The sequence below is a fragment of the Chenopodium album genome, chromosome 6, assembly GCF_948465745.1.
Source record: "Chenopodium album chromosome 6, dcCheAlbu1.1, whole genome shotgun sequence".
NCBI lineage: Eukaryota > Viridiplantae > Streptophyta > Magnoliopsida > Caryophyllales > Amaranthaceae > Chenopodium > Chenopodium album.
Window position 1 is genome coordinate 52,039,501 of NC_137839.1, and position 72,089 is coordinate 52,111,589.

General features: G+C 37.6%; 1 protein-coding gene across 1 annotated transcript; it reads left to right on the forward strand.

Moving 5' to 3' along the window:
- Positions 1 to 5,509: 5,509 nt before the first annotated feature.
- LOC145634890 (cysteine-rich repeat secretory protein 4-like) lies at positions 5,510 to 23,071 on the forward strand. Its single transcript, XM_081686225.1, has 3 exons — positions 5,510 to 6,337; positions 6,505 to 6,660; positions 22,706 to 23,071. Exons 1-3 carry the CDS (start codon positions 5,665 to 5,667, stop codon positions 22,783 to 22,785), a joined length of 909 nt encoding a protein of 302 aa, XP_081542351.1. The 5' UTR covers positions 5,510 to 5,664; the 3' UTR covers positions 22,786 to 23,071.
- Positions 23,072 to 72,089: the final 49,018 nt, after the last annotated feature.

Below are 72,089 nucleotides of genomic sequence, written 5' to 3' on the forward strand. Positions count from 1 at the left end.
TAACTTGGTCCAAGCAAGCTCATAAGATAATAAACTTGGTCTCTGATTCCCTTAATAAATTTGGGACAAACTTTTAAATAAATTGGACGTTATAAAGTTACCTCAAAATGAGTAAAAGTTATCCCCTAATATGAATAAAAGTTACCCTGACACAAATGAAAGTTACGAAATATTTATGCTTTATTGATAAAAGTTATTCAAAAAATTGTAAATATGACCCTAAATTTTATAAATGCGACCCCCAATATAGAGTAAATTATTGTAAACCAGAAGTATACAAAAGTTACTCTAAACTTGGTCTCTATTTTTGATGGAATTAACTTGGTCTCTGGTTCCCTGAATAAACTTGCTCACTACTTTATATGGATTTAAACTTGGTCATCGATCTTTGGTTCCCTTAAACGTGGTCTCTACTTTACATGGATTTTAACTTAGTCTCCGGTTATTTAATCAACTTGGTCTCTAGTTTATGTGGAGATAAACTTGATCTCTGGTGTCCTTATTAAACGTGCATGCACAATATATTGTTTGAAATAGTGATTTTGTACGATTAAAAGATTCGATACCATTCCATAGCCCATTTGACTAGACTGATTAAGCTTTATTAGTCTTGATTAAAAAAATAATAATAATATCGTACCTGACCTGCAACTTGAAATTTTTAATTTTTCAAATATGCAAAATAGATTAATACATTTTTCCACAATATATTTTTTTTGGTGTTCACCTGATTCACCCTTTTGATTAATCCTGATTTGGAAATCTGTTCTGGGTTGTTAGGTTTCAATCTTCTCTCAGTTGTTATTGTGGATGATTAAACACGCGGTCCCCCTACCAACTACCAAGTGTAGTTTCAATCACCATTACACCAACAACTAATTGGTCTATTTTAAGCAATATTTAATTAGGTAAAGAAATAGTGAAACACATTTATCCAATATTCCTTTATTTGTTTATATGATTAAGCATTAATATGGAGTAATACAAAAAAAACTTATGTTTTCCATAAAAACTAACATTTTTTTTTAATGGGAACTCTTATTTATTATACAAGTGACGTCAATCAATTTTCAAAAGGAAAGTAATAAGTAGAAAGTAGGTCCAAAACAAGAATTAAAGAAAAATAAAAAAAATAAAAATTAGATAGCAAATCGAGAGAAAGTTTTTAGATAAAATTTTGCAGTATACAATTTTATGTCGACATTATTTTGAGAAATAGTCTCAAGTAGTTGGCACTATTTTAAGATATTTTTTTTCAACACCAACTTGGCAAATTATTCGTCTTTTGTAAAATAATTAAAAAATAAAAAATAAAAAACTCATTTTTAAGTTCATACTAGATGAATCTCTTGCGATGCGCGATTTGTTTGAATTTTATAAAAATAATTATATATATATATATATATATATATATATATATATATATATATATATATATATATATATTTGTTTGAATTTTTTAAAATAATATTTTACATACATATTTATGTGCTAAAAATTGTTAAATATTTAGATAAAATTCCTGATACTAAAAGATAATATTTTATATTTAATTAATTTAAACTGCATAATTTCATTCGGTAATTTTGCTTACGTGTCAATTAAATTATTTAATTCTAAAAGAAATTAATAATCTCGTATTTAATTGGCTACCACTAAAATTTATTATCTTACGTGGCGCGCTGAAAAAATTAAATCCTACATGGCTCTCTAAAAACTCGTGAAAAAACTCCCCTTTATATATATACTAGTTTTGTGCCCGTGCGATGCCCAGGTCGTTTATTAATTTTAAGATAAATTTTTAATCTATATGTCAAATTTTAAAACATATCATTGATACAAAATTAGTTAGGAATTGATGAGTTTTTGTGATGATTTAAACTATATAATAGGCATGTAATGACTAATAATAATAACATTGGTGAAAAAATTTCTTGACTCGTAACCTGAAATAATGACCCTATTCGAAATGACTCGTGACCCGACCCGATTGACAGGTCTACACACAGTAATAAAATTATATTAGATTGTAAAGTATATTGTTTTAATTGATTAAGATATATATTATAAATAATGGATGTGGTGCATTTTGAGCTAATTCCTTAGCTCCAAAAAAAATACTATGATAAAAAAAAAAAAATTATATGATAATTTATGAGTGTCATAAATTTTTTTTAATAAAATTATAATTTAATTTATACATACGAAATATTAGTACTTTATTGAAAATAAAACTCTAAATTAACAATTTTATCCTAAAATTGTATCCAAATTTGATTGAAAATAGAATTCTAAATTAACTTTTTTATCCTACAAATTGAATTTTATATAACTTTATCCTACGTGGCGCGACACTTGACAAAAAGTTGGAACACCAAGTGTCGTTATTTCGTGCCCGTGCGATGCCCGGGTTGTTTATTGAATTTTAAGATAAATTTTTAATCGATATGTCAAATTTTAAAACATATAATTGATACAAAATTAGTTAGAAATTGATGTGTTTTTATGATGATTTAAACATTTCTTGACCCGTAACCTGAAATAATGACCCTGTCCGAAATGACTCGTGACCCGACCCGATTGAAAGGTCTACATAGAGTAATAAAATTATATTAGATTGTAAAGTATATTGTTTAAATTGATTAGAATATATTATAAATAATGGATGTGGTGCTAATTCCTTCGCTCCAAAAAAATACTATGATACAAAAAATAAATTTATATGATAATTTATGAGTGTTATAATTTTTTTTTTAATAAAATTATAATTTAATTTGTACATATGAAATATTGGTACTTTATCAAAAATAAAACTCTAAATTCACAATTTTATCCTAAAATTCTATCCAAATTTGATTGAAAATAGAATTCTAAATTAACTTTTTTTATCCTACAAATTGAATTCTATATAACTCTATCCTATGTGGCGCGACACTTGGCGAAAAGTTGGAACGCCAAGTGTCGATATCTCGTCGTCTGGCTAAAAGTTTAGCTTTATATATTAGTTATATGATATGATATGATATGATATATATATATATATATATATATATATATATATATATATATATATATATATATATTAGATTTATGTGCTAAAATTTGTTATATATTTAGATAAAATTCCTCATATCAAAATGTAATATTTTATATTTAATTAATTTAAATTGGGAAATTTCTTTTGTTAATTTTACTTTCGTGTCATTTAAATTATTTAATTTAAAAAGAAATTAATAATCCCGTATTTAATTGCCTACTATTAAAATTTATTATCCTATATGACGCGCTGAAAAAAATAAATCCTACGTGGCTATCTAAAAACTCGAGAAAAAACTCCCCTTTATACATATACTAGATTAGACTCGCGCGTTGCACGATTTAAATAATTTTGTTGTTCTGCATATGAAATAATTTTGTCATCATGCATATGAAATAATTTTGTTATCACAGAGTGGCAATTTTTTATTATTCAAAATTGTATAGTGTAGATTAAAATAATAATTGTTTTAAAAAAGTTTAAAATAATAATTAATGACATCATCAATAGAAATGGAGAAAAACTTTTTAATGAGAAAATGACACGTATGATAATTTAAGGAATGATGATGTGAGCAAGAATTTGTTTTAGAAATAGTTAATAGAATAGATATTAGATTAGATTATATTTATATAATAACAAATAAAAGATGATTAAAGTTAATTAAAATAGTCAAGTTTATCAGTCGTTCAAGAACGAAGGAGATAAAGGAAGACTATTCAATGGCCACATAAAAAATGTAGTCGTTATAACTGTTTTCAATTTTAATAACCGTTTAAATACTAATATTAATCTAGTCCATTCATATATTTGACTTCCAAATCATTTTTTTTCTTTTGAAGATAACTCACAATCTATTTTAAAATCTACTTTATTTTTTACAGCCCAAAAAAAAAAACAATGAAAAAATAACTTCTTTGTCGCTGCCATTGGTGCAGTTTCAACCTTCAACATGAATCTCCATTAAATAGGTATGGAGGAACACAATTAACATGGATAAGATTAAATTATAACCAAACAATCAATGGAAAACTGCCAACAAACCTAGAAAAAAAGGAATAAGGTTTTATACAATTGATAGTTTTATAGGAATTACAGTACATGGCTAATTGGATTGGATAATTATGTAGTTCATAATTATTGAATTATTGCTCTCCGATCCATAATTCTTGCACTAATTGATGGATTTTATGTTAAGCAGTTAAGGGCATTGTTTTGTTATTCATACGTTGCAGAAATTTATCAATGGAATAGTTTATTGTGTACAAGATCAAGGAAAAACAGTTTAAGAAATTTTTTTGGTATTTTTTATGCTCAACTTAAATCAACAATCCTAATTTATATAAGGAAATTTTGTGAAAAACTACCTATTATAGTCAAGAATTTGCGAGAAACTACATATTAAAAAAAATGTTGTAATTTACTACCTAAAATTTGAAAAATGTTGTAATTTACTACCTGTTGCCGGATTTTGTAGTTTGACCCGTTTACTCCGGCGTTGACTTTGTCATGTGCTACTCACGTGATACTTAATTAAGATTTCTTTCCCAAATTTTCCCCAAATTGCTTCCCACGAAATTTTTGAAAAATATTGTTCCCTAATTACTCCATCTCCTTCAATACGACCCCCTCAACCAACCTGACTTGACTTGATGTGCAGAGCTCTGATGAAAATTAATGGCGCATTCAATTAGTTCCCTCAAGTAACTTAATTTGGTAATTTTTCTCACTGTAATTTCATTTTCAAGTACGAAATTGGCACTGTTCATCGTCTTCAATTACTCAACAAAAGAATTTGCAACCCCTTTGATTAGTTTCAGGATTATAAAACTTACAAGCTTCAAACTTCCTCCCTGGGTTTTCATGAGTCCACGACGTCACCCTAGCAATGGGAATTCCACACTTGCACTTGACTTTGGAAGAAGAAGACATTCGTGCACCTGTAATTCACAATTTTCGTTTTAAATAAACCCTAAATTCATGGGAACGAATCTTTGAGAACAAAACCAACAATTAATAGAGGGTTTCAATCAAAATCCATTTAAAAAAACTTAATTAAACAACAATAATTACCTCAATCGCGCACAACAGAGGAGGAGATTGGCTCAAAAAAATCGCCTTCAAAGTCAAATTGGGGATTTCTGGGAAAAATTCGTGGAATTAGGGATTAGTGGGAAGCAATTTGGGGAAAATTTGGGAAAGAAAGCTTCATTAAGTATCACGTGAGTAGCACATGACAAAGTCAACGCCGGAGTAAACGGGTCAAACTACAAAATCCGGCAACAGGTAGTAAATTACAATATTTTTCAAATTTTAGGTAGTAAATTACAACATTTTTTATAATAGGTAGTTTCTCGCAAATTCTTGACTATAATAGATAGTTTTTCACAAAATTTCCTTTATATAATGATAATCAAGGGTGTAGATTTTGTTTTTTTTAGTCGTCATAATTTTATTGTAGCCATTGCAAAACTGTACAGAAATAAAATATACTTTTTTATACGTTTTTTAAATTACTTTCGGAAAATCTAACTATATAATCTCCTTATACAAGTTGATAGAAAAAACGTATATCTTCCCATCTTCCGTAATAGCCATCAATTACATACACCCAAAAAAAAGAAAAAATGGCTCCTATCCTCCCAAAGATTAAGCTCACACTTTTTTTGGTCATTTTATCCTTTCTTATTATTACCGTTAATGCTCAACTTACTTACATACACCAATACTGTTATGATAGTTTTGGTCGTTATAGCCTTTTAAGCGACTATGAAACCAACATTGAAACAGCAATTGACGAACTCGCATCAAGGGCATCAACCACCTACTACGGCAAGTACGCCACTGGCCTTGGCGAAGACCGGGTTATCGCCGTTTTTTCATGTCGCTACGACATAACCAATGAAGATTGCCAAGATTGTGTTGCTAGTACCGCAAATAATGTTTCAAGGTGCTTCAGCGATGTAGAAGGCCTTATTGTGTACGAGGAATGTACTTTACATTACTCCAATCGCTCCATTTCCGGGATTATGGAAGATAATCCTCAGATAATTTCTTACAGTACAGGACTTGATGAAGATTTCAGGTTTAATCAACTTTTGGACAATACTGTCACTGATCTAATCAAAGATGTTACCTCTGAATTTGCTGTTTCCTCTCGCTATTTCGCCACGACCACGGCAGAATACTCGTCTAGTGAAACCATCTACGCGCTTGCACAATGTAATCCGGATATTAGCTCTATAAATTGTAGATTGTGCTTGCGAACAATTTATGATGATTTCATGAGCAACTATACAGGTACAAATTTTATTTTGATTCAATATCTACTCGACGGTCGTAGTTTTATGAAGGAAATTTTATTTAATTCACCATCTTTTGTATTTATTAACATTGAATCTCTATTGTGGATGTCATATGCCTTTTAATTGCTAAATTATTTTTACTATTTAAAAAAAAAATGACAGGTACAAATTATGGGCAGATCTTTACGCCAAGCTGTAGGTTGAGTTACATATTGTCTAGTGAGGAGCTAAGTGAACCTTGGATGTTTGCACAAACTTTTGATGAGCGCAACCGTTACCGCACACCCAGATATAGTCCTCGTTATTTCGCATCATCAGGTATGATCAGTTACTCATAGCACCTATGAGTCTATGACTTAAGTTTCTAAGAGCATGAGTTTTTTTTTTTTTCTTTTTCTTTGAAAAGCAATATTGCCCCACTTTTAAGTCATGAAATTTCCAAAAATAAAAAAATAAAAATAAATAATAGAGGATAATAAATGGTGTTCAAAAATCAGCCCAAATTAGGAAAATAGAGTGGTCCGAATATAAATAATCTGGTCTTTGGATCGAAAAATATATTATATGGCTATTAAGTTTGATCTAATCCATAATCGATTAAAATTAGATTTTGGACTTAAACAACTTTTTATTCAAAACTTGTGTAAATAATTATTCGATTATATTGCAACTACAATATGTTAGGAATATTTGTTGTAATATAAGGAAGTATTTTCAAGGCTATATTCTAAAATAAGAAGATTGAAAAGATGATCTTGTGACACTGAAAGAGTACGGTGTGTCATGATGTAAATCACTGACTTGAAAACGAAATTCCGGCGCAACCAGGGTGAACTATTGTATTCGCCGGCACGTTCCCTAAGGTTAACACACCACTTCCACACAAAGACACTTTTGGGTGGAAGGTTGGAGCCAAGTAACTTATGTCCAATATAGAGTATGTGTTTAAGCAAGCTTGTGTTTGATATGTATTTCTTGAATATGTCAAAATCAGAAAACAACCTCCAATTTATAAAGATGAATGAAGAAGATGAAAGATCATGGTGGAATCTTCTATGAATAAAGAAGAGAAAATCAGAAATATTATGGTGATTAAAAACACCATAATAAACCCCTTAAATGGGGGGTTACAAGAAATCAAACAAGAAGAGGAATCCAAGGGAACCGTTGGAGTCCAACGGACAAACACGCGCCCGATCAGGCGGAGCTCGCCCAATCGGGCGGACACTCCCTTTTTCCAGATGTCTTCTCGCGCCCGGTCGGGCGCCAGGTTGGGCGCTTGATGGGGCGGAGGAACTTCAGAATTTTATGACTCTTCTCGCACTCGATCAGGCGGGTCTCGCTCGGTCGGGCGCTCATATCTGACCTTTTGAATTTCCTTTCTTTATTTCCAACAATCTCCCAATAAAGGAAGGGAAGATAAGCCAACAAAAGATGAGGATAAGCAACATATTGGGCATAAGAGGAGATCAATACATTACACTTAGATATTACATAAGTAATTTGAAATCTAGTGCTTAGTGAAATGAGACAGTGAATTACAAAGTATAAGGGTAGACAAACCTTGAAACCCTTAGACTCTTGATCAAGGAGTGGACTAACCTTGAAATTCCAAGATTTAATTCAAGACCCCCACATCACATACCTTTCTCCAAAAATTTACTTGAACTCCGCGAAGAGATATGCTCTTTTATAGCCAAGCGTATTCACCTTAGGTCTAGTGGAAGCTCTAGGAAATCCGCTCAAGTTTTCCATAGAAGATGACTAGTCTTCACAACCACACAGATGAATCACAAACACTTCTCAAAAGTACTTAGTCAACAGGGTTAAAACATGTTCTTAAGAACTCAACAATGCTGCATTGTAGCCATTTACCCCCACATGACCATGGATTCATTAAGATCAGAGCTTAACTCTCAACCTCACAATAATCATAAACAACGGTGATCCAAAGTTTCAGTGCGTCCACTCAAACAATTGGATTCATTAAGAATCAAAAAAGACTCAACCTCAAACGGTGGATCAATCAAGTGCGTCTCAAATAGCACCAACCAAAAAAGGTTTATTGATCCATTAAGAACTCAAAAAGAGCCCGGCCTCAAATAAGCATTACAACACATACCATAGGGATAGGAAAGTAATACTTTTCCATATGAGCTTAAGGCCTATCCCCCTCGACATTTCCACAAATTATCAAGGATTGTGCTACATGTCCCAAATTTTCTTACCATAGTGCAAAATCATTTTGCTAGAATATTTTTTCCAATAAGAAAAACTAGCATGTTTTCAACATCCACTTAATTTGCACAGATGGTTAGAAAAATATATCACTTAGTTTTCACCATTAGATGAATAAGTAATAAGACAACGAACCCAAGACTTGAAATTTCAAAACCTTAATCAAGTCCAATTTTTGAAAATAACATAGCCGCATTAGTGAACTTTCTTCATCAACCATCAATCACCAACACTTGCCTTCCGAAAAATCTGAACAACTTTTCCCGAAAACTAGTGTATTTCACACCCTTCGTACCTAAAAAGATACTTAGTAAAAGATGGAGTAAATTTACACAACATTAGTCATTCACTATTAGATTTGTAAAATATTGCACTTCAACTAATTCACAAATATATGCTATGTTAAAATAAAATGTAATGCATGTCACTATCACATTGCTAAATGTATTAGCATACTCCACCAAAGACATACTTTAAGACCTTTTTAAAGTACATACACATAATTCATGCTAAAACATACTCCACTCAAATGAAAACATGAACAACAAATATCATATCATTGCATAAATCTTTCCAATCACGAAACATGTATGACACTTTGGAAAAAACCAAAACTCATAATAATCATTATTATTCTGAAAATAATAAAACATATTGTCATAATCCAAATCGTGAAAATTGCTCAACAAAATTGGAAAGATAAGAAGTTCAAGAAAGTTGTTAAGTACAAATCACATGTGATTCTCGACACACATTGTAGAAATAGCACAAAAATATATATTACCTTGAAGCAAGTAGTGAGAAACAAACTTAATCACAAGTATTAGATTCTCACAAGGTACTAACCACACTCTTGTACCACTCCCTAGGTAATAATCTCAAGTCAGCTCATACTTGAACTTATAACTCACACTTGAACTTCAATTCACATTTCTTATCTTCAACATGGAACTCACCAACCAACCCACTTAAGTCATCACTTAGAAGGCTTAACAAACCACTAGAGGGGAACTTATCATCAAAGACTAAAGATCCGAAATAATTAAGTCATCCAAGTAAGACCTACATCGTTCCATTAAGACAAGAAAGACAAAATCACCTTTACTCACAAAAATAGCCTTGATCATTTCCAACAACACTTAGTGGTTTGACATTGAAAAGACTATAGAAGAAATATTAGGAAACACACTCTATAAAAAGATAGGAGAACTCTAGGCAAGTTAAAATTATCTAACTTATCTTCAATAGTTTCTTCTAAAAAAATCAATCACTCACGTCATCAATTCATTAAGTTAAGGAAACACTCTTCACACATTTCATAGAGAAACCAAATCAAGACAAATAAATAATAATCTTTAGCATAACTAGTCACTTTCATGCTTTGCATCAAATAGAAAAGAAACTAAAAATGATGCCTCTTATTCCTCTTATAGTCAACTTGTTTACTCATAAACAAAATAAATGCATATATGGAATATAGCAATCAAGAGACATGAGGCAATCACTCAAACATGACATAATGCATAGAATTGCTAAAAACAAATTATTAAAGTAAAGGAGATAATTCAATAATCCAACATTGTGGTATATGGAGACAATCCAACATTCACAAACAAAGTCATGGAGCATACTATCAATTGCTTAAAAAGCAAATCCAAAATATTAAATAAACCAAGACTTTGAGTCCAACATTTATTCTCATATACTTTCCCCCCACATTGGACGATATAAGTCTTCAACTTAATTATTGAAATTAGACATGGTAAACTCTATTCCTTTCACATGGGGCATATAAGGACTAAATTCCTACTACAAAATTCTACACTCATAGAATCATAACCCCCACATGCCAAAGTTAAGTCTAAAATCAAAACATAGTTGATAATGGAGGAAAGGAATACGTGAACATACCTCCATAGTGCCTCTAATAATTTACCTTAGCGATCAATGACGAACAACCCAATGACCACCACTTGCAATGATTGTGCATCCACTAAGTGATTTGAGCTATTTAAGGCACATTTGGATCCATGTTTTTTACTTGAATTATATTGACATCATGTGGAGATTTACTAGCCATGACACCAAAAGAAATAAAATTCTTAAGAATCACTTCCCACACATAAAGAAATCGATAAATATTCCTTAAAGAAATGTCAATACCAAACCAAATTGAACCAAGTAAAAACAAATATGAACAAAACACGTAATAAGAATTAATAACTCTTGAAAACTCTCTCTTAAGGTAGATAGACAAAGAAGTAAAATAACCTAACCATTGAATTAAATAATAATCCAAACATTATCTTACTTTTAAAAATTCATCATAAGGTTGACACACTACAATATCAAAAATAGCCACCAAAAGAATTTCAAGAGTATTAAAATTAATAAAAGTAGTCATGCATTCCCAACAAAAACTATAGCACAACTAAAGAGTCACAAAAACAACAACTAAGGATATTCTCCATGGAGGAAAAAATACACACATGACTCTTCACAAAATAATCACATAATTCTCATTCAAAAACTTCTCATGTTTAAAATTGATAGAATCAACACAAGTTATTGAAGAGAATTATGCAAATAGAGCATTATTATGAGCATGAGCAAAGTCTTCACAAGCAAGACAAATATCTACATGTATATCAACATATATGTACCAAAAGTAGTAGACTTTGACATTGCATCATACTCCACATAATCACAAAATTCATGGTAAAACTTACAATTTAACAAGTCTTAAACAACCATGAATAATCTATCAACATAGTAATGTAGATATTAGGAACTCAACAACACATTGCTAATAGAAATTAATTTGCATGAAGCAATAACCCAAAATTTACTTTCTCAATGAACAAAACAATACATGTTAAAAAATCAACAAATTGGTAAATTAAACCAATCAACATATTTCTAAGTGCTAAGTTCAAACCACAAGCATAGAACAAAGACATAGAAATAATCATGCCATGTAACATCACACATATATAACATGGATTATACTTTAGCCTATAAACTAATAATCATGTAACAAATACTACATTATGGACAAAATAATTATCTAATATTCTAATGCCAAAAATCACAACTCATATATTAGCCAAGATGATTATTAGAATTAAAATCACGTGCTAAGCATAATGAAAATAAAATTAGTATAGAGAGGACCTCCCTTGGATTAATTCAATTGTCAAAGATGAGCATTATCCGTAGTACGCCCAAATTTCCTCTCTAAAAATGCAGCTTAACATTGAAGCCATAACTCCCAAACGTGAGCAGCTATCAACAATCCACCCGTTGAAAATTAAGCTTCATATGACCCGAACAAACTCCCAAAATTTCAGCCTAAACCGACAACGATTGACCTTCGATCAGGGTCCATTTTCGGGACTGCTCCCAGAAAAACGTGAACAACAATTTTTTTCCCAAAAAATTGTTTTTTCTTGACATCATTCAATCTTTCGACCAATACCCAATTAGTAGCCAATGAAAATATATAATTTCGTTTTCAACTTGTTGTAATATAAGGAAGTATTTTCAAGGCTATATTCTAAAATAAGATCGAAAAGATGATCTTTTGACAATGAAAGAGTATGGTGTGTCGTGATGCAAATCATTGACTTGAAAACGAAATTTCGGCGCAACCGGGGTGCACTATTGTATTTGCCGGCACGTTCTTAAGGTTAACACACCACTTCCACACAAAGGCACTTTTGGGTGGAAGATTGGAGCCAAGTAACTTATGCCCAATATAGAGTATGTGTTTAAGCAAGCTTGTGCTTGATATGTATTTCTTGAATATGTCAAAATCAGAAAACACCCTCCAATTTATAAAGATGAATGAAGAATATGAAAGATCATGGAAGAATCTTCTATGAACAAAGAAGAAAAAATCAGAAATATTATGGTGATTAAAAACACCATAATCAACCTCTTAAATGGGGGGTTACAAAAAATCAAACAAGAAGAGGAATCCAAGGGAACCGTTGGAGTCCAACGGACAAACACTCGCCCGATCGGGCGGACACTCCCTTTTTCCAGATGTCTTCTCGCGCCCGGTCGGGCGCCAGGTCGGGCGGGGCTCGCCCGATCGGCCAGAGCTTGCCCGATCGGGCGGAGGAACTCCAGAATTTTACGACTCTTCTCGCGCCCGATCGGGCGGGTCTTGCTCGGTCGGGCGCCTGATCGGGCACTCATATCTGACCCTTTGAATTTCCTTTCTTTATTTCCAACAATATTATGATATTATAACAATTCATTTTCTTGAAATTATAAATTAAAGAGATGAAAGAGGGGAAATGATAAATTTTTATTAGGGGTGTCTACTCGGATAAACAATTCGGGTTTGGGTTAGGTTTATCAGCTTCGAGTTATAACGGCTTGGTATAAGCGGGTTGAAATAATTAGCGGGTCGGTTTTGAAAATCATCAAGTCAGTTTGGTTTGGTTTTTATTATTGTGGTTTCTATTCCGGTCGGGTTGTAGTTGGTTCAGGTTATAATCAGTTTTTGTTAGCCATTTTAAATTAAAGTGGGTTTCGGTTCTAAATAATTTAGGTCATAATCGGGTCGGGTTGTAATCGGTTCAGGTCATATATAATCTGTTTGAGTTAAACTGAATCGGTTTGAAAATAGGTTTTGGTTTAAAACAGATCGGGTGAAATCAGGTTCAGTTATTATCTGTTCATCAGGTCATAATTGGTTTGGATTGAACTTGGTCGGGTTGAAAACGGGTTTTCACAATTTAAAGCGGGTTTCGATCAGGCTAAATCATATAGGGTTAAAATCGAGTCTAGTAATTATCGAATCGAGTAGTCAGTTAATGGATTGTAACGTGTCATGTTATTATCAAGTTAAGTCATCAATAAGTTAGGTTTATCGAGGAGAAGGTTGAAACAGAAAAGATCATAATCATATTGGGTTACAGGGTGTAAATGATGACTTAATCATAATAGGTTACCAGTCTTAAACACTTCGGTCTCAACGGGTGCAAGTCGTAAATAGTTCGGTCTTAACGGTTTACGGGTTGGAAACGGTTCGATCACAACAGGTTAAAGCTTATAGATGGTTCGGTCACAACGATTACAGGTTGGACCTGTTCATGTTTATCAGATTTTTGTCGGGTTTAAATGGTTTTCGGTTTGGGTTGGGTTACTCTCGGGTTCAGACGTAATCGGTTTGGGTAGTTGTCAGTTTTGGGCTGTGACGGTTTGGCTTGATTACGGGTCGAGTTAGTAACGATTTGCCCAAATTCGGTTCAGTTTAGTTTCGGTTAGAAAAAAATTGGGTTGGGTTGGTTTTCGGTTTCCAAAAAATGGGTTTTTAACAATTCATTTCCTTTTCAAATCGGTTCGAATCAGTCGAGTTTAACGGTTCAGGTTAGTAACTAACCGCTTTACTTTTTATGTACTCAATTCGTAGAAAATAATTTAAAATACATAGAAATATATAGTGAAAAATTAAGCTAAAAGTAAGAAATGAACATGATTCTATGATCATTAATCCATCATATACCTAACATTAACCGAGGCCACTAAACCCAGGCCACTGCTTTTATAAAACAAACTAGGAATTATCTAACCACTAACAATTTGAAGCAAATATTGCAACACATTTTCTAAAGAAAAATTGGCTTAAAATAATATCAATTATAAACGGTGTGTGCAAAATAATACAACTTCAACTATTTGCAATCAACAACACAACCTTTTGTACTATATGTGCAAAATGGTATCCCAGTCACCAAAGAAGACATTTAAAGGAATATTCCGTCAGTATTCATTATTATATTATTTTTATTATTATTTTTTGATATTAAAGTATTTGTTTTCAAAAAAAATATTTTATGTTAATAACTTCATCCAACCCAAATTAATAATGCTCCACCCCTTTGTTAGGCTAGTAAATAATTTCACTAATGAAAAAAAAATTTCTATGCTATCATACAAAAGTTAATAGGGTATTTAAATGCATACTGTATTGATAATTAGTTCAAAAAATGTATTGACTACCAAAATTAACATACTATTTCCTTTGTTTTAATACTTACAACACACCTTTTGACATGCTAAGCGGACAAATTATGCTACAAGTTTTAATCGTAGCAATTTAACACTTTCTTCTTCATTTTTTAAAATAACACTTTCTTCTTATTGGTGGTAAATTTTGTTGATTAATTTGTCCTTTTTCTAGTCTAACATCTCTCTTAAGGTGTGTGTCATGTCAAAATAATTTGTTATTGTATATAAAAAAACAAAGAACTATGTATTTTTGAAAAAAATTGATAATTAATAGTATAAAAAGAATATATTAATAAATAAGGAAGAAATATTGCTCGAGATACATTCTACTATAGTTGGCGTATCATCTGGAACATATATTACAAAAGGTGGTACCATTAAAAGCAAATATCTGAGGTCGTATTATTTTGCACTCACCGCTAATAGTTGGGATTTTTTTAAGCCAATATTCCTTTTCAAAATAGACTTTCAAAGTAGTCGTCATCAAACAATTAATTTCCTTTGATTGTATTTTCTTTATGTTTCATTTCATAATTAAAACTATTGTGTGGCTCGATTGATGCCTCGAGTTGTTAGTTTGTGGTTTAATTTGATAATCACGTTTGACAATTTTTTCTTATTGTATGGAAAATCATCTTGAAAGTTTAATATTTTGATGATAAAAGATTTCTATAAGGGGAATCATATATATTCAAATTGTGTATGAAACTATTCAGCTACTACTAGTGGGATCACAATACAATATTTAATACTTTAAAATCAAAGCTATTACATTATCTTATGATATGTTACATTTGTACCAATAACGACTGATCATCTTATCCAAGTTAAATTTATTTTTATTGTGTAAATAATCACAATAAATTGCATAACTAAAATGGTAACTAGTAAGACTTGTAACATAATACTTGTTGATCTCGAGTTCAAGTCTGCATATAAGCATTTTCTAGATTATTTCTAATCCATGTTGTGAGGGTTGATGTGGCATGTTTATTCCTCTAAAAGAGAAGACACATGGCACATATTGGTAATGTGGCATGATGAAAGAGTTTAAAAGGGTGACATGTGACACATATTCTGTAATCTGTATTAGGAACTTTTTTTTTTTTTTTAAATATACTAGAGTGTACCCGTGCATAATGCACTGGATATATTTAAAAAAATCTAATAACAAAATTATATTTCAAACACAATATATATATATACTCGGTGTATAATAATTAAATTGGTAGTTTTTTTTTGGGTAGTTGGGTGTTATCAGGAAAAATAATAATGGAAGTTAAAAGAGGTGGAATTTGTTTGGATGCCAAATAAAATTAAAAAAAAAAAAGAAAAGAAAAAAGAAGAGTGCGTGAGAATTAAGAGTTGGGGTTTTGAAAGATTGTGGTGAAGTGTTAGAAAAAAATACTCTTAAATTATATGTAAGATATCTATAGATATAGATAGTTATAAACATTGAAAAACTAAATCTAAAATCGATTTAGGGTTTTGATGGGTTTTATTTTTCCAGTCTGATCTTGCTTGGTTAGATCGATTTGAGTACAAGAAGTTCGATGTCCAATTGATGTTAAGTTCAAAATTCCGTTCTTTTGTTCAGTCCAATTCGGTCTGATCTAAATTCAATCTATAAACGTGAGATAACGTACTTCTAAAGATTATAGAATAGTTTATATCCTTATTCTATAGAGTGGGACAATATTAACTAGCAAGCACTCACATAGTCACATACATATGAGTTGTTCATGAGGTATCAATGATCATTGACCACTTCCACTATAATTTAAAGGGTTTTGTAGGTGTAATATAGGGTATTTAAATACTACCTTCTTTCCTTTTTAGTTAATACGACGTATTTTTTTTATGAAGTTTTTTTAGTTGACACGTTTCTTTTTGAGGTAAATTTTTTACCTTTCATTTACAAGCTACCACACTTGCTTTTTCATTCTCTCTCACTCTCTCTCCTCTCTTTAATATATATGTCTAAATCAAACGCGTCAACTAAATAGAAATGGAGGAAGTACTTAATACACTATTTCATCCATTTATTTTCTTTGTTTTTACATTTTGATTTTCACGGTGCCCAATGCACGTACATATTTTATACTCCATCCATTATTAAATACTTGCTTCATTTCTCTATGCGCGGAACTTTAAGATAAATTGGAGAAACTAAAAAATATGGAGGTAGTGGGGTAGGTAGAAAAAATAAAATTAAAAGTTGTAAAATGCAAAAGTAGTGGGGAGAATTGGAGGAGAGAGAATATGAAAATAATAAAATATGATCACAGCAACTCCAATGGTTGTAGCTAGGGACTTACTTGCAATATTAAATAATCCTTAGCTATCAGTTTGACCATTGGAGCTAGAAAATGCAATTAGCTTGGCTAAGCAAATTAGCTTTGCCAAGCTAATTTGCTTGGAGAAAAACTTACCAAAGAAAATAAAAAATAGAATCAATAAAATGAAATATAAAAAGTTAATTAAAGAGGTAAAATTCATTTAAATTCTAAGCTAATAGCTAGTCATTGAAATTCAAAATAGCTATAATGACAATAAGCTTAAATTCTTATGTGGCATGCCAAGCTAAATGTCAAATTAGCTTGCCGTTGGAGTTGCTCTCATGGTGGGTCCACTAGGTGAGAGAAAATAAATTAAATATTGTAAAAGCTTTCTAAATAAGGAAATGTAGCAAGTATTTAAAAACGGCCGAAAAGGAAAGTGGAGCAAGTATTTAAAAACGAAGGTATTATATTTCTAATAAATATGCTCAGCTGTTTCGAGGAAATTTTGTCTCAAACTACTCTAAAAATAGGGTTATTTATGAACAACTACCCATTTTTTTAATTTGTTAAACTACCCAGAATTTACAAAATGTTTGGGTAGCACTACCCAGAATTAAGACGTTATTGAGCCCACTTTTCAACTTTTCCCTCTAAATTAATTCCCCTAATTACCTTCCCTCTCCTCCCTAATTAACTTCCTTTCCATTATCACTCAAAAATCCATGAGAACATACTTAATCAATTGAACACAAATTCTCAATTATTCAAGTAATGTTTCACACTTTCCTTTTAATTTATTGTTTATTGTATTTGTTTACAAGTTTTAATTGAACGCAATTAACATAATTAGTATGTAAATTAGTGATTTGGATTAGGGTTTTTGGGTTTAAATAAATTTGGGGGTTTTGATTTCTAGGGTTTTGGGGTTCAATTGAGTTCAAGATTTCGGTTATTTTAACTTTGATATTGAATTCAATTGCATTTTATTTACTAATTGGCCATTATAATTGGTAGGATGTCTAATTGACCATTGTAATTGATAAGAAGTCTAAATTTAGGGGTTTTAATTTCTAGGGTTTAGAGTAAGTTAATTAGGGAGGAGAGAGAAGGTAATTAGGGGAGTTCACTAAGTGGGGAAAGTGAAAAATGGGCCCCATTAACATTTTTTTAGACGGAAAACGTTAATAGGTAGTGTTGCAAAAGCTTTTCTTAACTTATGGGTATTTCTTAACAAATTAAAAAAAAACAGATTGTTGTTCAGAAATGACCCTATCATTAGGGTAGTTCTAGACAAAATTTTCTTGTTTCAATGTGAAAAATAAAAAAATGTTGATAGTTTTTTAATTCATTTCCAGAAGAACCTAACAATATCCTTATAATATGCCCTGATCTTGATCTTTATGTTAGTGTACTTTTATTATAATTTTGTTTTACAATAGCAAAATATATTAATAAAATCAGACTTTACAAAATACGAAACAAAACTAAAACATGGTTTTTAACATTTAAACCTTTACAATTATCGACGCTAAAACCAATATTACATAACAAGGGTTGGCCGGACATGTTGCAGATTAGGACCTCCTTATAGGCCAAGGAGCGAATATATACTTCAAAACATAAAGAGAGCAGAAAGTACCAAAACTGTTCGATAATGGCTAGTTTAACCATATCTAGTGGGATCAACTTATCACCAATTAAAGCTTTAAAACAGGTCGATTGGACATGTGACCTTTCATTCAATATAAGTTGTTCTTCTTGGCAAGAAACCTTTGACAGCGTCGAGTCTCGAGAAACCCCAAAACAAAGTTTGGAGGCCTGCTTCAAATATAAAATTTCAAGAGTAATGATCACAATGATAACTACAAAAAAGGGAAAAGAATGACAACAATAATCATTTCAATACAACACACTTCATTCTAGCCACAATCAAATTCTTGTTCGTCCCCTAAACAACAATAACACCTGTTAACTCTCCCAACATTACAACAAAACCAAAACCCTTAAGAAAGGATCCAAACTTGATCTCCCTATGCACACAACCATCTAATAAACTTTAGCCAATACATCCAAAAATATGGGACAACAACAAAGATATACTAAAATTAACCATAAAGAAATTAATAAAGTAGAGCAAACTCTGATTACCAACAAATAAAAAAAATATTTAGATAAGAAAAACATATCAGAGATTCGGACCAAAAATCCGAAACCACAAAAGCAAAGAACCACAAAACTCTAACCCTAACTTCACCGTATTTGTCATGAGCCATTCTTGATGGCGGCGTTAGGCCTAGCCCTCCAGCGCAAAGACTTATGAAACCTAACTCTCACTTTACCATTTTTGTAGAGTTAAAATTATCAATGAACTTTGACGGCGGTATTAGGCCTAGTCCTTAGATCTTGTTTCGCCGGCGAAATCCTTTGAATGTGAAACTTCCACTCTAAGGTGGGTTATGCATGGCTTTCTCGAAATCTTATTAGCCGGGAAAACACCTTGTAATCTGAGATTAATTGATCTTTAAGAGAAGAGGTGAGGGTGCCAGCTCTGATTTTGTGAGGATGGAAACGCCTAAAAGTAGAGTAGGGCCTGGGAAAGAAGAGGAGGAGGAGACTAGTTGGAGTACAGTTTCGACGCAGGAACTCTGGCGTCGTGTTCCTAGGGTTTTATGGAGGTGGGTTCGCAAGGAGAATAAAGAGAGTTAGAGAGAGAAACACTTGAACTCCGTGTCCAAAAATGACTTGGACACAAAACGTTAGGCTACATTTGAAGCACGGAAACTCTTAATTTTAGCCAAACGTTTCCGAGACCTCTTACGTTTCGAAACCCGTTTCGAAATGGCTCATGGAGTTTCCTTGTTTTGTGAAGCGTCTCGCATAATTTAACAGTTCGAAAACCTGTGGGAAACTTAATTAAGGATATAAATAAGCGTTTCCCCTTTAATAGAAAGCAATTAAACCCTTATATTCACAAATTACGAGCAGTCAAGCAGCATAGTTATTTGAGTTGTTTCTATAATTGTCGTTTCCATGCTATGAAGATCCATGTTTGCTGCCATCACCGCCTAGCTAGAACAAAGTCGATCTAACTACCACCGAACAATTTCACTAATTTGATGTTTTTCTTGTATTTAATTTGGAAAAAAAGGAGTTCTTGAAATTTACAGAATGAAGTATCTGTTTGTTTTTATTTTTTTGCAAGTTTATTTGGTATTTTATTCTGATTAAATGTATTTATTTATGTATTTTTAATGTGTCCCCATTTTCCATAATTTTAAAATTTTCGTTTCCCCGATTCCCTGTTTCCCCGTCTCCGTTTTCGTTTTCCGTTTCCGTGCAACCGCTACAAAGTGGCGTAATTCGTTAGTGTACTTTTAGACAAAGTATATATTTAACTTTTTTTACAAGGGTAATGGATATGACATAGTAAAAAATAGAGGGAACTTCTTAAGTTGGAAAAATTGTCTGATAACATGATATTTGATTTTAATCCTATATTAGGTTAGTTCGATCCCATGCTTGCATAGATATTATTGAATTTTTTTGATGAATAATTCATAAACAATTGTAATTAAGCTTCAAACAATAACTAGATGAAGCCCGTGCGATGCACGGTTTGTCAGTATTTTTTTAAAAAAAAATTATTTTTCATATTTATGTGATTAAAATTGTTATTATATTAGTTTTAAAATATTAAATAAAATTCCTAATCTCAAAATATAATATTTTGTATTTAATTAATTTAAACTTTAAAATCTCATTCGCCAATTTTTCTTATGTTACATTTGAATTATTTAATTGTAAAAGAAATTAATAATCTCTTATTTAATTGGATACCACTTAAATTTATAATCCTACATGGCGCGTTAAGAAAATTAAATCCTACGTGACTCTCTAAATACTCGGGGAAAATCTCCCCTTTAAATATATATATTAGATTGGCACAAGATTTTGTCTCACATTTCTAAATTCATGATAATAACTATAGTGTTAAAATTGAAAGTATGTATAAATTTTTTAGTAAAGATATGATTATCTTAATTAAAATAAAATGTTTAGATTTGATAACATTTAAAACAAAAGGGTAATTTGAAAAACTTTTAGCTAAAAACTTATCCAAAAAATGACATGTCTATCTTCATAATTCGCTTTTTATATAGATCACAATATCTTATATGTGGCTAGCCAAATGATATGGCCACTTCACATAATCACATACAAGACAATTAATTAAATAATATGGGGTTACGGTGATGAGCAAATGGGGTTACCTTAACGCGTATGTAGGTTACGTAAATGAAAAATAGGGGTTACTATCTTAAATACTTCCTCCGTTACACATTATGTGCAACAAACCTTGTTGCACATTTCCCAAGACAAAATTTGTTAATGTTGATTAACAAAGTGAAGGGTTTGAGATTAAGGGTAGGAGAGAGAAAAGGGGAAAATTAATCAACCACCACTACCACCTGCCACAGCCTCTCACCGACACCACCCACCAGCAACAATTCCACCACCACCCACATCCACCCTCTCTTTGACCCAACCACCACCACCACCCTATCTCGTAACCACCTTCTCACCACCACCATGACCCGAAAACCCACCAGCCAAATCAAACCAACACCACAACCATAACCCAATTACCCAAAACTCACCGCCCCTCCAAATCGAATGAACCAACTTCGCAACCGTAATCCAATCACCACAACCAAGATCTGAAACCCCTCCATAACCACCAAAACCAACTAACCTCGCCCAGCTCACAACCACCACATACCCAACTGAATTTTAGGGTATGATTATGGGGAGAACCGACGACTATAACAAGGGAAAAAGGAGTCGGCGGCGACTTTGACGAGGGAAAAGGAGGTCGATGACTCGATCGACGATGGTTGTGAGAGAAAAAAGAAGAAAGAGATCGAAGCAAAAACATGGTTTGTGCCTTCGTGGTGGTTGGAGGATTTCTAGAAATTTCGGGCGGAGGTGGTGCTCATGTGGATTCGGTGTTGGAGGTGGCCGACTGTGTGGGGAATTTTGGGTTCGGTCGTGTTTATGAGTGAAGAGTGAGAAATATAGTGGTGGTGGTGGTGGTGGTGCCGGCCTGGCGGCGGTGACTGCTAAGAGGGAGGTAATGATGGTGATGGATGTGGTTGTGAGGGAAGAGAGAGATTGGGATTAGGGTAAATCATGAATGAATTAATGTAGGTTAATATGTTAATAACATATAATCTTATTCATTTAAGGTGTTTTATTGAAATTAAGTAAGGGTAGATTTGCCCTTTTACACAAAAAATTTACAAATATTTACTTTGTTGCACATAATGTGTAACTTCCGTTTTGGAAATTGTTGCACATAATGTGTAATGGAGGAAGTAAGTGGAATTATTATTTCATTTTTTAAAACAAAAGAAAAGGGGTTATTTGAATGAACAAATAGAGTAATTTATTTCTAAATTACTTGAATTCACTCGTATAATGAATTTGGGTTACTTTTATGAACAATATGAGGTTACCCCTATGAAAAATTGAGGTTATTCATACATAAAAATGAAGATTAAACTTATAAACTAGTATGGTCACGCCATGCGACTAGCTACATACAAGTTTTACCCTAGATAGATTTGTAGATGTTACTAATTACGCAGCTTAGTGATTTAATTGGCATCAGTATATAGAAACACTCTTATTAGTAATACTCCCAGTATTTCACAAAATGACCGCCTTGGTTGACTTGTTTTACGTGCAATATTCATTGATTGTAAACCTATTACTTTGATAGTGTTGATCTTGATGGAACTTTCTTCAATTACATGCAGGAACACGAGGAAGTTCAATTATTGGAGTAATTATGATAACAAGTCTTTCTTGTGTGGCCTTGTTTTTGAAGCTTCTCTGATCTAGTACCAAGGCGAATGAGTGTGTCAATTCCGGTGATTATGTCGATTGGATTTTGTTAAGTCGAATCCGGTCTAGAAAAATATGAATCACAATTTGCATTGTGTACTTAATTCAATTGGTAGGTATGCATAAAGCATATGCTTAGCCTTTTGGATGTCCCTGATGTTGTATGCGTGTTTGGCTACTTAACTACTACCTCTATCCCTATTTTTTTCGCCCCATTGCAATTAACTGGGTCAAACATAAAAAACTTTGACTTTAAATTTCCATTAATCAATAATGTATAATAGTCACGTGTGATCTTGTTAGTTATGTCTAATTGTATACACCTGTAGGGAATATTTCAAGCACTACCCTAAACTTGAACCCCACTGTGATCATACACTTAAGCATGGCGGTGTCCAAAGGGAAGGAAGCTAGAGCAAAAGAGTCGCCAATAAGTTTTTGGAACTTGTAAACCGTTCACAGGGTGAAGGTTACACCCCTTAATGATCCAGGAGATCTTCAACTCCAATATGTCTGGAACCATGACCGGAAGTTCGGGGATGAAGGTACAAATCTAACCTAAAAGAGATTGAACCTGACCTAATAATAGGCCTCTACTTTATTCTTCTCGTATTCATGTGCGCTTATGGACTAACATGCAATCAATAGGTTTACCCTAAACGTGTTTAATCTATAATGGTTAAATATTAATGCACAAATAAATCTATTATTGGCGATCACTTGAATTATAATCAAGTTAACCCTAAACAAGATTATTAATTATTAATTATCTCTATTCAAAATAAGATTATTAATTATCTTATTAAGCGTAATTACAAGTACAAATTCCCTTCAAACATGCACAAAATGCGTGATCAAGCAATAACAATAAATATCAGGTAACATAATATAAGGGCCTGTTCTCATTGAATGAACTTAGCTGAACTGAACTGAACTGAGCTGAACTAAACTGAGCTGAACTAAACTGAATTGAAGTGAAATGAATATTTTATAAGAGAAGGAAATTAGGAGCTGAACTGAACTGAACTGAACTGAACTGAGTTGAGTTGAACTGAACTGAGCTGAACTGAACTGAACTGAACTGAACTGGACTAAACTGAACTGAATTTCAACGCAAGAGAACAGGCCCTAAATCATAATTATAATAATCATGTTAAAGCATAATAATAGCAAGATCCTAGGCATGATACTAAAAAGATTAATAACAAACCCTAACATGTCACCAAACAATAAAGATAAAATACATAACCTATCATGATACTAACATGAATATTAGGAAAGAGAATAGGAAGCATCACAGAAATTATAATAAGCATATTTGATATTATGACCTTTACCCTAAAAATGATACTAGGAAGAATAAAACACCCTAACATGACACTAGGAAGATTAAAACACCCTAGCATGACACTAGGTAGACCAAAACACTCTAACATGACACTAGGAATCATAATAACAACCTAAACATGATTTCTATATCATAATATCAATACAAACAATTAAAGCACTTACTTGGATGCCTCGTATCTCTTTTTAATAACAAAATACACGCATTAGTAACTTCAATGAAAATATAAAATCAACAATTAAATTAAATAATTGAAAGAGAGATTTGGGACCAAACCCTCAGAAATTAAAACCTTTCACGTCTAGGGCAAAGGCAACTTCGAACTTGGCTAGGTGTGTCTATATCTTGTGAATGCGGAATTTTGTATAAGAAAAGGCTAGTTTAGAAAAGAGAGAGAGAGAGAGATATCAAGAAATTCTTGATGAGAGTTGGTGATTGAAAACGGAGGTTTTAGGAGGCTATTTATAGGGAAAATCAGTCGGATATGATAAAAACGAATCAGAGTTTCGAAAAGAATAAAACACGACTGCAGCGCCAAACATGCGCTTGTCGCCAGACGACAGAGCTGTTGCCATACGCCAGGTTTGTCGCCAGGCGACATACATGTCGTATCGCGCTGCAAATAGTTTTCCACGCGTTTTCTTATTTTGATAAAATTTAAGCGTAGGAGAGGGTAACACTGTATTTTCCTTAAAAGCACTTCTATTATTCTAATTAAAACTCTTAAAAGTCAATTAAGTCAATTTATCAATGCTAATCAAATTAGGATTAAAAAGAACCTTCTAGAATATTCTAGAAAACTATAATCAATCCTAATCGCATTAGGAATGATAAATCAATAATAGGCCCTCCTTTAGATCATTGGGTCGCATATAAATATCAAACCGGACCCAGTTTAGTAATTTGGTCATAACTTCCTCATTATTCATCGAAATTGGGCTTATAATATATCGTTGGTGTAGGGAAAATTTCAAGTATTATCCCAAACTTGAATCCCACTGTGATCATACACTTAAGCATGGTGGCGTCCAAAAGGAAGGAAGCTAGAGCAAAAGCGTCGCCAATAATTTTTAGTAACTTTTAAACCGTTCACGAGGTGAAGGTTACACCCCTTAACGATCCAGGAGATCGTCAACTCCAATACGTCTGGAACCATGACTAGTAGTTCGGGGATGAAGGTACAAATCTAACCTAAAAGAGATTAAACCTGCCCTAATAATATGCCTCTACTTTATTCTGATTGTATTCATGTGCACTTTCTGACTAACATGCAATCAATAGGTTAACCCTAAACCTGATTAATCTATGTTGGTTGAATATTAATGCACAAATAAATCTATTATTGGAGATCACTTGAATTATAATCAAATTAACCCTAAACAAGATTATTAATTATCTTATTAAGCGTGATTACAAGTATCAATTCCCTTTAAACATGCATAAAAGGTGTGATCAAGCAATAACAATAAATATCAAGCAACATATTAATAATCAAAACAATTATAATAATAATAATAATAATTAAAATAGTCATAATCATAATAATAATAAAGCATAATAATATTAGCAAGATCCTAGGCATGATACTAAAAAGATTAATAACAAACCTTAGCATGTCACTAAACATCAAAAATCAAAGCTTTAGTCCTAACATGACACTAACATGAATATTAGGAAAGAATATAGGAAGCATCGAAGGAAGCTGTAGGCGTCGTTTGAAGTGCGCCTACGTTAAAAGCATGTGTGAATATGCTTGGCAATCATAGGAAGTGGGAATTGACATTACGATTAGGGACAACGATTAGGGGCAAATAAAGTAGGGAGCCGCCAACAAGTTTTTTAGGAACTTGTAAACCGTTCACGGATCATAAAAGGCAACCACGATAAGGGACAACGATAGGCAACAACGATTGACCCGTGAAGGTTACACCCCATTCATAATCCATGAGATTACTAACTCCATATGGTTCGGAACCACGAAAGGAGGATCGGGGATGATGGTACGAAGTGAGTCATGGAGTCACATTCGCCCGTATTGGCCTCTACTCGATTCTTATATTGAAAAGCATTCCTGTGATCTCAAAGGCATACAAACAAATATCCAATTGGCTCCAAACTATTATTTAACTAAATTGGTTTAAGATTAATGCACACATAATTCTAAAAAATTGGTGATCACTTCAATTAATAGTAAGATTAAAAGGGATCCTAAACCGGTTGTCCAAATTATCTTATTAGGCGTGATTATCAATTACATATTCCCTTTAACATGCAATATGGTGATCATAATAATTATAGAACAACTTTAATATTAAAACCAATTTAATCACAATTCCAAGAACATAAAATCGTTAGAAAAATAATAAAAACAAAAGGAGCATGATCCTTACTTTGATTCTGTTTGTTTGCAACTACAAAATAATAAACGAGTTAGTAACTTCAAGGAAATAATAAAACAATAATTAAATTAAATTAAATAAAATAAAGTTGATTTTGGGGGCCAAACCCTCAAACAGTTCTACCTTTCACGCCTTGGCTGAAGGACAGAACCTTGAGTAAAATATGGACTCCTTTGAGTACTAGAAGAAGGAATTTTGAAGTGAAAAGGGTAGGCTAGTGTTTAGGCTAAAGCATAGAAGAGAGAAAATAAAATAAGAGAATTACCCCGTGCCCCGTTCATCAGAAATGAGGGGGTATTTGTAGGGAAAATGTGTTGAGGGGGCACGCGGAACCCTAAAATGATAAAAACCCTAAAAAAGTATCCCGTGACACGGTCAAACTGTACCGTGACACGGGAAGCTCTACCGTTAGACGGTACACTTTCCCGTGACACGGTACATTTTTGGTGTGACGCGGGAAATTTTCGGAAAACGGAATAAAAAACGCGTTAAGGGTTTACGCGGAAAAGACACGGAATGTCCCGTGTCACGGCAGACCTCCCGGGTCACGGGAAATCCCACTGTCAGACGGGAAGGATTCCCGTGACACGGTAGGAACCTACCGTGGCGCGGGAAATTCCAGCCTATTTTTCCGTCTAAATACATTTTTAACCCTAATTTCCTTCGGCATTTTAAGTGCCGATTGATAATTTCGGGCCTTTTCTGACTTTTATTATTCGGGCTAAAATAAGAAAATAATTAAATAAAAATAAATAAAGGGTTTGGGCTAAAAATAATAAAACAATAAAATAAAAAGGTTTGGGCTAAAAATTAATTAATAAGTTTACAAAACATCAAGACTAATCCATGGACTGTTCAAAAATATGAATTTAATAAAATACGATTTTTTTTAAGCACTCTCGGGATTAAATACTAAACCCGACCAATAGTGGCGGTGAAAGGTTGTTCATCATCAGGTTTGGTTTTGGGGAGACATTTTTAGGTGTCTACAGAAGCCCCCACTTTGACTGAGTTTGTAGAAACGTCAGTTTCGAAAACGATAGTCAAAGTAGCCGATAGGGACGGAGAATGATTTAAGACGTTCTGCGATCCTAAATCACTCTGTATACGCCGATACCTGCAGAAAAATGTTAGTTCTACAGATAAAAGAGTAAAGGGATAGAATATGTATCTGGCACCCATGTATTGGTGACAAACGAATTTGGCAGCTTCCTAAGCTTGAAGGAATCCACCGAGTGACATTTGTTGAAATGCTTTCCATGCTTGAGGAAAGCCGACTGAAGAGTTTGGTAGTTTTCTAAGCCTGAAGAAAGCTACCGGATAATACTTTCCATGCCCGAGGAAAGTCGATAAACGAATTTGGTGTCATTCTATGCTTGAAAAAATCCACCGATAATGCCTTCCATGCTTGAGGAAAGCCGACAAAGGAATTTGGCGGTTTTCTATACTTGAAGAAAAATCCATCGATAATGCTTTCCATGCCTGAGGAAAGCCGACTTAGAAATTTGGCGGTTTTCTATACTTGAAGAAAAAATCCACTAATAACGCTTTCCAAGCCTGAGGAAAGCCGACTTGGCGGTTTTCTATACTTGAAGAAAAATCCACCGATAATGCTTTCCAAGCCTGAGGAAAGCCGACGATTGCTGAAATTTGTAAGTGTATAAGGGTTCGATTATCCCCGAACGTGGGCCGCATATGATTCACAATTTTATGCCGATTATCCGAGCATATTAGGTGCTTAACATGCCGAAAAAATAGATTTTGATGCTTGTCAGGGGTAAAAATGGTAATTTTAGTCCCCTTTAAGTATCAGTTAGAATTTTCCGCGTAATTCCAGCGCCCAATAACCTCGAAAAATCATTCAAACTGGTCAAAAACGCCAGGAATATTCGCTGACAATGAGCAGAGCTGCCGTGCCACGTCACATATTTGCCGCGACACGGGAACTTCTCCCGTCAGACAGGATGAAATCCCGTGTCACGGGAATGTTTTATATATTTTTTATTATTTATTTATTTTTTGCTGTTTGAATCGGTCAACGCACGAATCAGCGCGCAACGTCATCAGTGTACCGTTACACGATAACGGTAACCGTGGCACGGTGAACGGGGTGCGTAACGGTTACTTTTTTTTGGCTTTAAATTCACACTTCTGCATCACTTCTTTCACCATTTCGCCATTTCCTTGCTCGTCTTCTCCTTTTAACTTCTCCATTTTCATCTTCTTGCTCACACAAATCGCCGCGCCACGAATAAGGCAACCGACGGTCGTCCGGCCTCACCGTGACACGGTAACGGCAACCGTGACACAACGGTTCTTTTTTTTTTTTTTCTTTCTTCTTTTTATTTTTGCTTCTGCTGCGAGCTGCTGCTAATGTTATTCGCTGCTGTTGTTGCTGTTGTTCGTCGGTGCTGCTGCTGCACAACAGGGCTCCGGCAACCTCTGTTCTCCCCGTGACACGTCGATCTTCCACTGAGCCGCGGCAAAGCTCAACCACATCACGACGGCTGCGTAGATCTTCGAAGTTTTTCGAGCTTTTGGAGCTCAAATTTCCACCAATTTTGCTCTAATTTCTTGCTATTTTCCTCATTTTCGACCCTCTACAAGCATTCATGTAAGTTTCCTTTGATTTTTGTCTCGAATTTGCTTCAAATAAGTAATTTCATGAAAAACCCTTAAAAAATCAATTTGGGGATTTTTTGATTTTGAGGTTTTATGTTGAAATTCTTGCCATGATTTTACTTGTATATGTATGTATGTGTGTTTGTGAGAAATTTGAGACAAAAATTTCATGATTTGATGGAGAATTGAGCAAATCACCATTTTTGGGTACTACTTTGTGAAATGATGTTCATGTTCCTTCTTGAAATGATGAAAAAAATGGTGGTTAACCTTGTGAAGTATTTCATGATATGTTGATTCATTGTTTTTGTGCAACTTCGAAACATATTTTGCGTATGTACTATATTGTCATGGAGAACATAATATCATGCGGCTAGGAGAACTGTAGTATTAGTTTGTCATGGAGAAACTAAATACCATAATTTTGCAAATTTTTAGCCTGGAGGTAAAAATTTAGCATATAATTCAATAAATAACTAAATAACTTAGGAAATGATGCCAAGTATTTAGATTTTTATTTTTATAAATATGCAGCTTGAATTAAATGTCTTAGGAAATGATGCTAAGCATTTAGATTTTTATAATAGCATGCCTAGGCGACGAGATTGCGATCTTTCTACCCACGGCCGGCGTCGGGCTTTTTGGGAGGACACTCCCACTGTCCCTGAGGGCATGGACGACGATGTCTTAGAGTCCGAGCCTCGGGCTTCTACGAGTAGGGTTAGGTGGGTTCCACCTCCGTGGACTCCAGACCAGTTGGTTTTCTGCCGTGAAAACCATGTCTCTCATCGCCCACTCTCCGGCATATTCGATGGCACGCTTCGCCACCATGGTTCTGGAGCCGGCGATTTGATCCCTCGACTTCACCAGATCATTACGAGGGATCCTGCTACGAACGCCCTATGGGAATCGGCTGGTTCTATACGGCGGTTGTAGGGTTTCGCAGCCCCCGGGGTTGCGGTGCGACGGTCGTTCGCGCATTGTTGGTGTATTTCTGGGATACTACCAACACTTTTCATTTTACTTGGGGGGAGATGCGGTGACCCCTCTAGACTTCAGTATGATTAGCGGGCTGCGCTTCACCGACCGGGCTGTAGCTCAGATGTCTGATCTGTCTTGGGGATCGGCTCGGGCAGCTGATTTGTTGGGTCCGATCGTTCAGCACATCAGGACCCGACCAGTGTCTCGAGGTGGTCCTAGGAGCGGACGATCGGAGCTGGCTTTAGTTTTAGCTCGTGGCTTCGACATGGAGGATACGACAACTGAGCAGCGAGTGCGGATCTTCATCCTGATCCTAATCTGTATGACCCTTTCTCCTGATAGGAGTTCACGCGTACTCCTTTGCTACCTCCCTGCTTTGGTTAGGATCCATGAGATAGGATCCTATAGCTGGGCCAGCCTTGGATACGCCGATCTTCTCTTATCGCTACATCATAGCTGTCGGCAGCTGAATGACGAGTATCCCATCACCGTTTATGGTTTGTGGAGAGTCGTAGAGGTGATGATCTTTTCCCTTTTTGTTTCACTTTAATTTGTTTGACTCATGTGCTAAAGATTACTTTTCATCGCAGCTATGGTTCTACGAGTACTTCCCAGGCTTGGCTCCTCGCCGGCGTCGTGGAGCAGTCCATGATTTCCCCGTCAGGGCCAGCTGGTGTGATCGAGGAGAGTCGCGAGTGGAGTCCGTCCCTGCACTGCGTGGGCTACTATGCCGAGGCACCTCTTCTTTTGGCGTAAGGACTAGTTTTGTTGCCTTTTTCCTTCTGACGTTGTTTCCGTTGTTTCACGCCAACTTTTTATGGTTTTCAGGTTGCCATTGATGTCCAGTATCGTCCTTGGGCCGGGATGACTGATCTACCTGAGGCCTTGTGTCTTTCAGCGCACCGTACCATTTTGGTTGGTACCGAACGCTTTGTCTGGTATTTGGGGGAGCGAGTCGTTCGTCAGCATAGCGACGATCGCTTTGTGGTGCCCTCATCTCCACCAGAGTCGATGCTGGACTCACGCTTGATCAGAGAGTTGATCAACAGGGGAGAGCACTATACTTTTCCATGGCAGGAGCTTGTACACATGGAGAGTGACTATGCACGGGACTTGCTTCCCTCTCTGGCTCCTCCACCCCGTCTTCCCTAGGTATGATTTCTTTTGAGGATCTTCTTCACTAGTCTCTATTTTAAATAGTCGAATAACTTGATTATTCGATCATATTTTCAGACGACTATTCGCCATGTGGGGAGGATCGAGATTCCTCCTCAGTCTGTCCGCTATCCAGGGCCGATTGGTATCACCGAGGACCATATTGCTGACGCGCCAGAGGGTTACAGACAAGCGCAGGAGTCTCTGCCCGAGGTCTTTGAGCCGGTGAGTTTTCTTTGATGCATTATTCATCCTTTTAACACTGCTTGTTACTGACTTTTCTTTGTTTTATCCTCAGCCTAACCGCCCGGAGATGATGGGACTCATGAAGCTGGTTGACGCCCTGAAGTATTGCACCATCAAGCTTCGGCGTGGTGCGAGTTGTCGGAGCTCTAGCGACGTTCTTGAGGTATCATTCATTTTTTTTTACTTCCACCATTTGTTTTATTTTGCATTGTTGACACCTTTTGATTTTGTATCTTTCAGGAGCAACGGAGGTCCCGCTCGCGCTCGAGGCACAGAGGCTTGGACGAGGAGGAGCTTGGTCATGGTAGACGATCTCCTGAGGTTCACCGGTGTTCTCATTCTCAGCGAGAGCCTCAGACTACTCAGCCGTTTCAGGAGGCTCAGTGGCAGCAGCCTCAATCTTCCCAGCGCTTTCCGGGCCAGAGTCAGGGGCAGCGACAGTCGTTTTCACAGCCTCCACAGCCTGAGCTTGGGTCTGTTTTGACTCCCTTGGATCCTGGTTCATTTTCAGCTCCATTGTCCGGGATTCCTCCACCGGTGTCGGGCTTGTTCTCAGTTTCGATGTATGGGACGATGCCTTCACCGACGATTCCAGTGTCTTTGGGCCAGTCTACACCGTTTTCCGGCTGGACGGGTCCTGCCTTGAGTTTGACTACTGCTGGGTTTACAGGGACTAGTAGGGACACTACTCCCCGTACTCGGATGCTGGAGGGACTCTTCGGCTCACCGTTCCCATATGCGCAGGGTGGAGATGATACTGATTCTGGCTCTAGAGACTTTTGACCAAGGGTTTTTATTTGTACATACTATGATGACACTTGACATGTTTATTTATTACGACTCTTTTGTACATTATTCACGGTTTATGTATTTATTATTGTGTGTTAGTGTGTGCTTGAAACTCCTTGTGTGTGATTGTGTATTTATTAATGACGCGACAAAAAAAACATAAGTGGAGTAATGGAGGGTACCGACCTTCCCCAAAAGAAAAAGAAATAAAAAGACAAGCAAAAATAAATAAAATGATAAAGAAATAAAATAAATAAATGAAATTACCTTCCCCAAAAGAAAAAGAAATAAAAAGACAAAAAATAAATAAATTGATAAAGAAATAAAATCTTAAAGTGATCAATAAATAAATAAATAAAATAAAGATAATAATAATAATAAGAATATAGATAAAAAAAGGTGAGAATTTTATTAGAAATAAAACTCTCAGAAAAATTGAAAAATAAATGGTGAAGATAAAATAATATAAAAAATCCGGATAGATACGGGAAAAGATGAAAAAAGAAAACGCGTGAAATGCCGTGACACGGCACTGTGCACCGTGTCACAGCAAAAGTTCCCGTGACACGGTGGAACTTCCCGTGTCACGGGACGCGTATTACTCAGTGGTGTGTTTTACGCGTATGAAAAGATAAATTCTGGGCAGTTTCGAGCGCTTTTGCTATAAAATAAGACCAGTTTATTCATGATATGCGTAATTACGAAACACAAAATAATTTAGAATTTCATATTTCAATAATCATGTCTCAGAATTTTGATAATACATTGCGCGACTGGTCTTATTCTTTGTCCAATGCTGAAAAAAGAGAGTTAGAATTATTTCATGTCAGGGGTTTGCTAGCCCTGCGACACGTAGCTATTGAACATGATTTTCTTAGGGCAGCATTAGATTATTGGAGTCCAGAAACACACTGTTTCAAATTTGATTATGATGAAATCTGTCCCTTGACGGAGGAATTCGGCGCAATCTTTGGATTTCCTGCTAGAAATCTTATTGCCATGCCTACCCTACGTGAATATTATTACCAAGATTTTGAACGCTATCTGAATCTAACAGATCCTGATTTAAATAGAATTGTTTGTGGTAATGAAGTAGACTTAGAAAAACTTGCTAATCTATATTTTAATCGCCCTATCTCTGAGTCTTATCATGTATATCGTAGAAGGGCATATATTTTTTGCATGTTTAGCAAGCTTTTATTTGCAAACGGTAAAGTAGGACATGCTTGTCTAGCGTCTGTGCTTGAGCATGTCGAATCTGGAAGATCTCCTATGCCGACGTGCCTTGGAGAAACATTTCGTGGCCTTGATGAGGCAAAAGCTGACCGGAAAGCCATCAGGAAGGGCTCTCTGGTACTACTGCAGTAAAAATACGCTTCGAGTAGCCCCCGTGACACAAAACAGGCACCATTTCACGGTGGGTGTCTGCTGTGACACGGTGAAACCTGCCGTGTCACGGGAATCTGCTTAATTTTTTTTTTGACTGATTTGTTTCTCTTTCTTTTTTTGCAGATTTGGTTGATGGAGCGCTTAGAACTATTTGAAGCCCCCGACGATGTTGAAAAATATGGCCCTAACGACTTAGTCCGGTGGAAAAAGAATTACTCTGCGAACATGTCGTATGAAGATTGGAAAAATTTCTTTGCAAAGAGGGAATTTTCCATTCGTTGGGTGGTGCCTTGGTGGAGGCTTACTAGGATGGTTGGCACGAATGATACTCCATATTGCCGTGTTCCTAGTATCTCAAAACTGACCTTTTATTGCCCTTCTCGACTGATGCGGCAGTATGGACTTGAACAAGTAATTCCACGCTATAACGATAGTCCTCGTGAAGTATCGTTGCATGAAAGTAACGTTCACAAGTACGAGGCTTATTGGATTGGAAGACCTTTGTGGACCGTTTCTGCAAGTGACCAAGCTCCTCCTCCTTTATCTAGTGCATACAAGGCATGGTTGAACCCTAGAAGTAGGAGGGAACGATTCGGATCACGCAAGTCTGATGTGAAGAGTCGTCTTGGAAATAAGAAAGCTCCTCCTAAAGATCGTCTAGGTCTGAGAACACAAGGGATTGAGTTTAAGACTCCTATAATGCCAAGAAAGAAGAATTATGTGAAAGGAAAGGGTAAAGAAAAGATGGTGTATAGGGAGAAACAACCGAAAAAATCAAGAAAGGTGAAAGGGGTGAAAGTTCGACTAGGGGTGTGACGGTTCGGGCTACGAAAGACACATTAATGGTGAATGCCGACCTAATTGACCAAGAGAAGGATGTTCCTAAAGAGAAGAGAGATTAGATCAATAGTGCTTTGCTTTTTATGATTTATAATTTTCATTTAAAATAAGGCATATGATGCCAATACTTGTAGTCGCATTTATTTTAATAATAATAGCACATTTATTTCAGCCTTAAAAATAAAAATTACAATGACTTTTATTTATTATTTATTTATCTGAGTCAAGGAGTCGGACGCAATGGAAGAACGAAAATAAAAAACTAGAACAATGAATTCGCAACGAATGCGCCACTTAAAAAAAACGGAAAATCTGAAATTCCACCGTGTCACGGTGACAAAAACCCGTGACACGTTACAAATTCCTGCGTCATGGCAAATTTTTTTTTTCGCTCAGGGCCACTGTGTCACGGTGAACAGTACCGTGACACGGTGGAATGTCCCGTGTAACGACAATTTCCTTTTTTTTTTTTTTTTTTTAGTCGTGACGCGATGCTGAACTGACGCGCATATTTGATCAACAGAGGGAGGATTTTTATTTTTTAAAGTTGTCAGGCCCCCTTGAGGGGTTGCCTACGTATCCTAAAAAGGAATCAGGCCAAACGTAGCTCTATTGGGTCATGAACCCATGCGACTAGGCATAGGATTTCTTGAGTTGATCCAAGTTGGTTAAATTATGGAAGCCGTTACCGTCCATGTCTACCAATTGTGCCGCTCCACCAGACAGGATGGCTTTAACAATGTACGGGCCTGACCAGTTCGGTCTGAATTTTCCTCTTCGATCTAACACATTTTTACGAAGTGCCTTAAGTACTAGGTCACCCTCTTTGATATTCCTGGTCTTGACTTTTTTATTAAAATGTCGCGCCATACGCTGTTGGTAGGTTTGGACATGATGCAAAGCTGCCAAGCGTTTCTCATCAAGTAAGACCAGTTCATCGTATCTTGCTCTAATCCAGTCGACTTCATATAGTTGGCTTTCCAATGCGATTCGAAGAGAAGGGATTTCGAGATCGATTGGTTGTACAGCTTCAACTCCATAGACCAAAGAGAAAGGGGTAGCCCCCGTTGATGTACGAACAGAGGTTTGATAACCCCAAAGGGCGAAATGTAGCTTATTTGGGCAATCCTTGTAATTTTCTATCATCTTTTCGATGATAGTTTTCACATTTTTGTTGGCCGATTCGACTGCACCATTTGTTTGAGGTCTATAAGGTGACGATCTGTGATGCTTGATATGATATTTCTGTAATAATTCTGCGCATTCGGCTTGGAAATGTGTTCCATTATCACTGATCATCTCATGTGGTACCCCATAGCGGCATATGATATTTTTCTCAATAAATTGAGCTACGTGTTTCGCCGTCTGCTTGGCATATGAGGCAGCTTCGACCCATTTGGTGAAGTAGTCGATTGCTACGAGTATGAATTCATGCCCCCCTTGTCCTGGTGGTGTTATTTTTCCAATGATGTCAATGCCCCAAGTGGAGAAAGGCCATGGAGAAGTATACGTGTAGAGAAACGAAGGTGGAACATGCTGTAAGTTTGCGTAGACTTGACACTTCATACATTTCTTGACATATTCGTGACAATCTCTCTCCATAGTAGTCCAATAGTAACCTTGTCGTTGAATCTTTTGGACTAACATCTTTGCATTCATGTGTGTTCCACATATACCGGCATGAAGGTTTTCCATGGTTTTATGTGCTTCTTTCTTGGCTATGCATAAGAGATTTCTTCCCATTGCAGTTCTCTTGTGGAGTTCTCCCCTGATGAGCACATACTGTGAGGCCAGGAGCCTCAAAGCACGGCGTGCCCTTTTATCAGTATTAGGAGGGTATTCTCCTCTTGTCACATAATTAAGGATGTCTGTATACCATGGCTCTTCATCTTCTTCTTGTGGTTCTTGTTCATCGTCCAGTACGTGAACATAAGCCGGCTCATATCTTCTTTTTATGGTCAGTGGCATTCTGATTGTATCAGTTGGAATTCGCACCATTGATGCTAATTTAGCTAGTGCGTCGGCGAATCGGTTTTCTTCTCTTGGCAAATACGTATACTCCACTTCATCTAGTTGCTCCGTGAGAGTTTCTAAATGAGCTTGATACGTAGCGAGACTTTCACTTCTTACTTTCCATCTCTTGGAGATTTGGTCAATGATTAGTGAAGAATCACTGTAGATTCTGAGTTTCTTAATTCCCAAGGTGACAGCTGTTTCTAACCCCAAAATGCATGCTTCATATTCTGCGGCATTGTTGGTGACATCAAAGTCGAGCTTCATGGAAATTGGGATGTGTTCTTCATCGGGTGATACGAGCAAGACTCCTACACAACATCCCTTTTGGTTTGAAGCTCCATCGAAATAGTACTCATCTTCTTCTTTTTCAGCTTCTTCTAGCGGAAAGTCTGCTAAGAAGTCAGAAACTGCAGAACCTTTGATGGCTTTTTGTGGCACAAATCTCAAGTCAAACTGAGCAAGATTGACTATCCACCTTGATAATCTGCCGTTGAGTGTTGCTTTTTCGAACAAGTATTTGAGAGGATCCATCTTGGACACGACATGCACTGTTTGAGTGAGCATGTAATGTCTTAGTTTCTGTGCGGCCCATACAAGTGCGAGACACTACTTCTCAAGTGGTGTGTATCGCGTCTCATATCCTTGAAGTTTCTTGCTCAAGTAATAGATTGCATTCTCCTTGCTTTCGATCTCTTTTGCTAGCATTGCCCCCATCGTTTCTCTTGTGACCGTAAGGTAGAGTCGAAGAGGAAAGTCAGGTATTGCTGGCGCTAGCACGGGTGGGTTTGCCAAATACTCTTTGATTTTGTCGAAAGCCTTTTGGCAATAGTCATCCCATGTGACTGGGACATTCTTCTTGAGCTTCTTGAATATAGGTTCACATATCGCTGTGAGCTTTCATATGAACCTACTTATATACTGCAACCTTCCAATGAAACCTCGAATTTCCTTCTCATTTTTGGGTGGTGGCATGGCCATGATCGCCTTTACTTTTGTAGGATCTATTTCAATCCCTCGAGAACTGATCATGTATCCAAGTAATTTGCCTGACGTGACTCCGAATGCACATTTTGGTGGATTTAATCTCATGTTGTACTTACGGAGTCTTTCAAAGAACTTGCGAAGTGCAATAATATGGCCTGGGCGATCTTAAGACTTAACGATCATATCATCGACATAGACCTCCACCTCTTTGTGCATCATAACGTGTAACAATGCTGTAGCTGCTCTTTGATAGGTGGCACCCGCGTTTTTCAACCCGAATGGCATTACCGTATAGCAATATGTCCCCCATTGCGTGATGAATGTGGTTTTCTCCATGTCTTCTTCGGCCATCAATACCTGATTATATCCGGCGTAACCATCCATGAATGACAGGAGTGCATGGTTTGCTGTATTATCGACCAGAATGTCAATGTGAGGTAGAGGGAACCCATCTTTTGGGCTTGTTTTATTGAGATCCCTGTAATCAACACACATTCTGACCCTTCCATCCTTCTTTGGAACTGGAACCACATTTGCTATCAATTCTGGATATTTGGATACTCTGATGAAACCTGCGGCCAACTGCTTCCTGATTTCTTCCTTGATTTTGAGAGCCATATCCGGTTTCATACGGCGCAGCTTTTGTTTGACAGGCTTCATACCTGGAATGAGTGGTATCGTATGCTGAGCTATATCCCTGTCATTTCCTGGCATATCTTTGTATGACCAAGTAAATACATCAACAAATTCACTAAGCAAGTTAATTAGCTCTTTGCGTTCATCTTGACTTAGTGTTAATCCAATTTTTACTTCTTTAACAGTCGTATCATTGGAAATGTTAACTGTTTCTGTATCTTCAATAACTGCTGTTTTATTTTCTTGTTCTTCCATTGCCTTTATTATTTCTTTGTCGTTTTTATAATTAGCAAAGCAATATTGATTAGGGCTAGGGGAATGGCACGCATTGTAAGAAAAGGTACTCATTTTATTGAATTCATTGGCTAATACATTAAGAGAGGCAAGGTCGGCTGCGACCTCACCAGAATTATTAGGACTAGAAAGAGAGGACTTAACAAGAGACTCAAGGTTGAACTCTATAGCAGAAAGAGGGTTGGCCTCAGACTCTAAGGACTCGTCTACAGACTTAGACTCAGACTCGGACTCGGACCCAGACGACTCAAACTCATCAAACATAGGATCCTCGCCAGCGGTTATTTCCAACTTCTCTCCACTCGGCGTAGTGATCCTCAATGTCTTGCGTCATCCCCTTGAAATGTTGTCAGCTTGGACGATTAACTCGGAGGGGTCAAAATCCTTATTTGCTATGACAGCTTGAACAAGCTCGGAGTTATCATTGCGGACCGACTTGGACTCATTTTTCTCCATTCCAAAAAGAAGGTTGATTCCTAGATCATCAGAGTTCAGGCTAGCTGGCTTCTCGTCTGTGAAGAGCTCTTCGTCTTCATCAACGAAGTCACAATCGAGGAACACCTCGAATCCTGGTTCACGGATCCCATCATGGACGAATGGCTCAGGGAATTCATAGCATGGGAAGTCTTCCCCTTCTTTGATGTACTGGCCATTGAGGGTGAACGGATATGGATCCATGGCCATTTCCGTCTTCTTGATTCGAGCATTATTGCGAGCCTTCATCTTCAATGAAGCTTGTTTCAGATCTTCTTTTGTTGGCTTGAATCCCAAGCAAAAAGTATCCTTCTTGAGTGCACCAGGATGGCCCCAAGATTCAACCATTTTCTTCTTGAGTCCAAGGGTCATTCCAGGGAAATGACCTTACTTCTTCAGAATGGCATTAATACTGGTGTTTGAATAGGGATCGAAGTCGAGATGGCACTTTTCCTCCTCTTCAATCACGAAAACATCATCTAGTGAAAACCCCCAAAGATCTTCATCTTCTTCGTCATGTTCAACATGGACGATGGGGGTATCAATAACTTGAATGCGCATAAGAGAAGCATCGATAGCAATCAGAACCCCTCCAACTATGGCTTTCACTTTCTAGTGAAGCGATGATGGAATCGCCTTTAGCTCTTGAAGCCAAGGGCGTCCTAACAACAGATTGAAAGAGGCCTTAATGTCCACCACCTGAAATTTGGTGCGACGTTCAATGGCCCCAATAGTTATATTCAGTATGATAGTACCCACGGCTTTACGGCGAGTATTATCATAAGCGCGAATCCCTTGAGTGGAGGGAGTCAATTCTTCATTCTTTATGCCCAACTTCTTTGAAGTACGGAGTGGGCACACATTGATTGCGGAGCCATTATCAACCAGGCTCATAGGAACATTCATTTGCCTACATACCACAGTGAGGTGTAAGGCCTTATTATGTTGGTCCCATTCCGGGGGCAGATCCTTATCAGAAAACGAAATTAGATTGCTAGTACTTGGCAATTCAGTAGTAAGAAAGTTGAGCAGTCCTTGAGGAGTCATGTCATCATCTACTCCTATCTTCACCAGAGCATTCATCACAGCCTTTCGATGCTCGTGGGAAGTGGCCAAAAGCTTCCATACGTTTATCTCCACCTTGGTCTTTTGCAGTTGTTTGACCACATCGCTGTTCACAGGATCGATGGGATCAACTATCGGATGTGATTGTGGTGGAGGTGGATTAGGTTGTTGCAACCGTCCACTTCTGGTGAGAACCTTGACCTCAAAGTCCCCCCAAACATCTTCACTGGTGCCAAGAGATGAACATGCTATATCCTTGAGATAGACGTCTTCATCATCACTATCCCAAATCCCATTCACTTCTTCAGTACTTGAGATAAATACAACTTCCGGCAGAGGTTCATTCACAGGTTGAATGAGTATTGACGGATCAAAGGAGACTTCATCTCCCATGATAGCCAAAGAATCAGAAAGAGGACCTGTTTGAATGTTAGGCTTCTTGCCCCCTGGAGGGACAGGAAGTTGATTAGCATCGATCAAGTCTTGGATTGCATCCTTCAGCCTCCAACACTTCTCAGTGTTATGACCCTTGCCTTGATGAAACTTGCAATAAGCACTGGGGTCATAGCTAGCGGTCCTATTCTCAGGTCGAGGTTCTAGAAATGGTCCGATTGGCATAATCAATCCTTGACCATGCAAACGGTCATAAGCAGCATCATAAGTCATTCCCAAAGGCGTGTAAACCCTCCTTTGCCTTTGGAATCTTTGAGGAGGAGCATTGAGGGCAAGCACATCATTGATGTTGATGTTGTTGGTAGCATTATTGGGCTTAGAAGACGAAGAAGAAGGAGTGTCGTTCTTCTTGTTTTTCCAAGTGCTGTTATTATTGTTGCTACCAACAGACTTCATCAGTTCATCCTCGATATTGATTCCAAAAGCATATACAGCTTCAAAGGTATTCAGAGGCAGAAACTTCAAGTGTTGCTTGTACTTATGAGTCAGATTGGCAATGAACAAGCAAACCATTTCTTTCTCCTTGGGGGGATCCACCAGGAGCGCAGCTGTTTCCCCCCACCTGCTTAGGTAAGTGGTGAAGTCTTCATTCTCTTTCTGTTTGAGAATGGAGAGTTCACGTTCAGAAGTCTTGGCCTGGATGTTACACTTGTAACGATTCATAAAGATTTCGGCAACATCCTCCCAGGTCGCGACATGTTTGGATTCCAATGAATAAAACCACTGTTGACAGGCATGCTCTAAGGAAAGAGAGAACACCGTAGGGAAGAGTGTCACATCTACTCCCTTAAGAGCCATAGTTGCAGAAAAAGCCTTCAAATGGAAAAGCGGATTATCAGTAGGCTTTAATTTGGGAATGTCAGCAGTGGAAAACTTCTTAGGAAGTTTCTCTCTTATGGACGAAGAGGTGACAGGCTGTTCCACATAAGTGAACTCTCCAAAAATCTTGCTCATCTGTTCCTTAATCTTGTCCATTGCAGCATTAGTGACATTGTTTTGATTGTCTTGTTCTACAGTACTGACTCTAGTGGTGAGTGTTTGCATCATGTCAGACAACCTTTCAATTGTCCTGTTGAGGTTCTCAATGTCTTCCTTAGTGGCCATTGGTTGAAAGTAGACTGGAGATGGATCTTGTGGAGATGATTGAGGTGGTTTCCTTGTACGCCTCTTTGGTATAAGAGGTTGTTGAGGTATGGACTCGAACCGTAACAATCTACCCCTGCTTCTTGACCAAGTGTTGTGACACCAAAACAAACACACCTTTAATGACCAAACTTAACCTTAACCTATCCGGATTAAAAAGAAATTAAAAAAAGAAAATATTTTTTTATTAAAAAATCTACAATTTTGAAACTCTACTTATTATTTTTTGTTCTTTTTTTATTAAAAAGAAAATAAAAAAAGAAAATACTTATTATTAAAAATACATGGGAGGAAACCATCCGACTTACTCCGAAAAAAAAACGACACAAAAACGAGACTTAACTAAAATACGGTCAAAAAAATGGTGCACGACTAAAAAAAATGTGTGAACACGATATGTGAGTGATTAAGTGAGGTTATAGACGCGTGTTTTGACTGTATAGCTAGACACGACACAAAACTGGACACAACATTCGCACAAAAAAAAAACGAAAAGAAAGATTGACAGGACACTTTCCTGGGCACCGTGTCACGGTGCAGACTGTCGTGACACGGTGCAGTCTATCGTCAAACGGTAGACATCCCCGTGTCAAGGCACTGTTCACCGTGGCGCGGCAGAACATGCCGTGACACGGTGCGCAGTTCCAGGTCAGTTTTGTTATTTTTTTCAGATTTTAACCGATTTTAGGTCCGTACTAATTACTATGTGAGAATAAAAACCCTCGGTCATGGGTTAAACAAAAGAGCAAACACGTGAGGGTTAGCACCAAACAACCACATAGCATTTAGGCACGATGATATAAAAAAAGTTTGCAACCTAGGGTCAAGATATGTTCAACTATTGGTCAAGCTTTGGGTGTCAAAAGGGTACCATGGTTAAAAGTTTGGACGCGTTAGCAAGGCAGCCTCCCTTGAAGGTGTATGCCAACGGGTGGCTCCGCGAGTTCGTGATGAAATTGAACTCGACTCCATGGTTTGGGTAGATTTAATAACTCGGATGAACCCTTATTGCCATGAGCGTTTTTGGGTTGATAGAGCTTAAATCCCCCAGGGCTAAGACGCATGTAGAACACATACGTTTTTTCAGAAAAATCGAAGGAAGTCGACTGTGAGGAAAGAAAATAAGCCACCGGACCGATTTTAGGACTGCCGTGACACGGCAAAAGTTCCCATATCACGGTACTGTGCACCGTCAAACGGTGCTCTGTACCGTGACACGACAGATTTTGTCGTGGCACGGCCGTCAGAAATTCTGACTGGTGCCCTGTTTTCCTTCGCGCGCAACCAAGTTATCCAATTTTTCCTACGGGACAGACCTGAATGCGACATTAAAACGTCTATGCAGATGCAAAAATGCCAAATTAATCACAGGAATATTTTTTCAAGAATCTTTCAAGTCTTATCCACTCATCTTAATTAAATACCGATCACTCAAATCGATAAATAATTAAGAATCCTCCCCAGTGGAGTCGCCAAATTGTAGGCGTTGTTTGAAGTGCGCCTACGTTAAAAGCATGTGTGAATATGCTTGGCAATCATAGGAAGTGGGAATTGACATTACGATTAGGGACAACGATTAGGGACAAATAAAGTAGGGAGCCGCCAACAAGTTTTTTAGGAACTTGTAAACCGTTCACGGATCATAAAAGGCAACGACGATAAAGGACAACGATAGGAAACAACGATTGACCCATGAAGGTTACACCCCATTCATAATCCATGAGATTACTAACTCCATATGGTTCGGAACCACGAAAGGAGGATCGGGGATGATGGTACGAAGTGAGTCATGGAGTCACATTCGCCCGTATTGGCCTCTACTCGATTCTTATATTGAAAAGCATTCCTGTGATCTCAAAGGCATACAAACAAATATCCAATTCGCTCCAAACTATTATTTAACTAAATTGGTTTAAGATTAATGCGCACATAATTCTAAAAAATTGGTGATCACTTCAATTAATAATAAGATTAAAAGGGATCCTCAACCGGTTGTCCAAATTATCTTATTACGCGTGATTTTCAATTACATATTCCCTTTAACATGCAATATGGTGATCATAATAATTATAGAACAACTTTAGTATTAAAACCAATTTAATCACAATTCCAACAACATAAAATCGTTAGAAAAATAATAAAAACAAAAGGAGCATGATCCTTACTTTGATTCTGTTTGTTTGCAACTACAAAATAATAAACGAGTTAGTAAATTCAAGGAAATAATAAAACAATAATTAAATTAAATTAAATAAAATAAATTTGATTTTGGGGGCCAAACCCTCAAACAGTTCTACCTTTCACGCCTTGGCTTAAGGACAGAACCTCGAGTAAAATATGGACTCCTTTGAGTACTTGAAGAAGGAATTTTGAAGTGAAAAGGGTAGGCTAGTGTTTAGGCTAAAGCATAGAAGAGAGAAAATAAAATAAGAGAATTACCCCGTGCCCCGTTCATCAGAAATGAGGGGGTATTTATAGGGAAAATGTGCCGAGGGAGCACGCGGAACCCTAAAATGATAAAAACCCTAAAAAAGTATCCCATGACACGGTCAAACTGTACCGTGACACGGGAAGCTCTACTGTCAGACGGTACACTTTCCCATGACACGATACATTTTTGGTGTGACGCGGGAAATTTTCAGAAAACGGAATAAAAAACGCGTTAAGGGTTTACGCGGAAAAGACACGGAATGTCCCGTGTCACGGCAGACCTCCCGTGTCACGGGAAATCCCACCGTCAGACGGGAAGGATTACCGTGACACGGTAGGTACCTGCCGTGGCGCGGGAAATTCCAGCCTGTTTTTCCGTCTAAATACATTTTTAACCCTAATTTCCTTCGGCATTTTAAGTGCCGATTGATAAATTCGGGCCTTTTCTGACATTTATTATTCGGGCTAAAATAAGAAAATAATTAAATAAAAATAAATAAAGGGTTTGGGCCAAAAATAATAAAACAATAAAATAAAAAGGTTTGGGCTAAAAATTAATTAATAAGTTTGGGCTGAAATTAAAACTATGCTTTTACCAAACATCAAGACTAATCCATGGACTGTTCAAAAATATGAATTTAATAAAATACGATTTTTTTTAAGCACTCTCGGGATTAAATACTAAACCCGACCAATAGTGGCGGTGAAAGGTTGTTCATCATCGGGTTTGGTTTTGGGGAGACATTTTTAGGTGTCTACAGAAACATAATAAGCATATTTGATATTATAACCTTTTCCCTAAACATAATACTAGGAATCATTGTTGTCATTCAAAACATCAAGCATCCTAACATGATACTAGGAATCATAATAACAACCTAAGCATGATTTCTATATCATAATATCAATAAAACCATTAAAACACTTACTTGGATGCCTCGCACCTCTTTCTAATAACAAAATACACGTGTTAGTAACTTCAAGGAAAATATTATCAAACAATTTAATTAAATAATAATTGAAACAGAGATTAGGGACCAAACCCTCAGAAATATCAGACCTTTCACGTCTAGGGCGAAGGCAACTTCGAACTTGGCTAGGTGTGTCCAGATCTTGTGAATGCGGAATTTTGTTTGCAAAAGGGTTGGTTTAGAAAGAGATAGAGAGAGAATAAGCTTTAGCTTTAGAGAGAGAAGAGAATTAGAGAGTTGTTGATGAAAAACGGAGATTTTAGGAGGCTATTTATAGAGAAAATCAGCCAAAAAGATAGAAAAACAAATTAGAGTTTCGACGAGGAAAAAAGAAATTAGCGCCAGGCGCTGAACATTAGCGCCAAGCGCTAATGTATGCCGTTAGGCGCTTATTAATTATTTCACGGGTTTTCTAAATTCAGATAAAATTTAACCGTACAGAAGGACAAAATTGTATTTTCCTTAAAAACACTCTTTTATTCTGATTAAAACTCTAAAAAGTCAACAAAAGTCAATTTATCAATGCTAATTGAATTAGGAATGAAAAAAACCTTCTAGAAGAATCTAGAAGACTAAAACCAAACCTAATTGCATTAGGAATGATAAATCCATATTAGGCCCTCCTCTAGATCATTGGGCCGTATATAAGGCTTAAACCGGGCCCAGTTTAGTAATTTGGCCATAACTTCCTCATTATTCATCGGAATTGGGCTTATAATCTATCGTTGGAAAGCTCTTTTCAAGCCCCATCCAACTACACCATTATTGGACCCTTATTATGGACCAAACAAACTGGATTGGCTGTTTTCTTTAAAATAGATTTTCAAGAATAGAGAGAAAAGAAAAAAAATTTAAAATATCCGCAACACTAGACTTTCCACACTTTCACTTCATTCGATTATGATTCGACGTGAAAAGTACTCATCACCAGGTGTGGTTTTGGGGAGACACATTTGGGTGTCTACAGAAGCCCCCACTTTGACTGAGTTTGGAGAAACGTAAGTTTCGAAAACAAAAGTCAAAGTATCGATAGGGAAAGAGAATGATTCAGAACATTCTGCGATCCTAAATCATTCTTGTAACGCCGATACCTGCAAAACTAGCATAGTTAAACAAGAGAGTTAAGAAACACGTATCTTGCACCATCGAGCACACGTCTCTACGGGTAACCGATTTGTTACTGCATTTGTTGTTGTGATAACTTTCCACAATCTAGGGAACGCCATCCTGCTGTTTTAATGTTCCCTCGTCTCTGAACAATAGAGATTTTTAATGATATGCCCACGCGTCTCTGAACAAAAGAGCTTGAAAGAAATTCCACGTGTCTCTGAACAAAAGAGCTTGAAAGAAATGTCCACGCGTCTCTGAACAAAAGAGCTTGAAAGAAATGTCCACACGTCTCTGAACAAATGTCCACACGTCTCTGAACAAAAGAGCTTGAAATAAATGTCCACGCGTCTTTGAACAAAAGAGCTTGATGATATGTCCACATGTCTCTGAACAAAAGAGCTTTGATGATATGAATGTTTGTTGTGATAATATTCCGAAGAAAACTTTTGTAGACCAACGCTTGTCGATCTTTAAAGCTCGCTTAAACTTTGCTTCCGCTATGCTAGTACGTCGGCGCTTTTGCTGCTTGTGAACCATTATGTCGGTGCCTCTGTTGTTTATGAACCAGTATGTTGGTGTCTATGTTGCTTATGAACCAGTATGTCGGTGCCTCTATTGTTTATGAACCAGTATGTCGATGTCTTGCGATGAGCCAATGCTTAGGCACTTTAAGCTAAGTGAGACGTTCTTTCGTTAGGTCGATCACTTATTGCGATTGTAATCAAGCCGACTACTTAATCATGTCAAATTGCTTATAAGGGCTAACTGGCGCACCAAGGAACCCAAAATTGCCAAAAGAGGTTGAAATGACCGCTCTGAGTGGCTTAGAGTTCTGTCGCCGCTGCAATGCCTCTAGCGCCGCGATTTGCCTCTGTCTCCAGACGCTGGGATCTAGCATTAGGCGCTGAAATCTATTGCTAGACGCTAGATGTTGTCGTCTGGTGCTGGAGTAGGGTCTTCCCTATTCTGCTCTTGCTGCTGCTGGGATGCACCTGTATTTATCTTTGACTATAGGACCTTGCTAATCTCTTTAATTATTTTAGGGTTGACCTAAGGCTTAATGTCGCTTGACTCATTGACTTGACACGACTCAAGGTTTAAACTTGACTCGTTGTGATTAACTCGACTCGAAGTGAAATGACACGTGTGACTCATGACTAGTGTGTGCATTGTATTGTGATCGTGCGACTCGAAAATGCAAAAAAAGCAAAAATTTTCCGTCATTTTTGTGGAGGGTACTAACTTTCTCCCAAAAAATAAAGACACGAAAAAGAATCGAAGTGAAGTTTTTTTAAAAGATGCATGTTGAATGAACTTAATATGTCAACGTTGTCTCTCACAATACACGGATTGTAACATCTTAAACTATCCTAGTTGACTCGATAATGAAAGTATTTAGGTAACTTAGGCACGGAGGCTTAGCACTTCATACTTCGATGCAATGATGATTATGATTGATGAGTGATTTTGTTATGATAAAGTATGCTTCAATGTTGTGTTAAGATTTCATGACAAAGGGTTCCTAAGGGAAGGACTATTTGGTCATGTACATGTGATGTGTGTGATAGTGATTCTAAAGTTAAGCCGCAAAGGCTAAGTGTGTGGAAATATATTATTTTTTAAAAGAGTCAAATGGTGGTGACTCTTAGGCTAGGTAAGCTAATGATGTAAGGATCAAGCCCCTAAGTCTAGCTCTAAGTGAATAGGGATGAGCATTGGAGATCCCTTGATATTACCATGCTGTGTGAATGTAAATATGAATGCAATTTTATTACGGCCGCACCTCGATGTGAGGTTGCCTACGTATCCGTTAGGAATCAGGCCAAACGTAGCTCTAGCCGAACCTCGCACAAGTGTGTGTATACCTCAAAAAGGTTTTTTTAAGGGTTGTAACGTGGTTAGGCTAAAGGTTATAGAAGAAGGAGATAAAGGCTCAAGACCCTCGATAAGCCCCCAAGGTGTGCAACCTTGCTTTTGAATCTTTGTATTCTTGAGTTTTCTCACTTTTGAGCTCTTTCTCTCTTTTTTTTTTTTAAATTTTATTTATTTTATTTAATTTTATTTTTTTCCTTTTGTGTTTTTTTTTTATTTTTATAAGTGTGGGCAATCCTGATCATGCGGTCTATCACTCACTTGGCATTTATGTTTCTCAGGCATGGTACCGAGCACTCGATAAGAGACGCTATCTGAGACGTGTTCATATCGAAAACATTTTCATATCAAATACATTGGAACACTTGCCCTTTTGTACATTTTTATTTATTTATTTTATTACTTATTTATTTATTTATTTTGATCTTTTGAAATCACTCAAGCTTTTTTTTTTAAATTGCATAAGTTGCACACTACCCCATCCCAAGGTTAGGTAGATGTAGGTTGAAGAAAGAAGTTTATCATTAGACGAGGCCCAAAGTAGTTTATCAAGAAGAGATTGTATATTTGAAGCTAAGGGTGAAAGGTAATATGATGTGGCCCAAGGGGTGCCTCAAATCATTGGTATACCTTGTGCTTAGTTTGACATGATTTTTTTTTTTTATTTTTATTTTTATTTTTTTATTTAATTAAAATGCAATGCAATGCGAAGATCATATGTAAGGAAATAAAATGCTCATTTTATTTAAAAAGTGAAGGGTAAAAATTAAAGTCTAAGAAATAAATTCAAGGAGGATGAAATGTGCCTATGCTACACTTATTGGGGAAAGGGTTTGAAAAAAAGAAGAAGAAAGCATGAAATCTTGGTAAGAAGCTTGCCTTGTGCATTTGTTTCATCATTACCCTTATTTTTTTTGTTTATCAATCACATGACTCAAACTCGATTCAACATGCATGGATGGAAGAAGGTAGGAAGAATGAACATTGTGATATGGGGAAAGCATGTAGAGAATGAAAAGATGAAGTAAATGGAGAGAAATGAAAAAATTAGGAATAGAATGTACCCCCAACTCAAGTGACGGAAAGAACGACTCATGCATTAACCTAAGACATGTTCATGGTGACAAAGTGTGTGCTAAGACTAGTGAGTTTAGGTGACATGTTAAGACTCGTGTCATGACCATGTGGCTAGACTATGTGACTAGACTTTAACAAAGACTAAGTTAAGACCTCGCATATATGCATTAAACTGGACAGGCTGTGGTAGTTTAGTCATTACTTTTGATCTATGACACTAATTGGAATGAAACCAACGCCAAATTAAAGATAAAACTCGGGGCTATAGATCCATAGGCTTTACGACTCTTAGTTCTTCCTAGAACTCCGGCTATGACCAAAACAGGTTGATGCTTGTGCAGTGTACACGAATAAAAATCCGGGTTGACTTGAAGGAATTATGACTCGATTTTATGTTTATTTATTAGCTCAAATTAATTAATTAATTAATTAAGAAAAATCTTTTAGTTATTAATTAGTTTACTTAGTCTTAACACAAGTCAAACAAATGGTTAGGAAAAATCACATAAGTATGCACAACAAATAATGCACAATTAGTCAAATAGGCACAATATGATGCAATGAGTTTGCAACCTAACCATGGCTCTAGTTCTCTAAAGTTCGGGATATGGGTTAGTCAAAGAGGGTCCATGGTAAATTGTCCGGATGCACCGCGCAGAAGCCTAACCGTGAAGGGTTGGCACGAGTGGATGGGACACCGCGAGTTAAGAAAAACTCGCTTCCATGGTTTGGTGAATTCAACATTCTCGGATATACCCTTTGTTGCACAGAGAGTTCAATCAGGTAGATGGAGCATGAATTCCCAGAGGGTTATGTCCATATGTAGAACACATATGGGTTTCAGAAAAGTGAGAAAAACTCAATTAGGAAGTAGGATCGAGCAAACAGTGCTAAAAACTGGTCAAAATTAGAACGCATATTTTTGGCTCGGTATTGGAAGAACTTGGCGCCAGCAAACAGAGGCCGACGCCAACGATTCGGCTTTAGCGCCTGGCGACAGAAGTTGTCGCCTGGCGATAAAGTCAAATCAATGGCGCTAGACTCTGTTTCCTGACGCTAGTTCCTACATGCCTCAGCAACTTTCTGTTCTCGATAAAATTTTCCAGTTTCGCGCAACATTATTTCGATCCTAATTGTGAAAGATATTCCTCGAATTTCCTACGTGTAAAAATCCTATGTTTTAACTCATTTCAGATGGTCTTTCCAATGAGATCTTTTTTTATGCATATGAGAATAATGGTAATCAAAATGACGAACATGAAATACTTAGAACTTTTCGAGTCTCATCCACTCATTCTAAATCATTGCCGAAATAAATTTCAGGAATTAAAATAGAAAACCTCCCCAGTGGAGTCGCAAAAAACTGTAGGGAATATTTCAAGCATTACCCCAAACTTGAACCCCACTGTGATCATACACTTTAGCATGGTGGCGTCCAAAGGGAAGGAAGATAGAGCAAAAGAATCGCCAACAATTTTTAGGAACTTGTAAACCGTTCACGAGGTGAAGGTTACACCCCTTAACGATCGAGGAGATCGTCAACTTCAATAGGTCTGGAACCATGACTGGTAGTTCAGGGATGAAGGTACAAATCTAACTTGAAAGAGATTGAACCTGCCCTAATAATAGGCCTCTACTTTATTCTGATTGTATTCACGTGCGCTTTCTGACCAACATGCAATCAATAGGTTAACCCTAAACCTGTTTAATCTATGTTGGTTGAATATTAATGCACAAATAAATCTATTATTGGCGATTACTTGAATTATAATCAAATTAACCCTAAAAAAGATTCTTAATTATCTTATTAAGCGTGATTACAAGTACCAATTCCCTTTAAACATGCATAAAAGGTGTGATCGAGCAATAACAATAAATATCAAGCAACATAATAATAATGAAAACAATTATAATAATAATAATTAAAATAATCATAATCATAATAATAATAAAGGATAATAATAATAGCAAGATCCTAGGCATAATACAAAAAAGATTAATAACAAACCCTAGCATGTCACTAAACATCAAAAATGAAAGCTTTAGCCCTAACATGATATTAACATGAATATTAGAAAAGAATATAGGAAGCATCGCAGGAAACATAATAAGCATATTTGATATTATAACCTTTTCCCTAAACATAATACTAGGAATCATTGTTGTCATTCAAAACATCAAGCATCCTAACATGATACTAGGAATCATAATAACAACCTAAGCATGATTTCTATATCATAATATCAATAAAACCATTAAAGCACTTACTTGAATGCTTTGTACCTCTTTCTAATAACAAAATACACGCGTTAGTAACTTCAAGAAAAATATTACTCCCTCTGTTTCAATTTGTTAGTCCCATATACTATTTTGGGCATTTCAAAAAGATATACCCATATTGAATGTATTCCACTTTTAACTTAGTTTTTATTTCCTATTTTATTCATATTAAATTCTGATTGGTTAGATTAATTGATTGTGAATTAATGACATGACTCTAAGTAAATAAATTACTCCCTTGATTTATGCAAATATGACTAAAGCTTTCCTAAAAAAAATCAAAAATATTAAATAAGGCCAAACTATTTATGAATTGTTTTTTAATTTAATGTTAGATTCCAAATATTATCCTTTTCTTATTTTATGTGATTGATTCCATATGGGACTATCATATTGAAACAGAGAGAGTATCAAATAATTAAATTAAATAATAATTGAAAGAGAGATTAGGGACCAAACCCTCTGAAATATCAAACTTTTCACGTCTAGGGCGAAGGCAACTTCGAACTTGGCTAGGTGTGTCTAGATCTTGTGAATGCAGAATTTTGTTTGCAAAAGGGTTGGTTTAGAAAGAGAGAGAGAGAGAATAAGCTTTAGCTTTAGAGAGAGAAGAGAATTAGAGAGTTGTTGATGAAAAACGGAGATTTTAGGAGACTATTTAGAGAAAATCAGCCAAAAAGATAGAAAAACAAATCAGAGTTTCGACGAGGAAAAAAGAAATTAGCGCCAGGCGCTGAACATTAGCTCCAGGCGCCAGGCATAGCGCCAGGCGCTAATGTCTGGCGTTAGGCGCTAATTAATTCTTTCACGCGTTTTCTAAATTCAGATAAAATTTAACCGTACAGAAGGATAAAATTGTATTGGAAAAATGGAATCTAAAAATCCAACCTTTTCGAGGTCTGACAAAAAAAATCCAACCTTTAATTAATCTCACAAAAATCCAACCTTTGCACCCCACCTTCTCCTACAGATCCATTTGACCTTTAACCTATTAAACAGGTAAAAAAGTTTTTTTTTTTTTTTTTTTTTTTTTTTTTTTTTTTTTTTTAATTCTCTTTAATTTCCCTTCTCACTCCTCTTTCTCTCTCCTCTCTCCAACAACCCACCAAGACACCACCACCAATTCGCCACCCTAACACCAACCACCCTAAACGGCCGAACACCCCAGAACGCAACCCTAACACCAACCACCCTAAACGGCTAAACCCCGACCACCCCAAAACCCCAACCACCCACGAAACTCGACCCACAAAATCGGGGGTTGTTGGATTTGGGTGGAAGGGGGCTAATTTGGGTCGGTTTTAGGGTGGGGAGGGGTGAAAATGGGGCGGGGAGGGTCAGGGTGGCGGTGGGGAGGTTCGGGGAGGGGTTGGGCTGGTTAGGGGGGGTCGAATAGGGTGTTTGACGTGGTGGTTAGGGTTTAGATCGTAGGGGGTTTTGGTTGTTGGGAGGTTGCGGCAAGGGGTAGGGGGTGGGGGGAGATCGTCGGAATCCGACGACCCCAATGGTGGGGCTGGTTGGGGGTGGGGGGAAGTTTCCGGGGAGTGGGGGAGGTGGCTGGGGTGGTGCGAGGGATGGGGGAGGTGGCTGGTGTTGGTTGGGGGGAAGTTTCGGTGGGGTGAGGAAGGTGGGTGGGTGGCTGGTGTTGGGTTTTTTTTTTTTTTTTTTTTTCTGTTTTTTTTTCTTTAATTTTTTTTTTGTTTTTTAATAATTAAAAAAATAATTGACCAATTAATGACTGACATGTAGCACACAACTTACAAAAATCGGTCATCAACAGGTAATGGATCTGTGGAAGAAGGTGGGGTGCAAAGGTTGGATTTTTGTGAGATTAATTTAAGATTGGATTTTTTTTGTCAGACCTCGCAAAGGTTGGATTTTTAGATTCCATTTTTCCAATTGTATTTTCCTTAAAAACACTCTTTTATTCTGATTAAAACTTTAAAAAGTCAACAAAAGTCAATTTATCAATGCTAATTGAATTAGTAATGAAAAAAACCTTCTAGAAGAATCTAGAAGACTAAAACAAATCCTAATTGCATTAGGAATGATAAATCCATATTAGGCCCTCCTCTAGATCATTGAGCCGTATATAAGGCTCAAACCGGACCCAGTTTAGTAATTTGGCCATAACTTCCTCATTATTCATCGGCTGGATTAGCTTTTTCTTTAAAATAGATTTTCAAAAATAGAGAGAAAAGAAAAGAAATTAAAACTATCCGCAACGCTAGACCTTCCACACTTTCACTTCATTCGATTATGATTTGACGTGAAAAGTAGTCATCACCGGGTTTGGTTTTGGGGAGACACATTTGGGTGTCTACAGTTGGAAAGCTCTTTTCGAACCCGACCCAACTACACCATTATTGGACCCTTGCCACCGACCAAACCAAAATGGATTGGCTGGTTTCTTAAAATAGGTTTTCAAAAACAGAGAGAAAGAAAAGAATTAAAAAAAAATTAACTGCAACACTAGACTTTCCACACTTTCACTTCATTCGATTATGATTCGACGTGAAAGGTACTCATCATTGGGTTTGATTTTGAGGAGACACAAATGGGTGTCTACAGAAGCCCCCACTTTGACTGAGTTTGGAGAAACGCAAGTTTTGAAAACAAAAGTCAAAGTATGAATAGGGACGGAGAATTATTTAGAATGTTCTGCTATTCTAAATCATTTTTATAACGCCAATACCTGCAAACTAGCGTTAGTTAAACAGATAAGAGAGTTAAGAAACGCGTATCTTGCACCGTCGAGTACACGTCTCTGAAGGTAACCTATTTGTGTTGCATTTGCTATTGTTGACAACCTTTCACAAGCTAGGAAACCCCATCCTGCTATTTGTTTTGACGATCTTCCGCAAGCCAGAGAATACCGCCTGAATACTGCTATGCTTGTAACTGCTTGCAATTTCGCCGTGATAGACTTCTACAAGCTAGAGAATCCCATCAAAGATTGCTTCACCTGAAACGACCTTCTAGCGTTTTGTGACCATCTTCCGCAAGCCAGGGAAAACGATCGAAGATTGCTTCGCTTGAAACTATCCTCATTTGTTGCGACAATACCCCGAAGAGTATCACTGAAGACCAACGCCTGTCGATCCTTTTCTTTTTCTATGCCAGTGCGTCGGTGCTTTTGCTGCTTGTGAACCATTATGTCGGTGCTTCTGAATTGTGAACCATTATGTCGGTGGCTTTGTAATGAGCCAATGTTTAGGCGCTTTAAGCTAAATGAGACGATCATTTATTAGGTCGATCACTTAATGTGATTGTAACCGAGCCGATTACTAAATCATGTTAAATTTCTTATAGGGGCTAACTGGCGTACTAAGGAACCCAAAATTGTTGTACAAGGTTGAAATAACCACTCTGAGTGGTCTAGAGCTGTGTCGCCGCTGCAACGTCGCTAGTGCCAAGAATTTTCTCTGTTGCCAGACGCTGCACTCTCTCACTTGGCGACAGAGCTGTCGTTTGGCGCCAGAATCGGGATTTCCGTATAAATCCTTTTTCCTTCGCCATTTCGCTGCTACTACTTTCTTTCTTCGAAAATCGCCGCGTAGGTTCAATTTGCTCGTTCTTGCTCGTTTCTCAACCAAATTTGCTCAAATTTGTTGCAAATTGAAGCTTTGTTCATCTACTTTCCTAATCTATGTAAGTTTTTTCCAAACTCACTCGAATTTTTATGAATTTTGCACATGTTTGTTCACGAATTTCTTTAAAATTCAAAACTTATATTTCTTAATTTTCTTTGTTTGTCAAATTTTATGCCATGAAATTGCTGGATTATGTTTGTATATTTCCTTGGAAGTATTTTGAGATTGTTTGACTCATTTTGGTGAAGAAACGAACAATTCACCATTGTTGGACCTCTTAAGGTCAGGAAGACAATGTGGCTTATTCTTGATATTTTTGCTAGCGATTCTTGTCCAATTTGTCATAGTAATTATCATAGTATTGCAAGAAATTGTTTGGGTGCTTGAAAAATGCCGTATATGCTTGAATTGAAATTGTGCTCTATTTTAGTACTACGTACTCTGGTTTTGTGCAAACATAGTATCATGCGGCTAGGCGAACTTTAGATACTATAGAACCTTAATTTTTGTAAATTTTGCACAATGTAGTATGGCTAGACAGCGAGGTTCGGGTTCACGGTCCCGAGACACACGACGGGAGCATGAACCCGTTGAGGAGGACGCCGACCCGTCCACTTCTCTTAGTCCTTTCCCTGAGTGGGATGAGCGGACATTGTACTTTGCCCCCAACCACCACATTTCTAAGAGGGTGCGTCGTGGGATCACTCCTGGTAGGACGCGTTGCCACGGCTCGGGCAACGACACCTTGGGAAAGCTGTACAAGACATTCTTCAGCTTCGACGAGGGTTTGAGACTTATGTGGGAGTCTTGTGGGCTGAGTGCCCTGTTTCAGGCCAAGCAGGCCATGCGCTCTTTTGACGGAGGTCACCACGTTGTCCGTGATCTGGTGGAGTTCTTCAGGGACACCACCAACACTTTTCACTTTCCTTGGGGGTGAGATGATGGTCACCCTAGCCGACTTTAGTCTCATCTCGGGACTGGAGTTCAGTTCTACTACGCTGCCATTTGACAGCACCATCAGCATCTACTCTCCTGTGGTTGATGAGTTGCTGGGTCCGATTGTTGTTCGGGCCCGTGCTGAGGTGGAGTCATCACAATTCAGCACCAAGTGCATTTGCTGGTCTACTCTGGCGGCAGGTTTCGAGGATGATGCGACCACCCGAGAGCAGCGGGTGCGCATCTTTGCGATTATTTTGCTGTCAGGGACGTTTTCCCCTGACAAGGGTAGTAGGGCGCTGCTTTACTACCTTCCTGCCGTTCGCGATCTTCATCTGATTTGAAATTATGACTGGGCTAGCTTGGCCAATGCCGACTTTCTGCGTGCTTTGCGAAACTCCTCTCGATATCGGTCTTACACGGGAGACATCGCTCTGACCAGCTTCTGGAGAGTCATAGAGGTATACTTTGTCTCTTACAAAGTTAGCTCTAAGTTCTTGTTAGCACTTGCTGATATCTTTTATCTTTTGTTGATCTAGTTCTACGAGTACTTTCCTTCACTCGCGCAGCAAGGCCGTCTCCACGCGAGTTTCCTGTTGGCGCCTGCTGGGGAGGCCGCTACATCCGGCTACTACCGCCCATGTTTGAGAGCTGATCCTCTCGGTATGATCTTTTGCATAGTTAACATTTTTGCATTACTTTTTGGTAGATCTTTATCTTATAGGCATTCTTCATAGGAGTCTGAGGTGCTATACCATCCATGGGGCGGTTTGGTTATCCCTGGGTTAGCCACACAGTACACTGCTGAGCGTCGCTACTTCCTAGAGACATATGGGGCGGCGGCGTACCTAGGAGAGATAGTTGCTATTCAGCACTCCTCAAAGATTTTTGTCGTCCCTGTTCCTCCGCCACGTCACATTTTTAATGACGTGAGGCTGCTCAGTATGTCGGAGAGGTCGCCTGCTGGTACCCCTTGGTGATCTCATGCGAGCCCAGGGCGGTGCTACGAGGAGGAGTTGCTGCCGTTGTAAGCTCCGGCCCCTGTTTTTTCTACGGAGGCGGCGGCGGTATGATTTTTATTTTTTACCTTTTGCTAAGTAGCCCCAAAGTGATATGTTTTTCACTTTGATTTGCTTTTTGTCAGGCTGGGACCACTGAGTTCGTGCCCCCTCGTATGTCCATCAACTACAGGGGACATTAAGCCTATCGAGGAGATGATTCCTCCGGCTCCCGAGGATTAGCGCTTTGTGGAGCGATCCATTCCTCGCCACCAGACTCGGGTGAGTTGTTTACTTGCTATTTGTTTATATCTGTCTTGTATTGTTACTAATTTTATTTCTTTGACATTTCTCGCGCAAGGTGGTTACGGCGATGGCGAGGTGCATAGACACCATCCGGAGCCAGCTCGTAAGGGTGAGGAACGTGGCTTCCTGTCGTCGCGACGACGTTGTTCAGGAGGTAACGTTTTTTTATTTCTACATTGTTTATATTTCTATTTTGATTTCTTCTGAGTCAATTTCTTCTTGCAGGGACATCCTATTCCTTCCCGTACCCGGACGAGACCTAAGGTTCGGAAAGAGCCGGCGAGGTCTAGCTCGAGGCGTCGCCGCTCTAGTTCTGGTGGTTGGGGTGGCCGATCTGACGCTGCCCGGACCGAGGCGGTGGAGGGCTTGGGCTCTTCATCTGAGGGTGCACATGTTGGGCCGGTAGGCTAGGGAGAGGCCACTTCGGCTCCGAGAGGTGGTGGGACGTACGAGGTCGGCTCATCGTCGTAGCAGCCTCGGCAGTCTCAGCCTCTACATCCTCAATCTATGCTGATTCATCAGGCCGACCTTGGTTGGACGGGTCCTGAGCCGAGTTTTCCTCCTCGTGGAAAGACTAGAGCTGAAGTTGGTGGGGAGCATACTCCTCGTTCTATGCAGTTCTTTGATATGATGAACATCCCTCATCACCTGCGTCCTTTAGCGCCGTAGTTGTACCTGTGTTTTATTTATTTTGACTTGTATAAGACTTTGCCTTATTGACTCACTTATTAGACATATTTGTATATACATATTATTATTTATTATGACTGCATCTATTTTGCATTTATTTTTCATTTTTATGTGCATATGTGTCTTTGCAAAAAATTGTGATAAAATTGTGATTAATTTTGCGCAAAAATTACTGTCATTTTTTTTAATAATGGAGGGTATCTGACTTTCTCCCCCAAAAAGAAAAAAAATGAAAAATAAATTGGACTTGAAACAAACCTAAAATTAAATTAGGTGTCAATAAATCCAAAAAAAGAAAATTTGAAGGAAAATATATGAAATTAATATGTAAGGGTATTTGTAAAAAGGGTAAAATCGTAAAGTCATTGTACGAGTTCGAATCATAGCCAGAAAAACATGGTTGGTATAGCACGTTGATAAAGCGCTGCAGCGCCACGTGTCGCCACGCGTTTTGCGCTGTCGCCAAGCGTTGCTGCTGTCGCCAGGCGACAGGGTTGTCGTTTAGCGCTGTAGTGCGCTGACTCCGAGTCCTTTTCGGAGTAAAACTGCATCAATTTTGTGCATAAATAGCCCCCTAATCTGCCGAGTTTTTGTATAATTTCATCAGATTAATCATAGTCTTAGCTTCTAAACAAATAATCATGTCTTTAGCTACTAAGAGTTTTACCAATTTCACTCTTGAATGGTGTTGGTCTTTAACTGCTAAAGAGAGAAAAGAACTTGACTTTTTTCACATGGCAAGTATTTATGGTGTTAAAGGGGTAGATCTTGATATAGATTTCATTCATACCGCCTTAGAATATTGGGACACAGATACTTATTGTTTTAGACTGGGGTGTGATGAAATTAGCCCTTTACCGGAAGAATTTGATGCAATCTTAGGCTTCCCTTCATTAGATCTTGCGGTTATGCCTAGAATAAATTAATATTATTATAAAGATTTTGAGCGCTTCTTTAATTTAAGAGACAAAGATCTAACAAATATTGTAGATGGTAGTGTAATTAATTTAAAAGAATTTGCACGCCATTACTTTGATAGACCTTATTCTGAATCTTTTCATGTTTATAGAAGAAGGGCTTTTCTCTTTTGCATGCTTAATCAATATCTTCTCACTAGTGGTAGAACTAATGATGGTCAAGCAATTTTATTAACTTTTTTGGAGCAAATTGAATCTGGAAGAAATCCAATGCCATTAATTGTTGGAGAGACTATGCTTAGTCTTTATGAATTGAAGAGAAATCCAAAAGCACCTTTTCAAGGCTCTCCAATTTTATTACATGGTAGAAAAATAATATTTTTAATTAAAGAAATCAAAAACATATTTTTGTATCGTAATATTAATTAATTTGCATTGAATTTGTGCAGATATGGATAATGGAGAGGCTAGAATTAATTAGTCCTCCTGACAATGGTGAAAAATATACCCCAAATTGCTTTGTGCGGAGAAAGAAACGCTTCTCTAAGATCGGGCGCCGTGAATGGAACAAAGTCTTTGCCTCTTGAAACTTTGCTATCAAGTGGGTCATCCCTTGGTTGAAAATAGAGAAGATGGTTGGTGTCAACAAGCAACCTTTCTGTCGTCTTCCAAGTTTAACCAAGATGACTTTTTATTATCCCTGTAGGGTTAAAAGACAGTACGACTTACTTCAAATAATTCTTTCTGGGGATCTTCTTTGTCCCTATGAATTCCCTATTTCACAAGAAGTAGAGAAATTTGACGCATATTGGAGCGCTAGACCGTTATGGGAAGTGATTACCCAAAAGGTTCCTCCTTCCTTGCCCAATGATGTAAAGAGGTGGCTTCTTAAGAAACCTTCAAAGGACATGAAGAAAAATCAGAGTAAATCCAATGTGAAGAATCGTCTAGGGGACAAAGTCATTCCTGTTAAGGAACGCTTGGGTGAAAAGATTGAATTCAAAACACCTATGATGCCTAAGAAGAAAGACTCTACAAAGGATAAAGGGAAAAGAAAAGCTGACATTCCAGGAAGAAGGTTTGAGTAGAAAACAAACATGGAGTCCTAGCTAAGGGAGGAACCATTTACTCTAAAATTGAATGTAGGTCCTCTAAAGGATGCCTACTAGCTAAAGTCATGGACGATGAAGAGGATTCAGATAAAAATTGAAAAAGAGTAAAGAAAGAGAAGAAATATTGAAGCATTGCTTAACTTCCAATTCATTACACTTAGTTTTAAATTTAAATTTAATTTCTTTTTATTAAGCTTTTATATTATTCCATCAAAATGTAATTTTTATTTTATTTTATTATAGAAATTTCAGCCCTTTTAATTAAATCAACTTTTTTAAATTTAATTTATTAAAGCAATGAAAACAGAAAATTTTTTTTTCCAGAATTTTTTTTCGAGTACGGAAGTCGAAAATTTTCCGAAAAAACACCGAAATTTTCCTTGGTACTCCCGGAAGAGCGGCGCCGCCGTTTTTCCATTGTCGCCGGCTGTTACCGTCTGTCGTCCGGCGACAGACGCTGTTGCTTGCGCTGCAGTCTATCGGTCGGCGAAAGACTTCTTTCTGTGACGGTGCTGCTCCGTCGAATTTCTGTCGAATTTCTTTTTATTTATGAGATGTGAGGTTTGCGAGAATTAAAGTCGCAACACTAGTAAAGGGTTGCCTACGTATTCTTTCCTAAGGAATCAGGCCAAACGTAGCTCTCTTGAGTGTCCTACTCAAGTAATTATGGGTAGTACTTTTTAAGTTAGTCAAGGTTTGTCATGTTCGAGAACTCATTGCCATCCATGTCAGTTAGTTTTGCTGCAACTCCTGATAGGATTGTTTTGACAATATAGGGTCCGGACCAATTAGGCCTAAAGTTGCCTCTTGGATCCAAAACATTTTTCCTTAATGCTTTTAACACCAAATCTCCTACTTTGATGTTTCTTATCTTGACCTTCTTATTAAAATGCCTAGCCATACGGGTTTAATAGCATTGAGTATGATGTAGAGCTTCTAGTCGCTTCTCATCAAGTAGAATTAGCTCTTCATACCTTGCTCTAGTCCATTCGAATTCATCGAGTTTACTTTCTAGTGCAATGCGTAGAGATGGTATCTCTAGCTTTACAAGTTGTAAGACATCCATTCCATAAACTAAGGAGAATGACGTATTTCCTGTTGATGTGCGAATTGACATGAGATAACCCCAAAATGTGAAATGGAGTTTGTCAGGCCAATCCTTGTAATTTTCTGTCAGTTTTTCGATGATAGTCTTTAGATTTTTATTAGCTGCCTCAACTTCTCCATTTGCTTGAGGTCTATAAGGGGAAGAATGATGGTGTTGAATGCCATATTTTTGTAACAATTCTTCATACTCAGCTTGAAAGTGAGTTCCATTGTCACATATCATTTCATGTGGGACTCCGTATCGGCAAATGATATTCCTTTTGATAAAGAGTGCTACATGTTTGCAGTGAGTTTTGCATATGATTGTGCTTCAACCCACTGTAATTTGTGAAGTAATCAATTGCTACTAGGATGTATTCGTGACCTCATGTCCCAGGAGGGGTAATTTTACCAATGATATCAATTCCCCATTTAGAGAATGGCCATGGTGAAGTGTAGGTGTAAAGTAGAGACGGAGGAACATGTTGTAAATTAGCGTAAATTTGGCATTTAGGGAATCTTTTTACATATTGATGACAGTCCCTATTCATGGTAGTCCAATAGTAACCTTCTCGCATTATCTTTTGGACTAGCATTTTGCCATTAACATGGGTTCCACAAATGCCTTCGTGGACTATCCTCATAGCTCTTTGGGCATCCTTTTTCCTTACACATAAGAGAGCTCGGTCCTTAGGTACCCTTTTATGTAACTTGTTGTCTATGAGTACGTATTGGGAAGCCAAGAGTCTTAATGCTCGTTTTTCTCTTTTGTCAGCATGAGGAGGGTATTCTCCTTTGGTGACATAATTATGTATATCCGTATACCAAGGTTCTTCTTCTTCATCTTGGATCACTTCATCATCTTCTATAGCTTGAATATAAGCCTGTTTGTGCCCTTTTCTCTGTAGTTAGAGGCATTTGCTCAATATTTGTAGGAATCCTAACCATTGAGGATAGTCTTGCCAAAGCATAAGCAAATTGATTTTCCTCTCTAGGTAGATAAGTGTATTCCACCTTTTCAAACTGATTGGTGAGAGTTTCCAGATATGTTTGGTAAGGGGCTGGACTTTCGCTCCTTACTTTCCATCTTTTAGAAATCTGGTTGATGATCAATGAAGAGTCCCCAAATATTCGTAATTTCTTTACTCCCAATGCTAAAGTTGTTTCAAGGCCTACCACGCATACTTCGTATTCAGCAGCGTTGTTGGTAACGTCGAAATCTAGCTTTATGGAGATTGGAACGTGCTCTTCTTTAGGTGATACTAATAATACTCCAACGCCACATCCCTTTTGGTTTGAGGCTCCATCGAAGTATAACGTCCAAGTATCATCTTCTGTGACCATCAAGTCCTCGTCTGGAAATTCATTGTCATGTATCGGCGTCGAATCTTCTATTGGGAAATCTGCTAGGAAATCCGAGACCACAGATCCTTTGATGGCTTTTTGAGGCATGAATCTCACATCAAACTGGGCTAAATTGACTATCCATCTTGATATGCGCCCATTAAGTGTAGACTTCTCGAATGGATACTTAAGTGGGTCCATTTGGGGAAACTACAAAGACTGTATGCACGAGCTGAGCATGTAATGTCTTAGCTTAGTTGTGGCCCACACCAATGCGAGGCAGAATTTCTCAAGCGGTGTATAGCGTACTTCATACTCGAGCATCTTTTTTCTTAGATAGTAGATCGCATTTTCTTTACCTTCTACTTCTTGTGCAAGTATGGCTCCCATTGTCTCTTTGGTGACTATTAAGTACAACCTAAGAGGTATTCCTAGAAGTGCTGGTGCTAATATGGGAGGATTTGCGAGATAGGATTTGATCTTTTCAAAGGCTTTTTGACACTCATCGTCCCATATTACTGGTACATTCTTTTTGAGCTTCTTGAATATTGGTTCGCATATCGTTGTTAATTTTGATTTGAACCTACTTATATATTGCAATCGGGCAATAAACCCTCGAATTTGTTACTCGGTTTTGGGCGGTGGCATTGACATGATTGCCTTGATCTTGTTTGGGTCTATCTCTATTCCTCTATAGATTATGACATATCCCAAGAGTTTGCCTGAGGTAACTCCAAAAGCACACTTGGATGGATTTAACCTCATGTTGTATTTTCTTAGCCTTTCGAAGAATTTTCTCAAAGCTACTTGATGTCTTGGGCGATCTTTTGACTTTGCAATCATGTCGTCTACATATACCTCAACCTCCTTGTGCATCATGTCATGGAGTAAGGCAGTCGCTGCTCGTTGGTAAGTAGCAACCGCGTTTTTCAACCCGAATGGCATTACCGTGTAACAGTTAGTACCCCATGGTGTAATGAATGATGTTTTCTCCATGTCTTCTTCTTCCATGAGAATTTGATTGTATCCCGAGTATCCATTTATAAACGAGAGAAGTGCATGATTTGCCGTATTATCTACCAAAATATCGATGTGTGGTAAAGGGAAGTCTTCCTTTGGACTTGCCTTATTTAAATCTCGATAGTCGACACACATTCTTACCCTTCTATCCTTCTTTGGAACTGGGACGACGTTGGCTACCCATTCGGGGTAACCTACAATTATCTGTTTTTGAACTTCTTCTTTTATTTTAAGAGCTACGTTGGGTTTCATTCGACGCAACTTTTGTTTTACAAGTTTCATTCCTGGTATTAGTGGTATAGTGTGTTGAGCTATTTCTCTATTAATGCCTGGCATATCTTCATATGACCAAGCAAATACAATGATAAATTCTTTAAGTCGATTAATTAAATCGGTTCTTTCTTGTTCATTAAGTGTTAATCCGATTTTAGCTTCTCTTTTAATGGTTGAATCATTTGAGATATAAACCGTCTCAGTTTCCTCAATTATCGGTGTTTTCTTTTCAAGTGTTCCATTGCTTTAATAATTTCTTTGTCATTTTCATTGTTAGTTAAGCAATTCTCGTCATCTTGGGTTAATATAAAACATGAGGAGTAAGCAGAAGAAGACATATTATTGAACTCTGAAATCATTACATCGAAAAGGGAAATGTCCTTAGGGACTTGATTACTAACTATCCTAGGAGTAGAAATAGAAGAAGGAGGGGGTGCTACGACTAAAGACTTGAACGACTCTACAGGAAAAGACTCCGACTCTGACTCTAACGACTCTTCGAATATTGGTCCTTGCCCTGTTGTTATGGAGATTTTCCTTCCACTTGGAGTAGTCACCTTGACCGTCTTGCGCCACCCTTGTACTAATCCTTCTGCTGGAGTGATGAGCTTTGAAGGGTAAAAGTTCTCGCTTTGTAGGACCGTTTGGATGAGCGAGGAGTTATCCTATATATATCTCGGCTCATCTTTTTCTCGCCCAAATAGTAATCCCATGACATTAAAGTCAAATCATGGGGGTGCTTTCTCCTTGTGAATAGGAGTTGGGATTTCATCTAGAAAGTAGCAATCCAAGAAGATTTCAAATCCCGGTTGCTTTATGCCATTTACAACAAAAGGTTCGGGAAATTCATAGCATGGATAGTCTTCTCCTTCTCTTATTAACTTTCCATTGAGATTAAGAGGATACTGATCCATTGGGATCGCTTTCTTTTGGATGCGAGCGTTCCTACGCGCCTGAGACCTTTCCTGGGCTCGCTTAAGATCTTTCCGAGTCGCTTTGAAACCAAGTGTTAAAGTATCTAACTTAAGGAGGCCATGTAATTCCAGCTGTTTTGTTATCTCCTTTTTCTTTCCTAGAGTCATTCCAGGAAAGTGCCCTTGTCTCTTGAGAATAGCATTTACTGTCATATTAGAGTAGGGGTCGTGATAGAGAGGGGTCCTTTCATCCTCCTCGATTAAGGAGACCTCTTCATTAAAGCCCCACAAGTCTTCGTCATCTTCATCGTGCTCCACATTATTGATCGGATTTTCCACAGCTTTAATCATCATAGGCGAAGCATCGATTGTAATAGGGATTCCTCCAACTATGGCTTTTACCTGTTGGTGAAGAGATGAAGGGACGGCCTTGAGGTCATGAAGCCAAGGGCGTCCCAACAATAAATTGAATGAAGATTTAATATCTACCACTTGGAGGGTAGTGGCATGTTCTATTGCTCCCGTCGTTACATTCATAGTAATTTTACCAAGAGCTTGGCGACGAGTATTGTCATAAGCTCTTATTCCTTGTGTTGACGGGGTTAAGTCTTCATCCCTTATGCCTAACATCCTCGCAGTTCTGAGTCGACAGACATACATTAATTGCCGATCCATTGTCTACAAGAGTCATTGGGACGTTCATTCTCTTGCAGACTACTGTGAGGTTTAGTGCCTAATAATGCTTGTCACCTTCTAGAGGTAAATCTTTGTTAGAAAAGGTGATCAAGTTGATAGGACTAGGGAGATCACTTGTAAGAAAGTTAGCCAACCCCTCAGGAGTGGTGTCGGAATCTATCCCTATCTTATCCAAGGCATTCATTACTACCAACCTATGTTCTCGAGACGTAGCTAGAAGTTGTATGACCTTGGTCTTTTTGAATTGCTTGACAATGTCATTGTCTTCTATAATAGGTATGGGAACTTGCTGCACAGTTGGCATAGGTTGTGTAGAGACGGGAGGTTGCATTCTCCCAGATCTTGTGAGGACGTCTATAGGTGAATCCTCTTCGTCCCAAAAATCACCTACTGAATACGGCACGGAAAGTGGAGGTTTTTCCAGGTCTTTTAGGTAGATGTCTTCTTTATCATTGTCCCAAACCCCGTTGATGCTTATGTCTTCTTCTTATGGGATTTGAACTAGCTTCTTATCATCAATCATCTTCTGAATCAAATCTTTAAATTAAAATCAGTTTTCAATAGTATGTCCCCCTGATTGATGATGGTATGGACAATAGAACCTGTCTGTCCTCTTTAGAGATTCAAATGGTCTCGGTTTGAGAGGTTTGACCTTACCATTCTCGGAGGGCATTTGGAACATTTTAGCATATGAAGTCCTAATTGGAGTATAGAGTTTATTACTCTTCTTGGGTGTGTCAATTACTTGTAAAGGGAATGTTTTCTTCTTCATGGGTGGAACTTTATTGTACTTTTTCTGAAGCTCCTCCCCTTGTTTCTTTGCAAATTCAATAGCCTCACGTAGTAAGTCTATTCCCTCCCACATGGACCATATAAGCATTCGCACATCTTCCTTGCTTGCTGGTTCTGGAAATTCATCCATGTCATCGAAAAAGATCTCCTCCTCTTCTTCGATAGCATGAATTTCTTCAATAGGTTTGATGAGGGATGAGGGATAAACATCGTTTTCCTCATCAGAGATGGCCAAGGCATGGGAGAGAGGTGCGTTGTCGATGCTTGGCTTCTTACTGGCGGGGGGCAATGGTAGTTTGTTGTTATCAATTAAATATTGGATAGCTTCTTTAAGCTTCCAACAATTCTCATTGAGATGGCCCCTACGTTGGTGATATTTGCAGTGTGCATTGGGGTTCCAATTAGCTGTCCTTTTTTCAACTAGTGGGTCCCCAAATGGTCTAATAGGAGTTATAAGACCTTTTGCATTCAGTCGGTCGAATGTGGTGTCATAACTCATACCAATAGGAGTAAAGTTCCTCCTAAATGGTTTATTTTGTCCTTGGTTGTTCATAGCAAGGACTTCACTCAAATTAAAGGCGCTAACATTGTTTGAGTGGGTGGTTTTGGAAGAAGAAGGATTGTTGTTCTTCTTGCTTTTCCTGCCACTGTTTGAGTTATTATTAGCAGCTTTTAGTTTAGCAAGGTCGTCTTTAGTGTTAATTCCAATGCCTTGATGGTGTGTAGATTGTTTTGATACTTGAGATGCTTGGAGTACTTTTCTTGGAGATTCTTGATGAACAACCTCACAGATTCTTTTTCGCTTGGTACTTCAATCATCCTAGAAGAGGTTTCTCTCCATTTATTAAAGAAAGAAGTGAAACCTTCATTCTCCTTTTGTTTAAGTATTTCAAGTTCCCTATGATCAGTTTCAACTAGAATATTGCACTTTTACCTATCAATGAAAGTGTTTACTATCGATTCCCACGTTGAGGTTTTCTCTTTATCAAGGGAGAAGAACCATTGTTGGCAAACGGTTTCAAAGAGATAAGGAAAATAAGAAGGAATTACTTTTTTATCACTACCCTTAATACTCATTATTGTTTTAAAAGCTCTTAAATGGAAATAAAGGTTATCAATTGCCTTGAATTTTGGGATATCGTTGGCATTGAACTTCTGCGGAAGAAGCTCCTTGTCCACCGAGACCCCTTGTGAACTAATGCCTTGAAACCTGTAGTCACTAGATAGCTTGCTCAAGCTTTCTTGCATAAGATCCATTTGTTGTTGCTTCACAGGGTCATTAATTTTGAGGGTTAAGGTTTTTAGTAGTTCAGTAACACCAATGTAGACACCTAAAAATGTCTCCCCAAAACCAAACCCGATGATGAACAACCTTTCACCGCCACTATTGGTCGGGTTCAGTATTTAATCCCGAGAGTGCTTAAAAATCGTATTTTATTAAATTCACATTTTTGAACAGTCCATGGATTAGTCTTGATGTTTGGTAAAAGCATAGTTTTAATTTCAGCCTAAACTTATTATTTAATTTTAGCCCAAACCCTTTTTATTTTATTGTTTTATTATTTATTTTTGGCCCAAACCTTTTATTTATTTTTATTTAATTATTTTCTTATTTTAGCCCAAATAATAATAAGTCTGAAAAGGCCCGGAATTATAAATCGGCACTTAAAATGCCGAATGAAATTAGGGTTAAAAATGTATATAGACGGAAAATAGACTGGAAATTCCCGCGCCACGGCAGACTGCCACCGTGTCACAAGAATCCTTCCCGTCTGAAGGTGGGATTTCCCGTGACACGAGAGGTCTTCCGTGACACGGGACATTCCGTGTCTTTTCCGCGTAAACCCTTAACACGTTTTCTTTCCCGTTTTCTGAAAATTTCCCGCGTCACACCAAAAATGTACCGTGTCACGGGAAAGTGTGTCGTTTGACGGTGGGACTTCCCGTGTCACGGTACAGTTTGCCGTGTCACGGGATACTTTTTTAGGGCTTTTATCATTTTAGGGTTCCGTGTGCTCCCTCAGCACATTTTCCCTATAAATGCCCCCTCATTTCTGATGTACGGGGCACGGAGTAATTCTCTGATTTATTTTTGTCTCTTCTATGCTTTAACCTAAACACTAGCCTACCCTTTTTACTTCAAAATTCCTTCATCAAGTACTCAAAGGAGTCCATACTTTACTCGTGGTTCTGTCCTTAAGCCAAGGCGTGAAAGGTAAAACTGTTTGAGGGTTTGGCCCCAAATCAACTCTACTTTATTTAATTTAATTTAATTATTGCTTTATTATTTCCTTGAAGTTACTAACTCGTTTATTATTTTGTAGTTGCAAACAAACATAATCAAAGTAAGAGTCATGTTCCTTTTATTTTTATTAATTTTCTAACGATTTTATGTTGTTGGAATTGTGATTAAATTGGTTTCAATATTAATGTTTATTCTATTATTTTTATTGATCACCATATTGCATATTAAAGGGAATATGTAATTGAAAATCACGCCTGATAAAATAATTTGGACAACCGGTTTAGGATCCTTTTTAATCTTGTTGTTTAATTCAAGTGATCACCAATATTTTAGAATTATGTGTGCATTAATATTAAACAAATTTAGCTTATTAATAGATTGGAGTCTTTTTTTGTATGCCTTTGAGATCACAGGAATGCTTTTCAATATAAGAATCGAGTAGAGGCCAATACGGGCGAATGTGACTCCATGACTCACTTCGTACCATCATCCCCGATCCTCCTTTCGTGGTTCCGAACCATATGGAGTTAGTAATCTCGTGGATTATGAATGGGGTGTAACCTTCATGGGTCAATCGTTGTTGCCTATCGTTGTCCCTTATCGTGGTTGCCTTTTTATGAACGGTTTACAAGTTCCTTAAAAAAACTTGTTGGTGGCTCCCTACTTTCCTTGTCCCTAATCGTATATGTGAGTTCCTACTTCCTAAGAGTGCCAATCATATTCACACATGCTTTAACGTGGGCGCACTTCGAGCGACGCCTACAATTTGGCGACTCCACTAGGGAGGATTCTTAATTATTTATCGATTTGAGTGATCGGTATTTAATTAAGTTGAGTTGATGAGACTTGGAAGATTCTTGAAAAAATATTCCGGTGATTAATTCGGCATTTTTGCATCTGCATAGACGTTTTAACGTCGCATTCAGGTCTGTCCTGTAGGAAAAATTGGATAACTTGGTTGCGCGCGAAGGAATACAGGGCACCAGTCAGATCTTCTGACTGCCGTGCCACGGCAAAATCTGCCGTGTCACGGGAATTTTCGCCGTGTCACGGCAGTCCTAAAATCAGTCCGGTGGCTTATTTTCTTTCCTCACAGTCAACTTCCTTCGATTTTTCTGAAAAAACGTATGTGTTCTACATGCGTCTTAGCCCCGGGGGATTTAAGCTCTATCGACCCAAAACGCTCATGGCAATAAGGGTTCATCCGAGTTATTAAATCCACCCAAACCATGGAGTCGAGTTCGATTTCATCACGAACTCGCGGAGCCGCCCGTTGGCATACACCCTTAAGGGAGGCTGCCTTGCTAACGCGTCCAAACTCTTAACCATGGTACCCTTTTGACACCCAAATCTTGACCAATAGTTGAACATAGATCTTGACTCTAGGTTTCGAACTTTTTTTACATCATCGTTCCTAAATGCTATGTGGTTGTTTGGTTCTAACCTTCATGTGTTTGCTCTTTTGTTTAACCCATGACCGAGGGTTTTTTATTCTCACATAGTAATTAGTACGGACCTAAAATCGGTTAAAATCTGGAAAAATCACAAAACTGACCTGGAACTGCGCACCGTGTCACGGCATGTTCTGCTGCGCCACGGTGAACAGTGCCGTGACACGGGTCTGTCTACCGTCTGACGGTAGACTGCACCGTGTCACGACAGTCTGCACCGTGACACGGTGCTCAGGAAAGGTGTCCTGTCAGTCTTTTTTCGATTTTTGTGCGTACATATGTGAATGCTGTGTCCAGTTTGGTGTCATGTCTAGCTATACGGTCAAAACACGCGTCTATAACCTCACTTAATCACTCACATATCGTGTTCACACACTTTTTATTTCTTTAAGTCGTGCACCACTTTTTGACTGTATTTAAGGGAAGTCTTGTTTTTGGGTCGTTTTTTTTTTCGGAGTAAGTCGGATGGTATCCTCCCATATGTTTTTTTTTTTCAAAAAAAAAAGTTTGGTCATTAAAGGTGTGTTTGTTTCGGTGTCACAGCACTTGGTCAAGAAGCAGGGTAGATTGTTACGGTTCGAGTCCATACCTCAACAACCTCTTATACCAAAGAGTCGTACAAGGAAACCACCTCAATCATCTCCACAAGATCCATCTCTAGCCTACTTTCAACCAATGGCCACTAAGGAAGACATCGAGAACCTCAACAGGACAATTGAAAGATTGTCTGACATGATGCAGACACTCACCACTAGAGTCAGCACGGTGGAACAAGACAATCAAAACAATGTCACTACTGCTGCAATGGACAAGATTAAGGAACAGATGAGCAAGATTTCTGAAGAGTTCACTAATGTGGAACAGCCTGTCACCTCTTCGTCCATAAGAGACAAGCTTCCTGAGAAGTTTTCCACTGCTGACATTCCCAAATTCAAGCCTACTGATAATCCGCTTTTTCATTTGAAGGCTTTTTCTGCAACTATGGCTCTTAAGGGAGTAGATGTGACACTCTTCCCTACGGTGTTCCCTCTTTCCTTGGAGCATACTTGTCAACAGTGGTTCTATTCTTTGGAATCTAAACATGTCGCGACCTGGGAGGATGTTGCTGAAAGCTTTATGAATCGTTACAAATGTAACATTCAGGCAAAGACTTCTGAACGTGAACTCTCCATTCTCAAACAGAAAGAGAATGAAGGCTTCACCACTTTCTTAAGCAGGTGGAGGGAAACAGCTACGCTCCTGGTGGATCCTCCCAAGGAGAAAGAAATGGTTCGCTTGTTCATTGCCAATCTGACTCATAATTACAAGCAACACTTGAAGTTTCTGCCTCTGAGTACCTTTGAAGTTGTATACGATATTGGAATCAATATCGAGGATGAACTAATGAAGTCTGTTGGTAGTAACAATAATAACAACACTTGGAAAAAAAAGAAGAACGACACTCCTTCTTCTTCGTCTTCTAAGCCCAATAGTGCTACCAACAATATCAATATCAATGATGTGCTGGCCATTAATGCTCCTCCTCAAAGATTCCAAAGGCAAAGGAGGGTTTACACGCCTTTGGGAATGACTTATGATGCTGCTTATGACCGTTTGCATGGTCAAGTACTGATTATGCCAATCGGACCATTTCCAGAATCTCGACCTGAGAATAGGACCGCTAGCTATGACCCCAATGCTTATTGCAAGTTTCATCAAGGCAAGGGTCATAACACTGAGATGTGTTGGAGGTTGAAGGATGCAATCCAAGACCTGATCGATGCTAATCAACTTCCTGTCCCTCCAGGGGGCAAGAAGCCTAACATTCAAACAGGTCCTCTTTCTGATGCTTTGGCTATCACGGGAGATGAAGTCTCCTTTGATCCGTCGATACTCATTCAACCTGTGAATGAACCTCTGCCGGAAGTTGTATTTATCTCAAGTACTGAAGAAGTGAATGGAATTTGGGATAGTGATGATGAAGACGTTTATCTCAAGGATATAGCCTGTTCATCTCTTGGCACAAGTGAAGACGTTTGGGGGGACTTTGAGGTCAAGGTTCTCACTAGAAGTGGACGGTAGCAACAACCTAATCCACCTCCACCTCCACAACAATCACATCCGATAGTTGATCCCATCGACCCTGTGAACAGCGATGTGGTCAAACAACTGCAAAAGACTAAGGTGGAGATGAATGTATGGAAGCTTTTGGCCACTTCCCACGAGCACCGAAAGGCTGTGATGAATGCTCTGGTGAAGATAGGAGTTGATGATGACATGACTCCTCAAGGACTGGTCAACTTTCTCACTACTGAATTGCCAAGTACTAGCAATCTGATTTCGTTTTCTGATAAGGATCTACCCCCAGAA

Bases quoted from the DNA above. Each gene is read 5' to 3' on its own strand.
- LOC145634890 (XM_081686225.1), top strand. From the start codon at position 5,665: ATGGCTCCTATCCTCCCAAAGATTAAGCTCACACTTTTTTTGGTCATT. The intron at 6,338-6,504 runs GTACAAATTTTA...AAAAAATGACAG, and splicing joins TTTCATGAGCAACTATACAG to GTACAAATTATGGGCAGATC. The intron at 6,661-22,705 runs GTATGATCAGTT...AATTACATGCAG, and splicing joins TCGTTATTTCGCATCATCAG to GAACACGAGGAAGTTCAATT.